Raw genomic sequence first — 64,836 nt, forward strand, 5'->3', positions numbered from 1 at the left:
GTAGTAATGTTTGCAGAAACCACAAACAGAAGATGGAATTAACTCTTTGAACTGAAACAGTCACCAGAATGTTTTGTTAACATGTTAAAATCACAACATTTTTCTTCTGGAGCAGGACAGACGCTCCCAGACCCCCAGAGGACAGAGGACTGGTTTACTAACATAACACCTTTTTCTCCTCTTATGAGTTTGCAGGTCTGTATTTAGTAATCAAAAAATACCAACAAGAATACCATTAAAGTACAACAACAGCAATAAAAATGTTGTTTTTTCAAAAAAGGAAACAATAACATGCAAGATTTTTAAACTGTAATTAAGTAAAAACACTAATATCACAATGTAAAAATACCTAAGTAAAGAATGTGAGTATTTTTTCCATCACAGCAGGTCAGTGATCAGTGTTTCAGTGACTCTCTGTGGATCAGTGAATAGTGTTTTATTTATGGCGCCCGCCACATTAAAAACATCGACACCGCGACATGATTTTCTATTTTCGGAGCTGCGTACCTTTTTCAGTCGTGTCTAGAAGGTAACTCTTTATTTGCACAACTCTCACGAGATTTGTGTCCATTATTTCTACTAAAATAATCAACCTCGCATGATTTTTCACGGGTCTAGGGTTCCCTTCTAGAGTGCATCTGGTTGGTGTCGATGTCATTAACCATCACGTTAGTTTCTGTTGTCATTAACAACAGTCTCCTCCACACGCAGCTTCTCTGCAGTTGGTCTGTGCCTTTCCTGATCAGATAAACCAGCGGCGGAAAGACTAGAAAAGTTGCGCCAGTTAAAATAGAAGCGTCCCGTCAAAATTTAAAATCTCTTAATAATTTATTGGTTATAGGTCCGGGTCCGTATAGGACGGCGTGTGGGTCCGGACTGGGACCCTGATCTAGACGATCCATACGATCTCCTCACTTTGGCAGATCGTCTACACGTTCGAATCCTTCACAATCTAATATCGTCATATCGCACACCCCTAGCCAGGCTGAAACAATGTGATTTTCATGGGTGACATGACATGAAAACACAGCAGAAATTTCAGCATTTAATTTTGGACCAAACGAGACGGACTGGCCACTTACAGGCCAATGATGACCAGTCAGATTTAGCCTAAAATACAGCACTGAAATGACAACAGGTGAACCTGGAAACAGCATTTAGTATCAGCTGCAGTCTTTGGATGCTTCGCCTGCTGACAGCAGAGAAAAGTGTGTCACGAGCATGACACCTAAAGGGGGCCCAGAATAAGCCCCTGGGGGACCCCACAAAGAGAGGGGCATGAGAGGAGGAGGTATCTCCAAGCACAGGAGGAAGGACCTGTTGAGCAGATAATAGATGAACCAATCCAGAGCCACATCACTGAACACAACATCTTATTTTATAATGTGTTTAGAGCTGCAACAATATTTTATGGTTTCTTTACTCCTCAGCCGTCAGTAAACTAAACATCTTTGAGTTGTGGACAAAACAAGACATTCGAGAAAGTCGTCTTTGGCTTTGAAAAACACTGATCAACAAGTATCACCCTTTTTTTGACATTTTATTGACCAAACAACTAAAAGATTAATCAAGAAAATATTCAATAGATTGGGTGATGATGAAAATAATCATTAGTTGCAGACCTAAATTTGTTTGCAGCAACTTGATTAAAAACGAACATATTTAGTAAAATGACTCAAAGTGCATATAAACTGAAATAATAAAGTCCTTCCAGCCCTACTCAGCCTGTGAAAACAGTTGTACAGTTTTTTTGTTTTTTTTTTTTGTTCTTCTGGACGAGTTTTGTCAGTCTGACAAAAATATCCATGTTGATATGATAGTGATGTCATCGATCACAGTTGGGGCTTAAAGACTACAAGCTCATGACAGAAAGTCAAACCTCATGTAAAAGTGAAAAAGCCACCAGCAAGTAGGTCTGATTTTAGGAGCTTGACCGATAATGGGGACTAATCTCTCCACACTAATTCTTTCACATCTGTAAAGTTTATAAAATTAGGTTTCAAAATCTTGAAAAAATTAGCAGTTTTCTCCGTTCTGAAACACTGGGGGTGTTTCCACTCCACTCAAACACCACTATGACCTGAAAACCACCTGAAACATGGACACTTCTAGCATCTTTATTGGACATGTCCAGACATGTTTGAGCCACCAGAGCCAGAGGACAGTGACAGAATGTTTTTTTTTTCTTCTGTGTCGGGTTGTTGGAACTGAAGTGAGCTGAAGTGAACTACTGGACTGATTTGGACTGAAAGAGTCACTGAATATAAGTTTGTAATTGACTGTTATGGAGGGTGAGGACAGGGGGAGGTGGTGTCTTTGGTCAATGGTTTACCAGTCTAACTCTTAGAAGAAAAACTCCCTGTTTCCTTTACATGATATAAAAAAAAAAATAAAAATAGACTATGTAGACTCAAATAAAAAGGCCGGGGTGCACTAGGGCACTGAAAGTTGTGATACATTTATGATTAAACAGTTCCTATCTCTGATTTAGATTAAAATTGTTTTATTATGTGACTTCAAGTACAACAACTACCACACCTCCATTAAAAATTCACAGGGAACTGTTAACTATTTAGCCATTTAGAGGCACATTGAGGCCGACTAATTTTTCTTGCATATAGGACAGCCTATAAAGCACTTCATGGTGTTTTCTCCTCTGAAAGGGCACTCTAGAGGGCATTTAATCATGTTCTTTCACTAAAGGGGCACAGTAGATGGCACATACTCACACTGTATTGGACAGTGGGCCACCCTAGAGGGCATTTTATCATGTTTTATCTGCCACAGGGGCTGCTATATGGAAGCCCATTTCCACTAGTGAAAGAATAAAATTTAATAGTAAGTCATTATTATGACAGCTCATGATAATAACTTTTTTAATCACATAATTTTGACTTTTTATTTCACAATAATAACTTTTATCTCATAACAACGACTTTTAATCTCATAATCATGACTTTTTATCTCATAATTAGGAGTTGTGTGGTACATTCTACAGTTTTGGTGGATTCTGAAGTAGAAACTAATGTTTGCAGAACAAAAGTAGTTCCTGCATGAAACTGCTCACAACAAGGTCTGTGGATTATCTTGAGTAACCAGGTCATGATTTTTGGAGTCACTGGTTTTGAATTTTTCAAATGTATTTTTTGGTGCTTTGGTGCTGAACACCACAAGCTGAGTGCCATTTAGTGTCATTATACTGGAGAGAAGGCAGACATCTGTACAGCTGATATCTCCAGAATCTTGATGAACAAATAGCACTATAGGCCAGGGGGAAAATATTTACTTTTGATTTTTGGGGTGAACTGTCCCTTTAAAACACCAATTCAGAAAATTAGGACTGTTGTAACAGACATGTTTCATTACTTTTGACATTTTGCAGATTAAATTACCAATAATGGGATCGATAAAAAGCTTAATGAAAGTAACTGATAATTACTGATGAAATCAAACTGATTATATCCGCCAATAATCACAGAGAGAATGTTAAATAAGTATTACAGACAGGTATTGGAGGCAGTGAAGGGAAATTCACCTGCATCCAGAGCCACAGTGCCAGCAGGGAGCTGGTCTGGTGTAAGGACACCATGCAGCGTGCACAGAGAAAACAGTGACTTTCTAAGTTTCTAACCGTGCAGCGACGCTCCCACACACTGCCCGTTTCTGGCGTCCTGCGCATCAGCAGCAGGAGAGCAGCGTGCCGGGCTGAATGAGGCACTAACCGGCCTGACCGGACGGCAGCAGCGGCGGGGTTCTGACCCGATGTGAGTGTCGGTGTGAGGACAAATAAACACCTTACCTCCTGAGGGGGAGAGCTCCTACGCGCTCATATGGAGATGCAACATCAGTTAATCCCCCTAAAAAACACAGTCCGATTATCCACCGAGCCCCGATCCCCAGTGTCCACACCCCGAGACAGACACAGGTACGTCCACAAAGTGTCCCGCACAGACCGCTGAGGTGTCACACACCAGCACGCCGCTACTTTGTGTCTCCGAGCCGGTAAAGCGTCTCCAGGATCTGAGCGGCGCACAGCCCGTCTGCTGCCTGACTCACAACTTGGGACCAGAGTCAAGTTAGACGCTCATATACAACTTCCGCTCAGCACTTTCAAAGTAAAACACACACAGACAAACGTGTTTTACATGAAGTATTTTAGTTCTACTTAAGTTGGTTTTATTCTATTCATGTGTTCACAGGGTTGGAACGGTTACTTTAAAATGTATTCCAATACAATTTCTAACACTTTCTTTTTTAAATTATGTACTAATGTAATCCAAGTATCAAAGTTTTAAAGTAATGTAACTTGAGTACTTTCCATTACTTTTGGATTACCACTAATGTTAACAATTTTTCTGTGTCTGTAATATTAGTAGTTGGTCTGTGTAGCTAAAGTTGATGCTTGTTTTGTGTGGCTATTGGCTGGTCTCTGTAGCAAAAGCTGGCAATTGATTATGTGTTGCTAATGTTAGTGGTTGTTCTGTGAAGGTAACACTAGCAGTTGGTCTCTGTAAAGTTGGCATTTGGTTTGTGTAGTTAACGTTAGCTATTGGTCTGTGTAGCTAATGTTAGCTGTTGGTCTGTGTAGTTAATGTTAGCTGTTGGTCTAGTTAACATTAGCGGCTGATCTTACCTGTACATTTTAACTTAGATACTGAGGTAAGATAATGGTGAAATTTCCAATTTTCTGTAACTGTAATGGAATAGAGTTACCTTTCCTTTGTATCCTAATTATGTGATCCCATTACATGTAGTCCATTTCTATTTATTTACATTCAAAATTAGGGTTTAAACTTTTCATTATTGATTAATCTGTAGATTCCTTTCACAGTTAATCAATTAATTATTTAGTCTAAAACGCCACAGAATTTTGGAAATATCAGGCTTTGGTGATATCTGCCTTCTCTCCAGTATAATGGGACTAAATGACACTCAGCTTGTGATGCTCAAAGCAACAAAAAAAAAATCACATTTGAAAAGTTCAAAACTAGTGTCTCTTTCCAAACCTCATCACCTGGTTCTTCAAGATTATCTTGAGTAACTGGGTCATGATTTCTGCAGACAATAGTGTTGAATTTTCCAAATATATTTTTGGGTACTGTGAGCACCACAGGTCAAGTGCTATTTAGTCCCATACCAAAAAAGAGATGATAAATGATGGATAAACAATGCTACAGATAAGAGGAAAAATATGTATTTTTGATTTTGTGGGTGAACTGTCCCTTTAACATTTCAACATGGCAATTACAGTTTTATGTATCTACATATTTGGTTAAATGTGGTTTCAGGCTGGTACTTGACAAGTTTGTGTGGGTCCACTGGTGGCATCCCTTCTTGCCCCTCTGTTCTATGCAGCAAAATTGCCCCTTAATGCCCCAATAGTAGCTAAGACATGTTAAAGTGCTTCCTATGGTGCCCCTCCAGTGGAGAAAATGTGACACAGTGCCATGGGCTTCCCTACACACCTAAAAATGGTTTGGCACTGATGACTTTCTGCATGTTGGTGCCTCACCATGAGGCAAGCCCATGTGGGCTAATTATGTTTGCGACATTAAGGTGAAAAACGAGCTAAGTGAGCGCAGGTACATTTTGTGTGACCTTTACATGGGTCATAAAATATCAGCTGAAGCCAAAATGTTATTGAAAAATCCATTACAGTCTCTGTTTATCTAAAATTAATGATATTTATTCAGTTTAACATTATATTTGGTTCAGCTTTCTTTTTTTCTGTTTTATTATGTCATTTGTAACTGTGATATTAACTTGCTTTCTCACCTGTGCAGGTTGAGTCATTGCACTCTTACTAATGACAAAAATTAGACTGACTCTGGAACTTGCGTTTTAGGTAATATTAAAGTTGAATCAGTTGCTCTAGTTCACCTCAATGAGAGCTAAGCAGAGTAAGCAGCAGCTGCTTCCCTTTTTATTGCGCACGTCTCAATTTCATTGAATTTCCCAGGGTCATTAAAATGTGCTTTAATTCTGAAAAGGAAGTGGGTTCATTTCCAGCAGCGCCCTGCTCGTCTCCGGCAGCTTGATGGAGCTCTGCGTTGGAGTCTGATGACCAGCCCTCTTGTCCCGTGAGGTGTGGAGGAGCAGAGAGCATATGGAGGAGCAGTCACCTCCATCACTTTCATATTCCTGCCGTCAGCATCTGTACTGTCAGCGCTGTAGAGCTGTACGTCCTGCTGCCCTGTCCAGCTTTTTATCCTTTTAATTAAACATATACATTTAATAATGAATGTTCAATAAATTTTAATTAATATTAATATTGATATATATTCCTATGAATAATAATGTTCATAGTCACACTATAGGGACTTATGTGTCACTGGTGCCTGATTCAGTTGACATAATAGTGGAACATGTACTTTATGTTCATTTCGTCTTCATATAAATAGAATATTTCTATATAACATATCCGCAGAGAAATAAATGAACATTGTGATCATCTGTAGCCATTATTGGTGTTACTGGAACAAAAGCCAATTTGCAGCTGGGTGAAGTGTACATCTGCCTCATAACTGACCCTTTAAGTAACATTATAGATTCATATTATTTTACAAAACAAAGATTAGAGTCATTTTATACATGCATTATTGTTATAGATAAAGCCACTAAAGAGTATAAGTGGTTAAAAGCAGATCATGGAAGTATCCTGGAAACAGAAGTTAACAGTGTGACAAGGATGATTCTCCCAGCATAATGACTATGTTTATTTTTATCACTTAAGAGTACATTTCTATAATATATAGTGTATAATCTCCTGGAGATGACACATCTCAGCTCAGAAAATACAGATTTGCCTTAAACGCAGTCAGAGGCAGAGCTGGTGCAGATCACTCATTTGTTGACAAAAAATAAGGCTCAAGGCTGACAGGAGCACAGACCAGGCAGGCTGAAAGGAAGTACATGAAACTGACAAACTGACAGAGGAGCAGTTGGACTGAGCTGGTTCAGTACTGTAGGGCTGGTGAGGGAGAGGAGACAGGTGAGCAGGGAAGGTCAGGTAACTGCAGGGCTGATGACAGGAGAGGGAACAGGTGTGTGAGTGGGCGGGGCAGTCAGGTGACGTGAAAAGGAGAGAAAATCTGAGGGCATCTGGTGGACGGATGGAAAATGGAAACAAAAGGGCCTGCACTGTAAAAAAAAAAAGAAAAAACTATTTCTTTTAACTCAACATGTGTCCAGTGATACCTGTATACTAAAAAAGGTAACTGTATTCCGTTACAGTTACAGATAAAATATGTAATCAGATTACAAATAGGTTTAGTAAAAATGAGGATTATTAGTAGGATTACAATGTTAAAATAAAGAATGATATCCTACCATGCATGGTGCACACACAGCTGTTAATTTTATCATCATGACCTCTGAAGAAGTGCCTCACTGGGGGCACCCTGCCCCTATCATTCAGCTGGGAGAGCGTGTGTCCCATGTTCTGAGGCTGTCAGTCCTCTGCAGCAGCCCATTTGCTGCGTGTCACCCCCTCTTTCTTTCTATGTGTCTTCCTGTCATATCTTCAGCTGTCACTATCAAAAATAAAGGCAAAAGCCAAAAAAAAATCTTAAAAAAATGCTTCACTGGGTGCAAATTTCAACATTTTTTGTCTTTAAATCAATTAATCAATCAGTTGCACACAAGAATGGAAGGAACAACTGGACAAACTAATGAACCTAACAACCAACATAAAACACTTAGAGCTGCAACGATTACTCTATTATTGATCAACTATTAAATTAATCTAAAAAATATAGTTATTTTAGGTATCAGTACTTTCCTGGAGTATTTATTTTTCTGAAAACTTTTTACTTTTACTCCCTCTTTCTGAATACAAATGTCTGCACTTTCTACTCTTTAAAACAGGCTTGTTAATTTAGTTTTAATGCATTTGAGTGGAATCATTGCTTATTTTGTCAGTAACAAAAAAGACATAACAATTCAAACAAGACAAAAACAACATAAAGTCATCACAAAACAAACGAGTGATTTATAGACAAGTTTGGGTATATATGCATGTATGTGTATGTATGTATATGTATCCTATGTTTTTATACTTTGTTGTATGTGTAAACAGTATATGTGTGTGAGTGGGGTTGGGTGTTTCCACTTTTTGTCATGAATGCTCAACCATTTATGTTGTTGCAAGATTGATATGCAAAACCCATCAATAAAGTTGTAAAAAAACAAGACAAAAAAGACATGAGATGAAAAACAACACATATGATGTAACAAGAGGAAAATTACATAACAAAACAAAAAGGACATACCAAGATGAAAAACAATGTAAAAGCTGTAACAAAACAAAAAAGACATATAAGATGTAACAGGTTGGAAAAACTACAACAAAGATGTGACATGACAAAAAAAATGGAGCAAAGGTGAGGTTCATTTTTTGTATTGTAACAGCTGTTCTGAACATCTTCAATCTGCTCCTGACACATACAAGGTTAAAAACTAATATTGAAAGTAATAAAAACTAACAAAACCAGAACATTTTAAACAAATAAAAAGTGAAATGAGCAAACTAACCCGAATTGAAAACAAAATGAAATAAAAACAAAAACTACTGAAAAACACAAAAGCATAAGAACTGTGGTTGTGAGATAAAATGCTGAAACAGCCGAGTCTTGAAGAGAGATTAGATTTAGATTTATTGTCCCTGAGGGAGGTTTGTTTTTGCAGATCATGCAGATATACGTACAGCAGGATAAAGACAAAAAAGGTCTGGTGAATTGTTCTCATCGTCTCCAAGCGTCCCAGTCAGACCAGTTTCACGTCCAGCAGCCTGGTTTCTGTCAGCATCCATCATTCACCTCACTGCAATACACACACCCTGATTATTCCCATAGTTCAGCCAAACAAAGCTCCCTGCCATCCAGAGGGGGATCAAAGGGTGTGTGTGTGTGTGTAGCTCCTGCCCTACACACACACACACACACACACACACACACACACACACACACACACACACACACACACACACACACTATACAGGCCAGTACACACACAAACCACCCCCCGGCTTTTATTATGAGGTGAAGAATAGAAGCTGGCAGTGTATGAAGGAGCTGGTTTTGACTTTGACTAATGAGAACATCAAAAAGCTTCAGTCAGCAAATGACCTCAAGGTCCAAACTGTGGAAACATACAGTACAGTATGTATGTATGTATGTATGTATGTATGTATGAATGTATGTATGTATGTATGTATGTATGTATGTATGTATGTATGTATGTATGGATGGATGGATGGATGTATGGATGTATGGATGTATGGATGTATGTATAGATGTATGTATGTATGTATGTATAGATGTATGGATGTATGGATGTATAGATGTATGGATGTATGGATGTATAGATGTATGGATGTATGGATGGATGATGGATGGATGGATGGATGGATGGATGGATGGATGGATGGATGGATGTATAGATGTATGTATGTATGTATGTATGTATGTATGGATGTATGTATAGATGTATGTATGGATGGATGGATGTATAGATGGATGTTGTATGGATGTATAGATGTATGTATGTATGTATGTATGAATGTATGTATGTATGTATGTATGGATGGATGTATGGATGTATGCGGGGGGGTGACAGACTGACTGCAAGGAGACTGAATTATGATGTTGTGTATGGTACACAGACTTGAGGAGTAATGGATTACATGTAATTTTACAAAGGTAACTATATTCCATTACAGATGTAATCAGATTACAAATATATTTAGTTAAAAATGAGGATGATTAGTGGATTACAATTTTAGAATTAAAGCTGCAAGAAGCATTGGACAGGCCCTCACACCTCTGCACCCTGACTCTGTGTCGGTCAGGGCACACGCCAGCTGCCCTCAGACACCATAGGAAGGAGTTCGATTTCACTCCGTGTCTCTATTAGGTGGCGCTTGAGTGGACCCACTAATTGTACATCATGTTCTAGTAAATCAAGTGTAGACTACACTGTGATAGCTTCATGTAAAGCAAACTTGACTGTGATTCCTGATTGGCATGCAGATGTCTTTAGGTAGGGATTCTTATCAAATATGTGAAATCTGGGGTTGATTGGACAACGTACACTAAAGTTACAGCAACTTCCTGTTTCATTGAAGTTTGCCATAGCATCAGGGCAATGCTGTTTGATGAAATGTCACAATCTTTGTAACACAGCATTACCTAGGTCTGAAGGCCATTCTGACCAGATTTGAGTTGGATCTGGTCGACCTGCTAGGAGGAGCACATTAAAGTGTAAAAGGTGTCATTTCCTGTTGCTGGTAGGTGGCGCTATACCTATGATGGAATATTGTCATGTAGATTTGTAGAGCTGTTATAGCAATTTTGTGTTTCATGGCAAGACATTAAAATTCAACGCCACACACCGGCCACGCCCTTCGACAAACAAACTACTCTAGGTGGCATGATTTTCATTATGATGAATTCTGCAGGAGTTCGTTAAAATGCAACATATGGAAATGCTAAAAAAAATTGACCACGACATTCAAAATGGTAGACTTCCTGTTTGGCTTAGGTGATAGGTCTAAGAGACTTCAATTCTGCGTCTGCACACTGCACACACAGCTGCCAATTCATTATCAGTGAAAAAGTGCTTCACTGGGTGGACATTTTGGCATATTTTGTCTTTAAATCGATCAGCCAATCAATAAATTGTGTACAACAAAGGAAAGAACAGCTGGACAAAATACTAAATATAAAAACCAACAGAAAACACTGAGAGCTGCCACAAGTAATCTATTATTAATCAATGCTTAAATTAATCTGTCTATTTTGATAATCAATAAATTGTTAAGAGTTATGTTTTAATTAAAAAAAATAATCTAAATTCTCTGATTACAGCTTGAATATCTTTGTTGTGGACAAAACAAGACATTTGTGGACATCATCTTGGACTTTGGGAAACTCTGATAGATATTTTTCACCATTTTCTGACATTTTATGAACCAGACGATTAATCGATTAATGGAGAAAATGGTGAACACATTAGTCAGTAATGAAAAGAATTGTTTCACACAAACGTCCATGTGCTCCACATGTTTGGACTTAATGTTCAACTGACAAGATTATGGCAGGATTAATTAATAGATTAATTGTTTTGAGTCTTGTTTTAAAAGAAAAATTCTCTGATTTCAGCTTCTTAAATGTCTTCACTAAACAGAATATTTTTGATTTGTGGACAAAACAATACATTTGACGACGTCATCTTAGACTTTGATTAACATGTTTCACCATTTTCTGACATTTTATGAACTAAACAAATAATCAATTCATTGAAAAAAAAATAATTGTTAGTTGCAGCCCTAAAACATTACATCAGGCTCAGCAATTTTACCATATTTTATGCAGAGGTAATCCAGAAGTAATGGAAAGTAATCAAGTTACATTACTTTAAAATTGTGATACTTGGATTACTGACTAACTGTATCAGAATATATTTTTACAGTAACCCACCCAACCCTGATGGTATAGTTAATACAGTTACACAGCAGTATATAAACTGTACATTCAGATACAGAGTCAGAGTAAGAACTAACAATCATTTAGAAGCAGCCAGTAATCGTATCATATTGTATATGAAGACATGTTGTATAAAGTGAATTGTTCTCTGAAGAAAAATGTGTGTGATGGAGCTCTGGCACCACCTACCATCCACACATCTGCAATAACACTGAAGGAGGAATCCACTTCCATACATCACCAATATGACAACTTTATTAATCATTATGACTGCACACATTTCATTTCAGTTACTTTTAATTTGAAATGTGTGTCAGAGTATATTGTCAGTCACAGAGATACTCAGCTTGCTTTGCACAGGGGCCACCGTTGCAAAAGGACAGGAGGCCAGGGGCCAGTTAATATTATTTATAAGATTAAATGAATGAAAATTAAAAAGGACCAGAACTCATCTTTCCTTCTCAACTTCATTCATTAACTAAATTAATTTGGTGCAAGAATTGACAGATAAATGCAATATTATACTGTATTTAATAACTCAAACTGCATTTTCGTTGTAAATGCTTTGGTAACATTTTAAAGAGGTTAAACAACTTTAAACAGCTGGAACCTCTTCATCATTCAACCACTGAAATGTTACACATAAATCATAACTGGATGCTGTTAAATGTTGTTATCCTCGTTTCTGTTCAACAACAGAGGGCCCTCCGGAATGCCGTTATGGGGCCAGATTTGGCCCACAGGCTGCAAGTTGAGTATCACTGGACTCTGGTCTTTCATGAAACACATTCATTTTTTATAGAGATTTTATTGCTGAATATGCATTTTTGAGAATTGGGACAAAACCTTGAGGGTGGTTTTGGTTTTTACTTTTTAATTTTGCTGGAAAATATATTTTAAAAGATCAAACTTTAGGCTGTTAAACTTTGTAACAGGCCAACCTCCTAGTGATGACAGTTTTTATCAAATGTAGACATCAACTTTGGCAGAAGGAAAATCTGACAGACTTGAAATCTTACAGAGTTGACAAAATGTTATATTGTTTCATTTCACATCATAATCATAGTGAGCAGCCATTTTATTTTTTAAAGTTTCTCAGAGTTCTCTTAATGTTAATCAAAATACACATTTTTAGACCAGAATTCTTATTAAGCTTTGATTTAGAAGGACTACAGAGTTGACATGTTATGGTTGAGATACATCTGATAGAAATATTATTTAATGAAAAATAGAACATTTACCAGTGCTTGAGCAGTATTCCATCTTTTTTTTAAACCAGGAAGTGAGAGAGGGGTCCTTAAGGTGTAGCTAACCCTTTTAATGCCTGATTAAATCATGTTTTTGTAAGAAAATCTGATGGCATTAACAAGAATTTGGGACACAAGTTTAAAGGACCAACATTTTCATAAAAAATGTTAAAACAAAGATAATAGCACATATGTATACCTCTGTTATCAGTAGGTTTGTTAGTTATAGAGTTTGAGTGTTTTCTGGCACAGAACAAGTTTAGGAATTCAAAAGGTTAAAGCAGATCAAAACATTTCATATTACACATGTTTCATAGACATAAATCCTTAAAGAATATTTTTGCACCCAAAATGACATCACAGTGGGTTGGTATGAATAATTTTAAAAGTTTTGTTGGTAGGACGTTTTTTTATTGGTAAATATTCTCATGAATGGATGAGATACACGGATCAGGCATAACATTCTGACCACTGACAGGTGAAGTGAATAACACTGATTATCTCTTCATCATGGCACCTGTTAGTGGTTGGGATGTATTAGGCAGCAAGTGAACATTTTGTCCTCAAAGTTGATGTTTTAGAAGCAGGAAAAATTAACTAGCCTGATCCACCCCGACCAAGTTGGTTTTATTCGGACTCGTAGTTCTGTCAACAACATCAGACGCCTGATTGGCCTCCACTGCTGCAGCCCTCTCTCTGGATACCGAAAAGGCATTTGACAGGGTAGAGTGCAGTACTTGTTCTCTGCACATGCAGGCCTTTGGTTTTGGCAGGAAATTTATTAGCTGGATCAAACTCTTATATGCTAACCCTAGCACGTCAGTTGTAACAAATGGTGTCATTTCGCAGTCTTTTGAGGTCAACAGAGGCACCAGACAGGGCTGCCTGCTGAGTCCCTTGCTCTGGAGCTTCTGGCAGCAGCCATTCGTAGAGACCCTGAATTTCCAGGTATCCAGACAAGCAGTAGTAGTCATAAGCTGTTGCTTTATGCAGGTGATGCTTTGGTGCTGATAACGGAACCAGAACGCTCTTGCCCTTCACTTTTTAAAACCATCAAACTGTTTTCTAGACTGTCTGGATATAAAGTAAACTGGGCCCAATCAGAGGCACTACCTTTGACATCCTACTGCCCCAAGTCCCTTTTCCGATCTGGTGACTTAATTTGGCCACGGTCAGGTGTCAGATACCTAGGTATCCTATTCCCCCCTTCACTGACAGATCTGACCTGCGTTAATTTTGAGCCACTCCTAGATAAATTTAAGACTCAGTATGAATACATTATTGTTTTTGTTTTGTTTTATCTCGTTTTGATTTGTATGTCTTTCTCTTTTTTGTTGGTGTTATTCTTGTTGGTTTGTCTGTCTCAAACGCTGTCAATCTTCCTATATTTTTCATATACAAGCTCTGATATCAATACTGCTGGTCCTATCACCAGATAATTTCCATATGTATGCTTGTAATGTTATCTTAAAATTAAAATTATTAAAATTATTAACAATAAAATGTTAATAATAAAAAAAAGAAGCAGGAAAAATGGGCAAGTGTAAGGATTTTATTGAGTTTGACAAGGGCTGAATTGTGATGGCTAGATGACTGGATCAGAGCATCTCCAAAACTGCAGCTCTCGTGGGGTGTTCCTGGTCTGCAGTGGTCAGTATCTATCAAAAGTGGTCCAAGGAAGGAACAGTGGTGAACCCGTGACAGGGTCATGGGCGGCCAAAGCTCATTGATGCACGTGGGGAGTGAAGGCTGGCCTGTGTGGTCTGATCCAACAGACGAGCTGCTGTTGCTCAAGTTGTTGCACAAGTTAATGCTGGTTCTGATAGAAAGGTGTCAGAATACACAGTCCATCACAGTTTGTTGTGTATGGAGCTGCATAGCTGCAGACCAGTCAGAGTGCCCATGCTGAACCCTGTGCACCCCGAAAGCACCAATAATGAGCATGTGAGCATCAGAACTGGACAACGGAGTGATGGAAGAAGGAGGCCTGGTCTGATGAATCATGTTTTCTTTTACATCATGCGGATTGCCAGGGAACACATGGCACCAGGATGCACTATGAGAAGAAGGCAAGCCAGTGGAGGCAGTGTGATGCTTTGGGCAATGTTCTGCTGGGAAACCTTGGGTCCTGCCATCCATGTGGATGTTACTTTGACACGTACCACCTACCTAAGCTTTGTTGCAGAGTTTGAGGTGTTGACTTGGCCTCCAAATTCCCCAGATGTCATGGAGGCCCCACCTCACAACTTACAGGACTTAAAGGATCTGCTGCTGACATCTTGGTGCCAGATACCACAGCACACCTTCAGGGGTCTAGTGGAGTCCATGCCTCGATGGGTCAGGGCTGTTTTGGCAGCAAAAGGGGGACCAACAAGATATTAGGCAGGTGGTTATAATGTTATGCCTGATCAGTGTATTAGAAACAGATTAGAACTGAGCTCAGGCTCAGTGAGCACAAACAAGCAATCAAAAAGACACATAAAAACATGACAGAAACATACATCCTCCCAAAATATACCAAGTAAAACAGGTGATGAAACAAGGAACATTTACTTCAACAAGTTCAACTCTGTAATATCAACTTTCATAGAGCTTAATAACTTAAAAATTAAACATACATACTGCCCAGTATGGATCAACATGCCACAACCTGAGGGACGGTGAATAACACATACACACAAACACACACACAGTAGAGGAATGTACTCAGTAGAGTTTTCAAAGATTAAAGACACAACTTTGGTTAAAAACAAAAGTTGAAACAAAACAGTTAACAGTCAGGGCCTGCATGTCCCAGTGGAAGTTGGGTCTGTTCAGGGTTCATGTTTTGGTGTAGAGCTGTTTAGATCACCCACAGTAACTGGATTTAATCTCTGCAAGTGAACACTATCATGTTCAAGTTTAAAAAAATGGTCTCAGTACAATGAAATGGTTACTATGGGGACTGACATCATCAAATGTGAATACAACTGTGAATGAACTGTGAACTGTGGGTCTCAGCTTTCTATTCAGATCCAATTTGTGCAACTCTAATGATGTTTAGGGATGTAAGAAGACATCCAACATCACAATTAAAAAAATACATCAATACCATAGCAAACCATGATGATATCTAACATGAAATTACATGGTTACTTATTTTATTTTATTATTTTTATTTCATTTTATAAAATGCTACAGGCTGCTGCATTTTTATTTCAATTTTACACCTGTGTGTATAATTCAATGATGGATTTACAAAGACAATGGGCTGGTTGCACAGCAGACATTTTGACTTGTCAGAGCAGGACGAACACAGGTTGACTTAATTACAGTAATTACAGCTCCGTTCCATCAGGTGTCCCAGTAACAGTGACAGTGAACCAGCACGGACAATAGCAGGACCTCCCCTAAGTGGAATGCAGCAGTCATGAATACATCTGTGAGTTTTCTGGAATGACAAGTCAAAGACGGCTACTTTTATTTCATTAAAGACAGAAAGCAGAAGTTCTTACACAGGTATAATGCATTAAATAACTGCATGGTTTGTGTCCCAAACATGCATGGGATTAGCATTCAGTATGTTTGTAAAGGGGAGACTCTTGGGTACAGAACCTGATTTCATTTAAATAAATTGAGGTCAGGAGGCCACTTTGAAAATGGCCATGTGAGTTTGACTGTTGTATTTTTACAGATACAGTCTACACTTTTTTCTGTTGAACTGTATTATTATTATTATTATTATTATTATTATTATTATTATTATTAGTATATTTTATGTATTTATTTTTATCTTTTTATTTTACTATAATTTATTTGCCTACCTGTGTATAAGTTGGCCTACAAATACTTCTAAAAGCAAAATCACAATTCTTCTCTTTAGATAGGTCGATTTTTTAGGATTGTTTTGCTGTTATTATTTTACACTTTCCACTGTAGACATCCGCTCCCCACTGTTGCCAATTAGGCCACATTAAATTAAATTAATACACGTTAATACACGTACTTAGAATAGCATCTAAAGAGTCGTAAAAACAAACCTCTCCTTTAAATATGGTCCTGTGATAAGTGACATCAGCTGTCGGCTTTTGGCGAGTCATCTCCATCAGCTGATGGAGGAACCTCCTGCTGTCAATGTACCGACACTACACTAAAACAATGCCGGAAGTTGACCGGTTTTGCCTTCAAACGTTAACGAAAATGGTTTCATTTCATGTAATTTTCACACACATTGACAGCAGTTCATTATCATGGGAGGAAATTTCACAATTTTTGTCTTTCAATCAACCAATAAATCAATAAATTGTGCACAACAAAGAAAGGAGCAGCTGAACAAACTAATAAACCCAACAATTAACATTCATCCATTAATTTTCTGTAACTGCTTATTCTGTAAGAGTCGTGGGCTGCTGGAGTCTATCCCAGCTGACATTGGGTGAGAGGCGGGGTTCACCCTGGACAAGTCACCAGCTGACACACAGACAGACCCAACAACTAACATGAAACTCTTAATCTATTATTAATCAACTATTAAATTAATCTGCATCTATTTTAATAATCAATGAATTGTTTTTTGTGAATTGTTTTTGTTTTGTTAATTTAAAAAAATCTCTGATTTCAGCTTCTTAAGTGTGAATATTTTCTGGTTTCTTTACTACTCTCTGACAGTAAACTGAATATCTTTGAGCTCTGGACAAAACAAGACATTTAAGGACGTCGTCTTGGACTTTGGGAAACACTGATCGAGATTTTTCACCATTTTCTGACATTTTATGGACCAAACAACTAGCTGATTAATGGAGAAAATGGTCAACAGAGTAATTGATGATAATAATACTCATTACAAGAAAAACTTTAAAGTGATAAGACTGTGATGAAATTAATTGATTAATAATTTTACGTGTTTTTAATTATGAAGACACAAAAATCTCTGATTAGCTTCTTAAATGTGAATATTTTCTTGTTTCTTCACTCCTCTCTGACAGTAAACTGAATGTCTTCAAAATCAGACATTTGATGACATCATCTTGAGCTTTGGTCAACATTTTTCACATTTTCTTACATTTCATGAACAAGATAACAAGACAACCAATTGATTAACTGAGAAAATAACTGACTAATTAATCAATAATGAAAACAATCATTAATTGCAGCCCTAAACATACTATATTAGGCTAAAAAATTTCGTTGAATGTATTCAACTTACATAACTTTGATATTATGATACTAGGATTACGTTACTGATTATACTTTTTAAAAAGGTAAGCAGTACCTGTAACTGGAATACATTTTTACAGTGACCCTCCCAATCCTGTTTATTGCACACAAAAGCGCCCGTCAGTTCAGTTTATTTTGAAAATCACAGCCGGAAACGTCCTGCATCATTAAAGCACACTTGACGCTGTCGCACTTCACTTGTTCTCAGACGTCAACTCGTCAAACTTGGTTCATTTCAGCTGTGGGAACTTAATGAGCTCTTAATGAGTGTCGAGGAGCAGATGTATGTTTTCTGTGTGTTCAGATGATCGCTGAAGATCCCCGCAGCGCCTTAATGTGACTTTTATTCTTTAAACATCTGACTGCATCACAGCTGGTGTTGTTAATCGGATGGGTGGAACTTACTGCGGCCCATGGTTTTCTCTGTGCTTTTCTGAGACGATTAAACTCTGTGGATCAGTCGTGGACCCTGACTACAGGACCGTTTAGCCCACCACCATCATGGCCTCTTCGACCTCCACCCCCGCCGGCCCCGGCTGCCGCACCGGCCGCTCCTCCAGCCGCCGCAGCGCAGCCGCGGGCCTGCAAACGTCCAGCACCAGCCCGACCTCCCTGTCCCGCATCCAGGTGAAGGATGAGCTCCGACACCTCAACGACCGCCTCGCCAACTACATCCAGCGGGTCCAGGAGCTGGAGGGGGAGCGGTCGTCCATGCTGCTGCAGCTGGAGGAGAAGGAGGAGTCGATGGGCAACGTGCGGCGGCTGTACGAGGAGGAGCTGGCCGATGTGAGAAAGTCCCTGGACGGCCTGGCAGGAGAGAGGGCCCGCCTGCAGATCGACTACGGGAATGTGTGCGAGGAGTACAGGAAACTTCAGGCCAGGTGAGTAGAGTGCAGCCATGCATGAGCACTCAAGTCTCGGAGAGGCTGGTGCGCCAAACTCCGCTCAAAAATCTGCTCATTAAATGCAAACTGACCAGGCGGTAGACGCACACACCTGCGGGACACAGATCAAGACAGTTCCAACAATGCTTCAGTATCAGTCTGTCATTCGGGGTGAATTAAATACACTAAACTGCAGCTATCTCAATAATAGTCGTCTTTTTATAGCTGGTCCACACAGCTGATGATTGGAGGGCAAACCTTTTAAAAAGCATTTCGTTTAGTTACACCTTTGCCGAACTTATGACCTCTAACAAACGATTGAGTCAGATTAATGCTGTGCATCCCTTACTGCAGCGAATGCATCATTCACTTTAGACTGTTTTAAAAACGGACTGTGGTATGAAATTTAAAAGTGCCCTCTTCAAGCAGATTTTAGCTGGTTTTAGTCATTGTTTACAACTTCGTAAGTTACCTCTTGTTGGCAAATGTCATGCAAGTTATTTATTTATTTATATTCCATGTTATTTGTCTTAAGTGGAAAGCTAAATATGAAAAACCCGGATTTACAGAAACAAACGTAAAATGGACATGATGCAAAATGACTTCTTGATTCGTGTTTTCTTTTTTTCGACATTGGATCCAGTGAATTTTTTTAAAATTATATTGGCTCATCACTTATAATCGTTTCAGTCATTCTTCAAACAAAAATATCAAACATTTGCTGTTCCAGCTTCTTAAATATGAGGATCTGCTGCATTTCTTTGTCACTTATCAGAGTTCAGTGTCACACTGTCCTTTTACAAACTCAGTTAAACAAATACAATCTAGAGTATGCATGCCAATTTATACACGTCCCAAACCTTGGTCAAATGACAGTACAACGTGACACTACATGAGGACAGGCTAACACCCCCTCAGTGTTTCCTCTATCCTGGTCCTCCTGGCCTGCCACCCTGCATGTTTTAGATGTTTACCTGCTCAAACACACCTGATTCAAATGATCAGCTCACCATGAAGCCTCTGCCTGACAGCCTGAAGCCTGATAATGAAATGAACATTTGAATCGGGTGTGTTTGAGCAGGGAAACATCTAAAACATGCAGGGTGGCAGGCCAGGAGGACCAGGATAGAGGAAACACTGCAGTTAATGTGGAGTCTTTGGGTGTTTTAACTCAATGAAGAAATTTGAAGACGTCATTTTGGGTTTTGAGAAATTATGAGCATTTTTTACATTTTTTGACATTTTACACGCTACATTAATTGCAAAATTGTAAAAACCAACAGAATAAAAATAAAATACCTCCATACTGCTCGTCTAGTGTAATTCAAGTCTCCTAAAGCCCCAACATGCCAAGTTGACTAAAAAATTTCCATCATGTTTTTATCCTTAATCTTCACTGCAGATTTTTAGCCTGGAGCCACATTCACAAACACATGCACACTGTCTGAACTGTGTGTGGTGTGACAGTGTACAAACAGCATGTTGTGACTATAATATCATTATAGTAAATGGCTACTATGAAGTTATTAACAGCTTTCCACAATTCATGTTTAATTTTGCAAGACCAAAATAAGTGTGAGCAGCTTTCAGGATGTAATTCAGAGAGAGCAATTTCCATCTGTCTTTCTTTAACGTTTGAAGGAAATGCTTCACTGGATAGAATCTATTTGTTAGAAGGTACTTTTGTGGTAGAGACCAAACCACATTACTCACAAAATTACTCCAATACAGTGCTGCTGAAGGACTAGAAACCAGGTCATCCTGAAACAAAGCCCTAATTATGCAGTTCAATCCTCTATTAGGGAAAGTTTGTTTCTCTTCTAATGGAGAACATGCTCAAAAATTTTTTTTTCCTCACTGTGGCTGATTTATTTAATTTTAAATATATATTCAAATATACAAACAGAACAGACATGTACTCCACACCATGGAATAGAAGAACATAATGCCTGCAAACTGGATCTGCTTGTGGTTGTGAAGAAAAGGACAAAATGATAATAAAACAAATAAATGGATGAAGAAGGAAAGAAAAATCAACAGCTTCTTGCTTCTTGTAGATCTTTGCACAGCTTAATGGTTTTGTTACTTTTTTGTATCAATAAGTGCAAGATTTGTAATATTCCTTAAATTTGGATAGGAAACCTATAAAGTTGGGGGAAACTGGTAAATTTACATTTGTGTATGTGAAATTTACTGTATATAATTAACGATTCACAATAAGTCAGTTATTTTTTTTGTCTTCAAAATATACAATGAAATTACATTCAGTAATTCAACATTCAATTTTGATATCATTATTAATTTTACATTAAGGCCCAGCAGGTGTAATCCAGGTGAATGTATCGACTAATTAATCTGAAGACAAAGAAAAAACACAGCTGCCACCAGTCTGTAACCATCTTTTCTTCATAATAAGCTGCTACTTGTGTACTTAATCTTCACCAAAACGGCCTGACGGCACAGGACACACAACTTCACTGTTTGTTGTTCACAGCAGGGTCAACAAAACTGCTACACACATGGCGTCACACTCATACCTGTCCCCCCTTAAACAATGACTGGTAGGAACTAATTAACTCTTAGACAAGAGGGACATGAAGAAAGAACTGAAATACTACACATGTAAATGTGTCATTAAAATACTAGTTAAAGTACTGTAAATGATAATGAAATAATTATATGTAACAGCAGACTTAATTCTGCAAGTCCATAATGTGTAATTATTATACTGAAATATATCATGTGCACAGTAAACTGCAGCTTAATAAGGAACACAAAACTAGTCCAATAACTTACTAAAAATAACCCAAAAATGGTATATGTACAGTAACTATGGTTACTCTAGCAGCAGGAAACAGTAACAACAAATTGTTACATTTAGAAAGTGAGGAACATCTAATGAAAATAAATCATGTTTTTAAAGTTGTTAGAACTGTAATGGCATTAAGTACTCGTATCGGTACTCAGTGTCAGCAAGTACCCAAATGTAAGTACTTGAAAAAAAAGTAGTATAGGTGCATCCCTCGTCAAAAACTATGAAAAAGTCCCTTTTTGGTGCAAAGAGGTGTCCATAATCAGAGTATGTACAGCTGCATGTGTAGAGGAATATTCATTTCATTCACCATATAAACAGCTCAGCAGAAATATTGTCTTTTTCAGAGTAAGGGCACAAAACAAAATATCTTGTGCATGTAAACGTAGTCACTGAGAGCAGGCTGTAGAAGTTGTGTGATATCACACACGTCAGTGACCACGGTGACATTAACCATGCAGATATTTGAATGGAGTTTGGTACGATATGAGAGGAAATTAGCCAGGCTGCTTCTTGTGGTGCACACATTTAAAGCTGTTCTTCCTTCTCAGGAACCAGAAGAAAGAGGCTGACCTGGCGAACGCGGTGGCCCAGTGGAGGAAAGTTGAGGCGGCTCTGAGCTCCAAGGATGCCGAGTACACCAAGCTGCTGTCTGAGAACAGGAGACTCAATGATGATTTTACAGACGTCCAGAGCCAGCTGGAAAACGTATGAGCAAAAGCTACATTTATGCATCATGGGGCTTATACAGAACTAACTGGAGATGTAATAATTCATCATCTAGTTACTATGTTTAAGGTTCTTAAAGCCTTGCACCAGATTTTCTGCATACATACAACGTGAGATTAAATGTAGTGTGTCACAATCGAACATTCTTCTAACAGAGACTGATGTTTGAAAGCTCAAAAGCCACAACTGTTACAAAGAGATGAAGCCGTAGATCTTAAACATTCACAGTGTGAAATGTGCTTAATGGTCCTCAGCTTGTGGTGCTCAAAGCACCAAAAGCTACATTTGAAAAACTCAACAGCAAAGTCTCTTTCCAGAAATCATGACCTGGTTACTCAAGATAATCACAGACCTTGTTGTGAGCAGTTTGACGTAGGAACTACTTTCTTTCTATGGTAGAATCTACAGCAACTGTTTTCTTCCTGATATAGAACCTGCTGGCACTACTTTCTTTCTACTCTGTGGATTATCTTGAGTGAGCGGGTCACAATTTCTGGGAAGGTATACTGGTGTTGAATTTCACGAATGCATTTTTTGGCGCTTTGAGCACCACAAGCTGAGTGCAGTCCAGTATGTTGGTGTAGAGCAGGCAGACATCTCTACAGCTGACATCTCTAAAGCTCTGCAACTCGCACCAAAACATCACCTTGCACGACAGCTAGAATCCATCTTGCCAGGCTTCAAGTTATCCAGCCCAAGTGGTGGGGACGCAAGTGGTGCAGCCAGTTAGTATCCTAGGAGGGACTACTAGCAGCTACAGGTGTGGTTTTAGATGTGACGACAGGAAGAAGTGACTCATCTCTAACAAACTATGGCAGTTGCTGAAGAGGTTAGCGTAGATACCATGATAGCATCAGTTATATCAGAACTGGAGAGTATTTCATCATTGAAAGAAGAGCAAAGAAACAGTGTTTTCATTGTTCTCCCATCCAGCTTCAGCAAGAGTTTGATCTGATTGGTTGAAGAAGCACATGTTAGATTTGATACACAGATGGCTTATCCAGTCACCTGCAAAGTGATTTTTGAAAGTGCCCCCCCTTTTCCAAACAGTGTCTAAACATGACTTCCCAGGTGGTTCTGTGTAACAAACCATCTGGTGTCTCAGGTCAACCAAAACAATCTAAATGGATAAAAACATTACAGACCAGGGGGAAAATACTGTATGTTTTTAATTTTGGGGTAAACCTCCCTTTAACCTTCCCTTTAAGTTTCCCGTGTTTGTAACTTGTCACCAGGTAGAGGGTGTACTGGCAGATACAAAGAACCAGCTGGCCTCTGAGATTCTGAGGAGGGTGGAGATGGAGAACCAGGTGCAAACACTCAAAGAACAGCTTGATCTACAGAGGAACATCAGTGAGCAGGTAACACACAGTGGACATTCCCCTAAACTGACAATGTGGGCTATAAATAACTAACCTATTTTGAGTTCAGCCTTATCATTTCTTGTCTCTCTCAGTGTAATCTGTAGATTTCCTGCATGGCCTCAGGCTGGGACTGTCACACTCACAGTTGTTTATTCATGCTTTGTAGGAGATCTTGGAGATTCGCAGCCGACATGAGAGCCGTCTGGTGGAGGTGGACTCTGGGCGACGCAGAGAGTTTGAGAGTAAACTGGCAGAGGTCATGCAGCAACTCCGGCAGGATCACGAGTCTCAGCTGCAGCAGTACAAAGAAGAGATCGACAAGACCTTCCGTTCAAGGGTATGAACACAGAACTAAGACTGCGTTTTTGTACTCCATCCCAAATTCCAAATGAGTGGGCACATTGTGTAAAACGTGAATAAAAACAGAATGCAATGGTTTTTAAATACTTTTAATCTCTATCCAATTCAATACTGTACAAGGAAAAGATTTAATGTTCAAACTGATAAACTTTTTTGTTTTTGTAAACATGCACTCATTCTGAAGTTGATGGCTGCTGTTCCAAAAAAAGTTTAGCCAGGAGCATGTTTACCACTGTGATACATCAGCTTTTCTTTTAACAACACTCAGCATTTGGGAACTGAGGACACTAATTGTTGAAGTTCTGAAAGTGAAAGTCTGAGGTCTCTGTTGCTGATTTTGTGCTTCATAATGCTCCACACATTTTCACTGGGAGACAGGTCTGGACTGCAGGCAGGTCAGTCTAGTACCTGAACTCATTTACTATGAAGACACACTGTTGGAACGTGTCTTGTGAATGAAATAAGCTGGGACGTCTCTGGGCTCAGAGACGTCTGCAGTGTTTCTGGATGTTGTTGATATCTGTCTTTCTCCTTGCATGGTAGAGTCTTAACTTACTCTACATTAGTAGATGCAGCGACAATATAGTACCCTTTCTACAATGATATGAGTTTTTAATGCAGTTTTTAATCCAGTGCTGCCTGAGGGGTCAGAGGTCACAGACATTCAGTGTTGCTTTTCAGGCTTGCTCCTTACGTGCAGAGATTTCTCTGGATTCTCAGAATCTTTTAATGATATTATGAATTGTAGTTGGTGAAATCTCTAAATCCTGCAGTTTGTGTTGTTCTTAAACTGTTGGACTGCTTGCAGTTTTTCACAAAGTGGTGAACCTCACCTCATCCATCAAGGAAGCTCCTTTAATACCCGATCATGATACTGTCACTGGTTACCAGTGAACCTGTCTACTGTTTTTTTTAAGCGTTGCACAGCTTTCAGTGTTTTGTTGATCCTGTCCCAACTTTTGGAAATGTGTCGCAGATATCAAATTCAGAATGAGTGTACATTTACAAAAAGCAATAAACTTAATCAGTTTTAATATCTTGGCCTTGTATTGTATTCAGTTAAATACAAGTCAAAAGAATTTGCAAATCAGTGTGTGCTGTGGAAGTGGGGTTGTACTTGAAGTTTCTGATGTATTAAAATGAATGGTGTTTGCTTTGAATTCATCCTGTGCTACAGTTAGAGAACGCCCAGCAGGCTGCGTCAGAGAAAAACGATGTTGCGTCAGCCACCAAAGACGAGCTGGAAGCCACCAAGCTGAGAGTGGAGTCCCTCAGCTCCCAGCTGCAGCAGTACCAGAAAGATGTAAGTGAACTGGTCTGTAAGAGATCTGTTAACAAAACATGAGTTGTATAGAAATTGTAGCCCCAAACAGGTTCAGGCTCAAGACCTGTGAGTCAAAGGCCACATCTCCGATTAGTTCAGGGATTCAAACTGGTCAAATAGGGCCCACAAAATATTTTGTTACTTACCTAATTTATGTGCACTTTTTTCATTTCTTCTTGGTGTCAGAGTCTTGTCTGCATTTACTATTGCACTGATTTCTCTCCTCTGCTTTGTGTGTTTCACTGAGGGCAGAGCTACACGCGCACACACACACACACACACACACACACACACACACACACACACACACACACACACACACACACACACACACACACACACACACACACACACACAGCAGAGCAGAGGAGAAATGGGAGGTGAACTCATGTTTTACAGGTTATCTAACTCTTTGTTACTGTAAGTGAAATAAAACTTTCTTAACAAGAGTAATTAGTATAGTATTAATGTAATCCATCTAAAACAAAGATGGACAGACAGTGACTCCAGAGCTAACCAGCCAGCGAGCACATGTGCGTTGCATATTGTGTCAGTTGGTGTGACATTAGCAGCTGTAATGTCAGCTCTGTTTGAGAAGTAATGAAAAACTCCTGTAAGAATGACAGTAATACGGATCTTGTGTGTTACAAACCAGTGGTGGAAGGTGTTAGCTTGCCTTCTGTATTCATAGTACCATCATTTGTCCCAGGTTTGGGACGTGTGTATAAATTGACACTCATACTCAAGACTGTATTTGTTTAGTTGATTTTATAAATAATGACACTGATCATTTACAAGAAAGGAAAAAAAATAGCAGGACACTAATTTCCATCTGTAGTCCTACACATAACAAGCAGATGCAATAAATAAAATCTAAAGTGCAATACAGACTACAGTAAATGCAGGTGCCTAATGAAATAAAAGCAGTGTTCATTTTGTCAATGGAATATTGACATTAGTGTTCATTGATGTCCCTTTATTTAATGACTAAATTGTGACAAATACTTGTCTGCTTTAATGACGCAGCCTCCACATTTTTGCTGCTGATTTAAAACAACTGCGTGAAACATGACACAAAATTGAGCAGAAGACCTCAGTTAGGTGTATTTAAAAGTCTGTTTTACCAGGTAAGCAGTAATGACACTTTGGTAATGACTTATGCATTCATTCTTATATGACAGGGGAGACCTGGGATGGTAGCAACAATTTTTGTTTTAGCATCAGTAACTCACTAGTCATTCAGGCTGGATCTGTCAAACTTGGATTCACAGTACCCATATATGTCTACAAGTATAACTCTTTTGTACATTTACTACACAGTCACAGATTATGTGAGTTAATGTTCCACTGTCACAGCCTACCCCACTACTGGGGTGACACTAACTGGGGGACAGATGTAACAATGAGAGGTAATTTGCTGATTTAAGCTCTACACTATCCAATTTATGAAAGAGCTTTCTTTAAGGACAAAGAATAAACTATAAAGTGAACAATTTAAAGTGACCAAAAAAAACCAAAAAACTAAAACATGATGAAAATTAGAGACTGAAATTGTGACTTAAATTGTGACTAATGCATTGACTGAAATTATGAGAGTTCCACTGACTAAATCTTGACTAAAACAAAGACTAAAATCTTACTTAAACTCACTAAAATTTTCAGTAAGTGACTAAGACGTAAACTAAATAAAAAGAAATTAAATAAATAAAAAAAAAAAAATTGAATACTGATAAAGACTTGAGCAAGTTTCGAGTTTGAGCCAATAATCAAGGTATCGTGTCTTTTCTTAGCCTGTGCAGGGCTGCTTAACTTTTTCGTGGATGCTCTACCCATCATTTTTCATTTTTGTTTGATATGATCTGTTCATTTGATGCATGTCCCATCTTTGTATCAGTACCACCAGTTAGCATGTTACCATGTTTGTCTGTATCATGTTGTAGTTTCTGTCTTGGCTAAAGTCTTTTTGTTGAAGTGACTCCTCTTTGTTAACAGCTGAGAGATTTCTTGTTCTTTTGATAATCTTTATGCTTCAAGTATTTGTGTACATTGTGTCTGAGTTATGGTCTTGGTGTCTTCATGTGACTCTTCCTGTCTCTATCAGAAAATGGTGCTAGAGAGCCGCTTCCAGGAGCTGGAGAGGACTCTGGACAGGGAGCGGGAGGTTTGGCAGCAGAAACTCTCTCAGAGGGATCAGGAGCTGCTGAGCACGAGGAGCCAGATGTACAGCCAGCTGGAAGACTACGAGAACCTGCTGGATGTCAAGCTGGCTCTGGACATGGAGATCAACGCCTACAGGAAGATGCTGGAGGCAGAGGAACAGAGGTACAGCTGATCAGAGCATCATCTATTTTACTGTCTACTCTCAGAAATCGACCACATAACACAGCACCTGGATCTCTAGTGTCTGTCTTTATCATTTTCCTGTCAGATTACATCTGTCACCGAGCCCCTCCCAGAGTAAGACCGTCCCACGAACACACGTACACAGCAGCCGCAAGCTCCGAGGGAAGAAACGGAAATACGAGGGAGCCTCCGGCAGCTCGCCTGCCTATAAAATGTCCAGTCGTTCAACAGAGCACGGTGGTGTGAGTGTGGCAGAGGTCGACATGGACGGAAAATATATCAGACTGAAGAACAACTCTGACACAGTGAGGCTGGAGTGTGAATGTTCCTGTTTGACTTCATCAAGATCAGTTCAATTCTTAAAGGGACACTACAACTGTATAGTGTCTCCTGTAGCTCTGGTGGAATCTGAGAAAATAACCATGCGAGGTAGCTGGATTCATAAGAGAGGCTCTCCAAGATTTTGCAAACTATTTTTGGGATTGTTGCAGCCTAAAATGTCTGATTTCATGGCAGCTTTTCTAAAAAAAATTGTAATGCATATTGTAGGGCTGGAACTAAAATTATTTTCATTGTTGATTCCCGATTAATAGTTTAAAAATGTCAGAAAATGGTGAAAAATGAGAATTAGTATTTCCAAGTCCAAGGTGACGTCCTCAAATGTCTTGTTTTACTCACAACCTAAAGATAATCCATTTACTGTCAGAGAGGAAAGAAACCAGAAAAAATTCATTTAGGAAGCTGAGCTTTGAGTGTTTTAAGAAAAAAAGTCAAAATTCTCTAACTGATTAATCTGTTATCAAAATAGTTGGTGATCAATTCAATTAATTATGTGTTTTCAGTCTTTTTTGCAGTGAAATTGAAGGAGCAAGGGAAAATTGCGAAAGAAAGTTCTTTTTTGGTATAATTCATTAATCAAAGGAAACTTGTTCTGAGTGCTCTCAGTAACTTTACAAAAAAGACTCTATTACAAAATTCTAACATGATGTTTTATCTGTAGATGAAGAAGTGCAGCTGGAGATTATTCTACAACAAAGCAAAAATCTTTTTGGTGCTCAAACTCAGTCAAAACAGCACAAACTTATAAAATGAAATGTCAACAACAGTGGTAAACCGTGTGTTCTTTTCAGTACCAGTAACAAAATAAAATATGAATGCAAAGTAATAGTGAATTATAAAAACAATAAATAGATAATCTAAATCAAAGCCCTATTGTTGTAATTTTTACTTTGAATAAATACATTTAGTGCTTTAAAGCACTGGTGCTTCTTTTTCAGGCAGCATTTTCACGTCAAGTCAAGTTAAAGCGTTTGTCATATGCACAGTTAAAACATTTCCTTGTACAATAAAATTCTTCTTTTGCCTTCCACTATGAATGAGGGAACACATATGAAAGTGAATAAAAAAATATAAACTATAAAAAAAATGAAAGTACCATAAAAAAACAATATAAAATGTGTAACTATGGGAGACAGATATTAGGAGAGATTTACAATATAAAGTATCAAAAATGCATGTTACATATAATAACTGGTATCAGAAACTGTGCAAAGTAGCAGCATTTTAGGAAACAAAGCAGCATAAATACAAAAGTCTGTCAGAAATACTATACAAAATGTGAATATGAGCAGTATGAATGTAAACGTCCATTTCACTGTTTGTTACGCTCTTTTGTGCATTTCCAGGAGCAGCCACTGGGTGGCTGGGTGGTTCAGAGGATTTACCAAGACTCTGAGGACATCTCCTTCCACATCCCCCCGTCCTTCATCCTGGCTGGAGGGCAGACACTCACAGTGAGTTCTGACTGTTTGAAAGAGTTTCTCTCTGTTCCCCTGCAGAAAGAACACTCACAAGATGTCATTAGGTGGGACCAGCTTGCCTTATGGGGACCAAATGAAAGTCCCCTTAATATAAGTCCTTAAATTCTAGGGTGAAGACTTTGGTTAATGTTAGTCTAAGTTGATGTAATGTCCTCTGAAGTGATGGGAATTGTGTGTCAGATTTGGGCAGCAGGCGCAGAGACTGAGGCAGACACTGGAGACCTGATTCTGCAGGGCCACAGGAGCTGGGGCTTGGTCACTGACGTAAGGGTTATCCTTCTGAACCAAAACCATGAGGTGAGTGAAGAATCTCCCAGAATGCACCTGCACACACTGTGTCAACCACAGCAGTCAAAACTGTATATTATAAAGGCATTTTGGTGAATTTTCTTAAATAAACCATCAGAAAGTAGTGCCATTACCTTCATTGAAGGTCTTAAACCCTCTTTGAAAGCCATTATTATTTTTAAAGATGAAGTGTTTGTTCTGGGTGCCTTTTTGTTTCGACGTAACTCACCACAGGAGTCATGTGATACCTTTGTCAGGAGGTTGCCGAGCGCAGGGTGTGCTTACAGGGCCGAGCTGAGGAGGAGACCGAGCTGGAGTTTGACGAAGACGTCGTTGCAGGAAGTGACATCCAGCACTTTCGGAGACAGGTAAACACTCATAAAACCCATCGGAAAAAGCTCCATAAGCTCAGTATGTGTAAAGTACTTTCACAGATGCAAGCATAGATGTTTTATGTTTGAAACTTGACGTCACTTTTTTCCTATCGTACTGAAGCCAAAGAGGAAGAAAAAGAAGTGTTGTTCTGTGTCCTGAGTGCAGAGCAGACAGCGTGCAGTACAGTAGGTGAGGACGGTGCTGCTGCTGCCCGTCTGCTTGTACTCGCTGTGCTCCGCTCTGTGTATCAGTCAAAGGATACATGGCTTGTTTAGTGCATGCTGGATCTGCCTTTGTGTTTGAATCAGCAGCATGCCAAACATGTTTGAGCTGAAGACCTGCAGTCTGCATCACGAAGCAAGTTCATCTCAGTCGTTGTCTCTCTGGGTTAACTGACTTCACTGGGCCTCATTCACAAACTGTTCTTAAGAACAAAGGAAAGAAAGGAAAGAACTTATGAAGAAATTGATGAATGAGGCCCGCTGAGTCTAACAACTTATAACAGGTATAGTTCACCAAAAAATTAGAATTCACCCTCATGCTGATTTAAGGTTGGGTTTCGTTTTGTAGCCCATAAAACACTGTTGGAGTTTCACTGTGCTGCAGAATCTCCCAAACAATGGAAGTGAATGGTGACCAGTTTTCAAATGAAAAAAGCAACTGAAGAAAAAAAACATAAAATGCCTCCAAACTGCTCATCTGGTGTAATCCAAGTCTCCTTAAGTTCCAACATGCTGTTTGCACGTGAACGTGACTCCAAGCTGAAGATCTACAGTGAAGATTCAGGCTAAAAACATGGTGGAAATAACTTTTTTTTGTTAACTTGGCATGTTGGGTCTTTAGGAGACTTGAATTACACCAGACAAGCAGCATGGAAGCATCACTGACCAAAAGCGAGCCAGCTTTGTGATACCAGAAAACCCAAGGTAAACCCAGAGATGGCTGTCTCACCCACACGTCTTGCTTCATGGTACAGGCCCCAAGACCCTCATTCATAAATGTTACATACTGATGAGTGACACATGATAAACCAGCGTACTGTGTTAGTGATGTGTTGTTCCACCAAAGTCTCCAGAACATCTTCAGTCGTCTGTCCAAGTTTGTGGTGCTCATTCATCAAAAAGAACTTCCCTTATTCGGTGTTTGATTCACTTGTGTATTCAGATATTTACTTTGTAATGTCACCTGTCTGTATACAGAGCAGGAATGATGTGTGTGCTGCCTTTGCTTCAGAGCTCTAACCCAGCCAACTGTTTTACTGCACTCCCATCACTTTACCTTACTTTAACTTTAATTTGTTTGATAAAGTTTTCTGCTCAGCGTTTGTTAGCACCAAACAGACTGGCTTCTCTCCTCTCATTAATTTATCAATTAAACATGTAGTGCAGCCCAGAAGGCAGCGTTTGTTCAAGTTCACCCAGCTCAAAGTTCAGATATTGAAATGAACTAGTTCATGTTTATTTCTTCCATTTTTTTAATTAATTTGAAATATAAGGGACACTTGAGCCTACATAATGACATTAAACTAAATGGTGTGGAATATTGGTCTCTTTGTATTGATTGTATTTGTAAACATAAAATTACTTTAAACTTAATTCAAATAATCAAAATCTTAGAATAGTTGCCTAAATTTCACACAGAGACCGGGTTTTGCTTGGAATGCAGATTTCTGACATGTAAAATAATTTGAACCACATACAAGAAGTGTCTTCAGCAGTAATGTGGTCACTTTGATATGTGCTTTTACAGGAGATACAGTGGATTATTATGATAGATTTGTTCAATAATTCAGCTGTACCAACTGTCCAAACCAAGGGGCCTGAAATTTAATAGTAAAGTCTGGTCCTTGTTAGTGAAAATATATCATTGTATTATTAATTAGTGCACAGATGTTTCTTATATCAAAATATGAGTATAAGTAGTCTCTGAATTATGATGGAAAAAAGATTGCAGTTGCCTCCAGTCTCCCTGATATTGAAATGTTGAGTTAGTATCTCAAAATGAGCAACCATATGAAAATAATGACCTAGTCCTTATTCAACAAATGGCTCCACCAGACAAAACAATGTTAAATGAAGTGCAGTTACTCCTATTTTTAGACTATTGTTTAAATACTGATTAATAGATTCTTAGTTTGGTTTATTTCTTAAGAGTAATAACTGATGCAGTGTTTTTTTGTCCATATGTCATTGTTTTTATTGGCCTGTTTGTGATCAGATCACCCTGTTGGCTACAAATACACTGCCTGGCCAAAAAAGAGTCACCAGCTGGATTTAACTAGTCAAATAGTTCAGAGTCTTTCATTAGATATTAATATGTTTCAGCTGGTAACAAGTTATTGAACTCGTAGTGAGCAGCTTCTTATTTCTTAAACAACCATGTCAGAAGTCATATCCTGTGGTCAAGGAAAAGATGTTCCTCTGTTTCAGAATGGTCAAATTATTGTCCTGCATCAAGCAAAGAAAACAACTAAGGAGACTGATGAAACTACTAAAGTTTGGTTAAGAACTGTCCAACACATAAAACCTGGAAGGATAGTGATGAAGCATCATCTTCCAGGAGGAAATGTGGTCAGAAAAAAATGTTGAATGATCATGATCAGAGATCACTGAAATGTTTGGTGAAATCAAATAATAAAAAAAATAACAATAGAACTTAAGCTGTGTTTAATAGTGAAAGTTAGATCATTTCCACACACAGTGTGAAGAGAACTCAAAGGATTGGGACTTAACCGCTGTGTAGCCTTAAGAAAACCACTTATCAGTGAGGATAATCAGAAAAAAAGGCTGCTTTCTTCCTGATGGTACGGACATATTCCAAGATGACACTGTCAGGATTCACCAGGGTCAGATTGTGACAGAGTGGTTCAAGGAGCATGAGACATCATTTTCACTCATGGATTGTCCACCACAGAGTCCAGACCTTAACCCCATTGAGAATCTTTGGGATGTGCTAGAGAAGACTTTATGCAGTGGCTCGACTCTCCCATCATCAATACAAGATCTTGGTGAAAAATTAATTAATGCAACTCTGGACAGAAATAAATGTTGTGACACTGCAGAAGTGTATTGAAACAATTCCATGGCGAATGTCTGCCGTAATCAAATTGAAATATTAGAGTGTTTAATTTTTTTGTGGCCAGACAGTGTATGTAGATGACAGGGCTGAATATTAACTCAACTTGTACTCAGTAATCATTAGGATTTTAAAGGTAACTAAGTAGATAACATGTTGTAATGCATACTTAAGTATAAGTAAAAGCACAGATTTGGAAATGTTCTCAAAGTACAAGTACCAAAAAAAAACTTAATTACAGTAATTAGAGTATTTGTAATTAGTTACTTCCACCCCTACATGTGTTGAAAATGCAATCCATAATATGTGTATATAAAGTACACAGACATTTTCATTTATTTTGTATTTGAAGGTACGAAGGATGCAGCAACGTCACTTGGTTTGTTTGGAGGCTCATGGATCCCGAACAGAAAACCTCCAACCTGCTCCTCACTCATTTGCCGTATCTTCCCCCACCTGCATGTTCACTGCTAACCACACCGCCTGTTTGAGACCAGCATGTGTCCCCTGATGGGAACTGATGAAATGTGCTAACTTTTTTTTTTTCCTTTTCTCAAGGATCTGTCCAAGGAGGCGAGCTGTTCCGTCATGTGATTTCTTGTCCATCTCCTGCTTCATGTCCACCTGGAAAATCTGGACCAGCTCTGTCCTCGGAGTATAAACACCTGCTGCTACCTGGTTCCAGTCGTCTCATTCAAGTCCACTCTGAGACAAACTACAGTAGGACTTTTCCATGTGAAGAGCACAGACGCCTTAGAACAACAGTATCAACCTCAGTAATATTCAGTTGTTTCATCGCTCTATTTGCACAAGACAAGATATGAGCTTTGCCTTGATTTTATTTAAGTGTGTGAGAAATAAAACTTAAAGTAAATAAAGTATTGAATAGCAGTTCAGGCTCTAATGAGTTTATTACAACAAATGCAAGTGGACTTTGGCAGGAAAACCAGTGTGCTTGAAGGTTTTCCCAGTTTACAATGGCTCATCATGTTATAACACTTGGTAATGCTTCAGTTTTCAGGTCCCACAATTTCATGGTAAATAAATGGTAATTACTATGTAATATTTTAAAAAATACCCCCAAATTCCATGATTATTTATGAGATCATTAGCAAGTACCACCTTCATGTAGTGGTTGGTAATTAACAAATTACATATTTGAAATGTCTTAGAAAATGCCTACAAATTACCCCACAAAATTGTAAAGTGTGGTAAGTGATATTTTCATGAAAATTCACATACTTGCTCTTGAAATGTGGGGCGAGTTTGTAGGTAAATTCAGAGAAACTTTAAATATGTTGCTTTGTAATTACCACCAACTACATGAAAATGGTACTTCCTAATTATGACATAATTAAACGTTAAATGTAGGGGAAACTGGCAGGTAATTTGTGGGTAATTTCTAAAATTTCAAATATTACTTTCAAAGTACTGTCATTTACCATGAAATTATGGGACCTGGAAATTTAAGCATTGCCCAACACTCGTGTCCAGTTTCATAGCAGGAGGAAGCTGGACGGAAGTTTCAGCAGCACAAGTTAAAGGGTTGGTTCACTCAAATTACCCCTTGGAAAAATGTTTTTGAAATTTTGAAATGCATTCCTCCTGCAGGTTAGCAGCCTTGCAGTTTTGGTTTTATTTGTCCAGTTTTCAGATTTCTTTGTGCTGCCCTATACAGTGGAGATGAATGGAATTTTATTTTGTGCTCACATCGTTAAAAGAAACATTTTAATAATCAACAGCACCCTGGTTTCTAAGGAAAGTCCACAAATCAATTTTATCTGTATTGTCAACGTATTGCAAAATGATTTTGTACCTGGCTGCAGTGGAAAAGTTGACATTTTGGAAATAAAGATGTGATAAAGGCTGAGGGAATCAGCTTTAACCATACTAGATATCTCATTTCTTGAATTGTAGTTTCCATGGAGCAGTATTTCAAAAGTTTTAATCTAGATCAGAATGATCTGCATGGGATTAAATCTTAAAATTTCAAAACCAGGATATGTGATCCTGAGCCTATGAAACTGATAAAATCTAATCCTTATCCAAATCCAGAACATTTCAGAACTCCAAAGTGCAGATTAGGGTCATTTTGATGCTAATAAGATAATACTGAACTAGAACTATTTAACGTTTAACATGGGGTGTTGAAAAGAGGTGTGCTCAACCACAACATGCTTTGTTTTATTTAAGATGGAGGCCTTTATCACATGTCACTGCCCTCTCTATCACCGTGATTAAATGTGGATGAAGAGACAAATTAAAAGCCCTGATGTTCCAGCTGTGGATGCTCAAATTGTCATCTTGTCAAGCCATCTTCAATACACTGACATAAAGGTAACTGATTGAAACATGAAGTGATTCATGTTTTATTTTGTTAAAGTTTCAAAAGTTCATTTCAATAAAACATTACTATAAACTATTTTCATAGGAACTATTTCTTGGAAAAAATGCTTAAATGAAAAGCGTTCACTGTGAGTAATGGGGTCTTCTGGAAAGACATCACAGACAAAATTCCATCCACTTCCATTGTGCTGCATTGAGGTGGAGGCGTAAATCTCAGAGACAAATATCAAAACCCGGACAAATAAAAAATCCAAACTATCTGCATGGACAGATATCACTAGTTCTATCAGCTGTGGCACAAATGATGAGCTGAGCTCATGAGTCAATCTGAACAGTTGATGAGGTAAAGCATTGCTAACTTAAGTTCTTCTCATGATTATAAATTAAACACTTTGCATTGCAAATAGAATTGATGTTTCAACAGATTGTCATCAACTGGATATCTTGATCTTATTCCACGAGGAAGAAAAAGTAACTGGATGGTTGGATTAGTCCTGAACGCTTCATTGTCTTCTTTTGGAAATAATGATACTGATTGTCACTGTGGACTGTAGAAAACCATGTCAGAAAATGTCAGTTTTCATCACTCAAGCCTGGATTATACTCCCAAATGGACATGAACACAGACAGCTGTGTTTTTGTGATCAGAGCAGAGGGATTAAAGTGTAGTGGTGAAGTTGTCTAGTGGCACTAAATGTCCAGTTTGTCCATGAAAACACTGCAGAAAAAGTTTTTATTGGACACGAGCCTTGCGTTTATGGGCATCTTGTCAAAAAAAAATAGATTTGAAGTCAAAATAAAAGCTTCAGCTTGTGTTTATGCCTGCCAGACACAGCTGGGACACAAAACGCACCCAGCTGCACTGATAAAAATGAAAGCGTCTCTGTTGCATGAGAAATGCTAGGAAAAAAATGAGTGGAGACACAACCTCTGATGACAAAATTTGCATTACACAAACATTTGCACACTTGCAGATGTGGAAAGTATATTCCAGGCTTAAGACAGACAGACTCAGTTTGTGAGAAGTCTGAGATTGGCTCCTTTGACAGAATTGTTCCTGGTACTCAATTTCCACAATAAGTTTGTTCGAACAGAGTTGCTGGTGTAACAGTCCTCCAGCTCTTGAAGGAGTCCTCTAACCCTGGCTTCAACCCTGTTATGTCAGAACTGAGGGAGCTTCATTCTCCTCCTCCCTTAAATGTGAGGCATGTTGAGTATCATAGGCTGTCGTCTACACCATAGTCTCTTTGTTGGAGGCTTTGATGAGGGTGTTTATGGACCAGGTCTGTTGGGTAGGTGTGCTGTGGGACGGTGAGGGAATCTGCAGTCGCACTCGCTGGTCAGTCTTCTTCCACGTCTTAAACAGATGCATGTGGTAGCGCACAGATACCTGAGAGACAAAGAACCATCATGTTTTAGTACTGCCAGTAAAGGTCAAAGGTCAAATTCTGCATTCTACTCAGCTCCTCAGTGCAGTTTATACTGTTTTCAAATTTGTGTGCAGTATCTTTGTTGAACTAAAAACACAAAGTTGCTGGTACCTGACTTTTCCTAAAAGTGTTTGTTTTCATTGAAAATGTTTTTTATATAAATTACACAAAAGGCTAAATGTGATTATTTTTACCTGTTTCAGCCACAGGTGCTCATATTGAGCACATGGAAACCAGGGACAGTTGTAACACTTGTCTCAGCCCTTGCAACAGCAAATTTTGAAACGAAAAGTACTCTTACTTATTACAAATAGCAATGGTACCAACTTTTTTGTTTTTATTTTTGTACTCATTTCCAGCCTATTCCCATAGGCTATGATTATTTTTGTGATGTTTCTAGGTGGAAAATGTATTATTAATTTTATGTTATGTAAATAACATGTTTATAATCTTATAAAATACATTTAACTGTTTCTCACTGTGGGTAATTCTAGGTTAATCTAAAATTTGAATCAGATCACTGATGGTTATTATCCTGCAGAAAAATACTGCTGTGAATGTATGTAATCATTACGGTTTATTACACACAATGGCATGCATATTGATAAATAAATACATTTTACAAAATGTACATATTGGTCATTCATTCTGATCATTCATTTTTTTAAAAAAGTTAAACTAACAGAATAAATGCATCAGTCTCTTATTCTGGTATTTATTATGACAGAAAATATAATCTGAAGGTCAAAATGACCACTGTTCTAGTAGTTCTGGAATTCTGCCACCTCTAATGTTAATGTTAGGGAAGGTAAAATACGTCCTGTCTGAATGAGCGCTATAGACCCTGAACATACCACAGTCCAGAAGACGTATATGGTGAAGAGTGCCAGTGTGAGGACCAGCAGCCCCAGGGCCTCCATGCCGTTGGTGTAGTAGAGGTCCATGGCTCCCTGGACACACAACCATCCTGACAGGCTGGCTAGTGGTGTGATGAAGAGGAAACACACTGCGTCCCCACACAATGTCCTCCTCTGCTGCTGCATGGATGGAGAACACATCCACTGGACAGGGGGACAGAGGAGGGTGAAGCACATCATAAAAAACAAGTTTAACTCAAGATCATGGAGCTATTTGACCCAAATATGGACATATAAAGACAGAGCACCTGGGGTGGAGAATATTACATTTGACCTCTAGATGGTGCTAAATGCTTGGATCCTGTAAAATGCTTCATGCAGTTCGTAGTACTATAACATTAGTGGTAGAGGTACATAGTATTAAAAAATATCTTGTACACAAATGCATTTGAATGTATAGCATGTGCATGTGCAAAACATTGATGATACTCAATAGGGCTGTGTGATGTGGTTGAATTTTAAAAATTCTGTCACAATGATTTGTAGCTACATCCATAAGCACATACAGTATAATGCTTTATGAAACACTACATCAACAGTCATCAAACATTAGAAATGTGACTTAAAATGAACTAGAAGTTCAAGTGTCTTGATTTTTGACTGGTTATAAACTAGAGTTTGACTGATAGGGCTAAAGACCAATTTTCAAATGTAAAAAAAAACCCACACACATTACACCAGACGACCAGTATGGAGGTAATGTTTTTTTTTTTTTTTTTTTTTTTTTTGGTTGTTTTTTTATGTTTGGTGGTCACAACTGGTCGCCGTTCTCCTAAATTCTTTGGGAGATTCTGCATCACTGTTTTCCTGTGAAACTCAAGCAGTGTTTTGTGGATTAAAAAACCAACAGAGAGGAACAGCAAAGTGACTGGCTGATGTTGCGTCTATATCTGCTGTGAGATTTATCCACGTTGAGTTTAAATTGCCCTGATCTACCTGCATCTGGTGGGTGGGCAGGTGCCAATATCAAACCCTGATTACACTGTACTTTACCTCAGAAACGTAAAGTATTGTATTACCTGTGTTTCTGTGCATGTGTGCACATGTGTCCAGCATTGCCTGACAGCAGGCTTATGCAGTTCACTGTGTAGCTTAACCTGGCGGAGCACATGGTGCTTAATCAGCAGATTACTGTGAATGCACATGCAACAGGAGCAATGCACTCTGCTGCTGTACTGTCCTCTGTGGAGCAGGAAGGGAAGGAAACACCACGTAATCTGGCTCTCAGGCTAAGTGGCTTTAGCAGTACAAGTGGTCTGGCCAACAGCAGCATGTCCTCCAACGTGAAAGCAGCAAGTCACCAAGAGGCTCCTCCCACTGACTGTGACATCATACAGTAACCCTGAAACCCCTAATCAGGTCACATAATCTGATTGGTCACAGAATATCGTAGCACACCCCCGTAAACAAATCTAAATGGAGTGTTTGGGGTTTTCTACATCCATCCTTAATGTTGCAGAAATATGCATCTGGCAAAATCAGCCATAAAACAGAGTTTTATGCATGTGGCCCCCTGGTGTCTCATTGAGAAAAAAGTGCAGGCCTACTGGATATCAGGTGTCAGTTTGTAGGTTTATTGCTTGTTTTATCATTGTCTTCCATTGTCAGTCAGAGAAAACGTATGTGGGGTCATGTTAATGTTGGTGAACTTTTAAATCTTCTCTGGTTGCTGGTGACATTGCAGTAGGTGCTTCAGCATCTGTTGTCTGCTGGGGATCTGCACTCCACTGAGTGACCTCTCCTTGCATAAGTTTGTTCTTTCCCTCCCTTCCTTCCTTTCCAGTCTTTGCGCTAAGCTAAGCTTATTACTGTATATTCTGACTCCAGCTATGATCTTAAAGCTCAGGTAGGCAGTTTATTTTTGGTATAATTTAGCAAAAGCTCCATGTCCACTTTTAAGTGTAACACAATTCAAGTGGTCTGAGAGAAAACTATACTTCTGCTCCTCCTCTTGGCTCAGTTTTTAGGCTTTAGAAAATTGAGCCTGTGACAGGACAATCACAGGTTGGTAAGGTAGTTAATTCTTGAGTCTCATTCCCAAAATGTCAGTATTTGACAGCCTCAGAATGAGACTCATCTTTCTCCAGAATCGCTGACTGCAACTTTATGTCCCAGACATGATACTGATAATGATCTTCTCATCTCACACTTTTGAAGACAAAATATGAAACTATTCCTTTAACTAATTAAAAAGGAAGACATTTGGGCATATTTGTTTACTGAAAATTGACAGAAAAAACGTTTTACTTATCATACTCAGCAACCAAACTGCTCTTTGGAGACAAAGCTACAGGCCTGTGCTAGAAAAAAGTACAACATAAGGATCAGATTGACCAGATAGTAAAGTTTCCCTGTTGTAAAAGCCTTAAAGTCTTTAAATGCTTTAAAAGCTGAGACATTATGCAACAGAAAACCTACAGATGTTCTATCAATAGCAATAAATTTCTCCATCAATAATGGTTTGTGAACTCTACTATGGTACAGTTAGGGATAATTCAGAGCAGGTTGATTGCTTGGCGAGCTACTTGCTTATTGAGAGGTGTTCAACTGACATCATTTTCCACACTGCACTCCCTTGTATCCTCAGCTATACACCTGCCAAGTGTGAAATCAATCAAATGAATGGGTCTTGAGATAATGCAAAGACAATCATACAGACAGACAGTCCTTCCATCATTCCTTCCTTTGTAGTTTGATTATGCTGCTACAGCACCACCTATTGGTCAAATGGCACCAAATGTGTCATGGTTACTCTGGCAAGGGTAATCATCCACTAGGGTTGGATGATTGGAGAAATATATCATCTATTGACGATGGGCTGAATCCATTGCCGATGGATTTTTTTTTGGCCGATCTTTAGGAGATATTTGTCATTTTATTCTGCTAATGTAATAGTCTGCAGAGTGACAGTCTCTACACCACGCTCTCATCCAGCAGCGCAGTTCACACCTACTCAGCTGACCATGAGTGCACTGAGCTGGGTGATGAGTGAGAGGAAAACAGCCTGCAGAGTCAGACTCTTTAAACTCTTTCCACATGGTGAATTAAGGATTTATTTTGACCAAACCAGAGCTGGTGATTGTTGGAAGAGTGGACAGACTAACAAAGACAGTTTTGGTGAGTTTTACATGCTTTTCTGTCGAGTTTGAATTAAGTGTGTTTTCTGCAGAGTTAATGAGCCAATTAAGGGAAACAACACGAACCACGTAAAAGACATGAGAAGACAAAAAAGACGTAACAAGAAGCAACACACAGTCAGGGAGACTCACCCACAGAGAAAAGTGTCATTCAAAAACAACTTTATAATTTTACTTTTACTTTTTTATACTTTGAGTACACTTCAGAGCCTGTACCTGAAGTTGAATCAGTACACAAGTATGCCAATACACCCGCCAAGTGTGAAATCAATCAGTCGAATGATTCTAAGACAATCAGTGGACGTACATACAAAGAGACAGACAGGCATTCCTTCCTTTATAGAAATCTGATGTTTTCCTTAAATAAGTCAGTGCCCTGCAGCAGAGTGTGATGGACTGTCATGAAAGTGCAGTGCGTTGCAGGGGCCTACCTCAGTGAGAGGTTTTGGCAGGCGTTCCAGTGCAAACTGGTGGTGGCAGAGTTCACAGTGGCTGCTGTTGGAGGCGGTGAGCCAGTGCTCCAGGCAGGCCCGGTGCACCATGGCCAGGCTGCCGGAGCACTCGCAGGGTGACAGCAGCTCCCCGGAGCCCCTGCCTTCATGGCAGATCCTACAGAATGGCTCCTCACTGCACAGACTGAGACACAAGAGACAACAGTCATGTCAGAGGACAGTGGACTGTAATGAAATATAGACATTTTTCACAGTAGCCATATTGAATAGTAGAGTAAACACAGGTGTTACCAGTTATACTAATTAAGGCAACATTTAATTCAGGTCAAACAGAGTCAGGCTGCTGGAAGGAATGGAACAGGACCTTAATAAGTATCACCTGTACTTATCCCAACATTTAATATCAATATGGCTGCTGCGAAAAAGATCTTTTCCACCAAGTGTTGTCAACACAATCAGAAAATACATCAATGACACAAACATTGTCTTGAGGTGGAAATACAATGTACTTCAACAAAACAGAAGCACATAATTAAACAGCAGAAAAGAATCTAATGGCAGCATAAGAAAAGGCAAAACATGCCGGTGAATTACTAAAAACATCAATACATGAGATAGTGACTTAAGTACAAATCACAAGTCACCAAATAAAAATAAAATACATAAAAATGAAAACTAAACAGGATTCATCAATAGTTTAGTGCGTCACTCACTTCATCTGCAGACTCCATCCAGTCTATTACAGTAAGTCACAATTAGCCAATCCTCTATGCAATACATTAAACAAATGCTGTCCTAAACAGGGAAGCACTGATCATAATGTTTCAACAAAAACATCAGCAACAGCAAAAAAAAAACAAAAAAAACCTGTACATGGCACAATGATAATCTTAATGCATTTAAAGTGAAACAGTTCCAAGTTATTGTTTAGATTAAAATGGCTTCGTTGTACAACAACTACTACATGTCTGCAATAAAAATACACAGGGAACTATTTAACCATTGCATTGAAGCCAAATAATCCTCAGTGGACAAATCATGGTGAAGTGTCCTCTGCAGTGCCCTTTCAGTGGATAAAATGTGGTAACGTGTCCTCTACAACAGTGGTTCCCAACCTTTTTTCCTTGGAGCCCCCCCCCCATTTGTATCTAAGGAAAGCTGAGCCTCCACAGCCCCACACATGCACATTCACCAAAAGATTAAGTGATTCATTCCAAAACTTTACTATTCATGATTGTCTCCATTTTTAAACCTTTATCTTTGGTAAATGTCTGTTTACCTAGCAGAGTTTGTCTTTACACACTCATCCTCACCAAAAGAACAATATGGATTCATTATCACAGACAACAAAGAAACAAACAAAGAAATCTTTCTTTTTTTAAATATTTTGTATACAGACTAGAAATTGTGATTTTAGTTAACATGTGCAAGTCTGTTGCTGACAAAATGTGGTAAAGTGCCCTTTTAGTGGATAAACTGTGGTAAAGTCCAATTGTTTTGTCCAGCAGCAGGGCACCCCATAGGACATTTTATCATGTTTTGTCCACTGAAAGGCACCAAACGGGCGACTATAGCGCTTCATTCACCAAGACCTAAAGGACGGCTTGCTTTTTGTCTGATTTAGAGTAATAAAAAGGTAATAAAAACTTCTGAGGTGGAGTCAAGCTTACTTTAGTTTTCAGATATGAAAACTGTAGACGTGGTCAAACGACACATTGAATGACCTTCTGTGTTTAAGACAGAAACCCTACATACTTTCCAAGAGGTGCAGTAAATGACCATAACAAACAGCAGAACAGTATGTGAGTGTACGACTCTTGTGTTACCTGTCAGTGATTGTTGCACACTCCTCAGTAGAGATGTGATAGAGTGTTACTTCTTGGTTGTAGCCGTTGAGTTCTTCCTCCAGGTCGTGTTCAGGCATTAACTTGACCTCCCCCACGGGGCTGGACACCCACGGGCCCAGGGGTTCCTCTGCTGTCATGTCTGCTATATCAGGGGCCATTCATTCATGTCAGGAGCATCACATACTGGATGATATCAGACAAAGAGGGGGACATGTCACCATTCAATTTTCCTTTTATCACATCATTCATCATATGTTATGGCAAAGCCAGCACTTAAGAAATAACACTACTTTACACATTTAAATGGATATGGAACACTTCATTTTAAAATAAAAATTATACTGTTAGTCAGCTATTCTCAACCACTGGTCCGAGGCCCACTTGTGGACATCAGAGCACCTTCTACTGGGCCCCAGTGACAGTGGTACTTACAAATGGTTAATTAAAATTTTTGAGAGGATAATTTACAAAGCTAGCTATTTTTATATCCAAATAGGTAGTCAAGATTCCCCGGATTAAAAAAAACAAAAAACACATCCAATTAAAATGCATATTATTTAAATTTTTATTTTTTTGTTACTGGTGAAAAAGCGTGTGGAAAAAGTGATACATACATACATATAACATACAGGTACACAATACAAATAACATAGAACATACAGATACAGAAAACAGCAAAGTAGTTGTTAAGTCCAGGGGTAGCGATCAACTGTACGGTGTGTGTGTGTGTGTGTGTGTGTGTGTGTGTGTGAGTGTGTGTGTGAGAGAGAGAGAGAGAGAGAGAGAGAGAGAGAGAGAGAGAGAGAACCGGCATTCCGTGATATGACGCAGACATGGGGTATATGTGGGAAAGTAAATAGGTAGATCAACATTCAAAATAAATAATTAATATTATTGCCATACAATCATAACTAAATAATAATAATAATAATAATAATAATAACTGCAATATATGATAGATAGAATAAAATATTAATGCTAGGGAAAAGCAAGAAAATAAATAAATAAATAAAATATATATTAAAAAAATTGTAACGATGCAGAGACACCCATTAGTTAAAATAGTTATAATTAATGTTGCGGCAGTAGGGGGCGAGGACAGATCACATCAGCAGAAAGGCAAACAGTCCCCCCCCCCCATCCCCCAGGTCTCAAGCAACACACCCAAGCGCCCCAGCAGGGGACAAGAGGGGCAAGTGTGTATGTCTTCCTTCCTTTTTTTTCTTTTTCTTTTTTCCCTTTTCCCTTCCTCTTCTGTCTCTCTCTCCTTTATTAGAAACTTAAGTTATTCAATCATGTTTATACAAGGGGGTTGTTGCTTTGGGCTGCACCCAGACCCAAGGGAGGATGCTGGCCCATTGCATGTCTGCCTCCTACCCTGAGCCACCCCCAGACCAGACCAGACCAGACCAGACCAGAGGGAGTCTGCTCACTGAGGAGTGACATTCTGTTTTAGTCTTGTTCATTTTTGTTTCTTGTATTTGTTTATTTATTTATCCCCCCCCCCCCCTTTTTTTCTTTGTCTTCCCCTTTTATCCTTGATTTTGTGGGTATACTTAAATATACACCACCTACACAATCTCTCCCCCAACCCAAATCCTTAAATAGGGTAGGGAGCAGGGATCACCAAGGACAGCTCCACCGTCCCCCACCGGAGCACCAGCCACGCAGCACAGGGCCCGGTGGGGAGGTGCCAGCAACCCCCCCCTGCTGAGGAGGTCCGCACCCCCACACCCCACCACCGCTGTCTGTCAGACTGTATGTCTATGCATACATACAAAAGCTATAAGTTTCAATACTTTAATATTATCAGAACTAACACAACACCACCACTGCCAAGAACATGTACCAGCATTATAAGTAATAAGTAGTAACCAGCCCCGACAATACCAACAGTGTCCAATAGTATTTTGGTACAAAGTGCAAAACAACATAAGTGAAGAAAAAGTGAAAGAGAAAATAAATAAATAAATGATTACTACCACTACAACTATTATCATCATCATCACCAAATATGATAATAATAACAACAACAATAATTAATAATAATAAAAATAATAGTAACAGTAATAGCAGTAGTAACTGAATGGAGCAAAAACTGTAAGTAAAGCAAATGATGGTAGCAGCGATTATAATTTGTCACAGTATTATATTCATATATGCACACATAAACAGCAATGTCGAAATTCTTAATAATCATACTAATAACAGTATAGGATAATGGCATGAAGACAATAGATCAGAAAGGAAGAAGAAAGGAGAAGAAAAAGAAAAAAGAGGGCGGTGGATTGCATGTGTTCTGGTGTGACGATATGAAATGGGATGTTAGAAATGGGATGTATGTTTCTTGTGGATGGTGGACAGGCAAAAAGATGCATGTGTATGGACGTTAAGTGTTTATCGTTCACTGATGGCAGGAAAAGAGGGGTAGTGAGAAAAGTCAGTGGAGTTACAAGGTTAGGGTGTGACTGAATGGATTCCAGATGATATCAAAATCTGTTTGTTGTTTGTTTATTGACTGAGGTGGATAGTTTTTCCATTGATATGTAGTCAATTAGTAAATTTTTCCAGTGTGTGATGTTAATTTGATTTCTTGATTTCCAGTTCATGAGGATAGTTTTCTTGGCGATTGATAGGGCTACTGAAAGTATTCTGTTTGATGTGTTGTTTAGGTTGGTGTTGGAGGGGGTGTGAGGGGTGAGTGAGGGGGATAGAGGGATGTGGCAGCCCAAGATGAGAGAGAGGTTGTCAGTGATCTCCCACCAGAATTTTTTGATTGGTGTGCAGTTCCACATAGCATGCATGTAGGTGTCTGTGGTGTTCTGAGTGCAGTGTTGACAAATTTCTGACATAGTGAAACCCATTTTATGCATTTTTCCCCTATGTAGTGTACCCTATGAATAATCTAGCTAGTTGATACTGAGAATATATTTTTGCAGATTTGGGTCCAGAAGTCGGCATCAAGGAGAATATGTAGGTCTATTTCTCAGTTTTTGGACGGAATGGATATTGTTGAGTCAGTTGTGGATATCATTTTGTAAATATGGGATAGTAGTTTTTTTCATTTGGTGATATTGATGAGTGTTGATGTTAATGGGGGAAGACCTAATTGGCTGATTTCATATCAATTTGGTCTGAATGGAGGACTTAATCTGGAGGTATTATAGATACTGACCCTCCCCAATGCCATACCTCTGGACCAGATAAGGAAATGAGACTAGAATGTTACTCTGAAAAATGAGGTGTGTAATGCCTTCACTAATCCATGATATTGAGTTGAGGTTTCCTGTTCATCAAAAAGTCGGGATTGTTCCTGATGGGGGAGTATTTGGTGCGTGTAATTGTGGTGTTAGTTATTTGGTGGAAGTTCCGCCAGGCTGTCAGAGTTGTGGCTATGGCAGGGTTTTTGAAGCAATGGTGATGTACGAAGGAGAGGGTTATGAATGGTAGGTCTGAAATATGAATCTCTTTGCATGATGTTTGTTCTATGTCAATCCAGGGGCTGTCAGATTGATTGGCATTGGTCCCGAGTTGGTGGGCAATGAAGTAATTGAGAAAATTTGGAGCATCCAGACCTCCTTGGGGTTTTGGTTTTTGTAGAGTGGCTTATCTGATTCTAGGTGCTTTATTTTTCCAGTAGAATTTTGAGATTGCAGAGTCTAGGGATTTGAACCAGGATGATGATGGTTTTGAGTAATGGGTTGAAATTGAGATTGACTAACTCTGACAGCCTGGGGGAAATATTGACACCTAAGTATGTGATGTTACCAGTGCGCAGAGAGGGAAGTGGTGATTGGGCTGCCACATCCCAACTGCTAGTGCTAATTGGAAGAATGGTGGATTTTGAACAATTAATCGTGTAATCTGAGATATGGGAGAACATGTTTATGAGGCCAATGGTTTCAGGCAATGAGGAGGATGGATTTGCAGATAAAATAGTAGGTCGTTGGCATAAAGGCTAGTCTTATGGTGTGTGTTTTTTGTTTGAATACCTGTGATGTTTGCACTTTGACAGATGGCTGCTGCAAGTGGTTCAATGAAAATGGCGAATACCCCTGTGCAATGTGAACCGTTGTGATATTAGTCCATTTGTGGTGATTGTGGCCATTGGTGATGTGTACAGTATCCTCACCCAGTGAATAAATGACTCACCAAAACCAAATTTTTTAAGTGTTGAAAATAAAAAAAATCCCAATTAACTTTATCAAAAGCTTTTTCAGCATCTAGTGACACTAATGCTGCTGGTGAGTTTGTGCGAGTTGAATGATGGATCAAATTTATTAGTCTGCCTTTGATAAAACCAGTCTGGTTTGGGTGGATCACAGATGAAATGACTCTTTCTATTCGTGATGCTAAAGTTTTGCTGATTATTTTAATGTAGGTGTTGATGAGAGATAGGGGGTGATAGCTTGATGGAGATGTAGAATCTTTATCAGGTTTTAGTAACAGACATATGGAAGCTGTGTTCATGTCAATGGGAATTTTGGATTTTTGTTTAATATCAGCTGTTAATCTATTGACGTCAGGGCTAGAACTGTCAGGTCCTGGTGATTTATTGTGAGGCATGAGTTTGAATGCATTGTGGAACATTGTGAGTAGTGTCTCAAGGTCATTTACTTGGTCTACAGTGAGTTGCGGTAATGTTGCTTAAGAAGGTGTCGATGTTGTTTTGGCTTGGTTTATGATTCAGTGTATATAGGTTAGTGTAAAAATCCAGGAAGGTTTTATTTATTTCCTCAGGTGTCTGTACGAGCTTCCCTGCTGAGTTCCTAACCATAGGAATCACTGTTTTTTCCCCTGTTTCTCTTGATTTGGTTGGCCAGATATTTTCCAGATTTATTACTGTATTCAAAGTGTTTGTGTCTAAGTCTGTGTAGCAGGAACTGAGTTTTCTTGTTTGCGTATTCATTCAGTTGTAGTCTGTATCTCTGTAATTCATTATGGGTCTGTTCAGTGGGATTGTTTGCACTGATATGTAATTCTTTTATCTTTTGTTCCAAACACCTTTCCCATCCACTGTCTTTCTTTTTTTGTGTGTGGAGTATGATATGATTTTTCCTCTTAGTACTGCCTTCCACATTTCCCACAGCAATGATGGTTCTATTTCTGGTGAATCATTTGTTTCAAGGAAGGATGCCCATTCTGTTTTAATGAACTTATCAAAGTCTGGGTCATCAAGTAGAGATATTAGAATATATAGATATGAGAAGCACCACCTGTTAGACGGTTTGTGACGGGGTGTAGCAATAGCAATGGGGTGTATTTGTATGTCTGAGATTTGGGAGATAATTGAGTTACTGGCTAGAAAGAAGTGATTGCGGGAGCAGGAATGGTGAACAGGTGAGAAGAAAGAAAATTCTTTGGCAGACGGATGTTTCAATCGGCAACCATCTCCAAGACCAAAATCACTCACACTGTTTAATTTTTTGTGTGGACTGGGAGATATGGGTGCTAGTTCTTGGACCTATCTAATGAGGGGTTCATGACGGTATTAAAATCACGCCCGATTATTATAATTATTATTGGGCAGTCTGACAAAGAGAGAAATAAAGGGAAAGATGGGAGGAATCAGAATAAACGGGGTTATTTTCGAGTCATGGTAGAATTTCCCATCAATATATAATTTGTTGACTGAAATGTTTTTTACGTAGTAGTTTTTTACGTCTGTCCAGGATTTCTCGGGGGAACTGATCATTGAGTCCAAAGTCTGTACCTTTCAGATGTCTGCCATGACATTAGACCAGCTGTTTTTGTTTAAAATGTTCAAATTTCACTACAATGGGTCGTGGGCATTTGTTTGTGAGGTTTTTTTTGTCCAATGCGGTGAACTGGTGATATTTTGAGGTGGGTGGTCATAAAATCCTTAATCAGCTATTCTGGGCTGTCATCCTGTGATCGTTCTGGGATGCTAGAGAAAATGAGGTTGTCTTGCATGCTGCGCGACTGTAGTTTGAGTTAAAGAGAGGTTTTTTTATGAGCAGAAGAGAGAAGTATTAGCCGTGTTTTTAATCTAGCAGCTGAGGGTTGCCATCTTGGATCTGCATAATTTTAGTGAGCAGTTAGGTTTTCATATCATCATATCCTCACACCATTGAAGACACATCACTGGGAAGAGACAAGTATGTTGGCTGGTTTTTGGAAGGTGGAATTTGTTTCAACATCAAAAGTGTTCCCTCACAGCAAGAAGGTCTTGAGCTCGATCCCCCCTGCTTGCTGGTCAGGGCCTTTCTGTGTGGAGTTTGCATGTTCTCCCCGTGTCTGCGTGGGTTCTCTCCGGGTTCTCCTACTACTGCTACTACTGTTACCAATAATGTTAATAATAAGAAGAGGAGGAAAGAAAGAAAGAAAGAAAGAAAGAAAGAAAGAAAGAAAGAAAGCCTAAGACATGCAAGAAATAAGGCCCAGAGATGAGTCGAGTGTCAAGCGTGAGGCCGCTTCCGGTGCAGGCTCCTCTCTCAGGCCACCTCCAGCCCAGGCTCGGAAATAACAAACTTTTTGTGCATCTCCAAAAGGACTCCGGCATTTTCGTCAGTTGCCTACAAGTGTCCAACTTTTGCCAGTTGACTACCACCATGACAGGAATGCGCTGACTTGATATAAAAACTTTTTATGATCATAATATTACTGTACACTTTGGTGGTGTGTGATTTTTTTTTCCTCCCATTTGTGTACTTTTAAATACTTAATTACTCCCCAACGATTAATCATAACTACGAAAAAATAGAGAGGGACAGCAGAGAGGAGGGAGGGAGGGGGATCGTGTGTGAAGTGCCGACTGATATAAAACTTTTTTGATGATAAATCCTGATGGTGCTGAACAGTTATCTGGCTAAAATATCTGTCTGAAACAGACGGATTCTCGTTTCCTCCATTAAATGTTTGTCACTTCGCTGTATTAAATTATATATGAGAGGTGTGTTTGTTTTTTGACCAGAGGAGAGGCTCCAACTGTCCAATCAACAAGCGTTATGTTTTTCTATGAACTCACGTACAGCTATGTGAAGTTTATATCTCATTTTGACAGTTGACTTTATGCAATAATGTTGCTGGCAGATTTACACCCATGTTAAATGCCACGTAATAAAGAATAGGCAAAAATCAACATGTACATCTAAGAAATTACATACACATGCTTGTACATTTAAGAAACGATGGTTTTGCGTTACAGTGTTTTTTAATTAATTATAATTCAGCAACAAAGCCGCTTCCTCCAAAAGCATCTTTGAAATTTGTTGGTGGCCTGAGAGAGGAGCCTGCATTTGAAGTGGCCTCACGCTGGAGGTCTGCAGCCAGACTCTCTTGAATATAACCCCAGTTAAAAAAGATGGGACGCTGTGGAGTGAAGTTCACCGCTTTGTGATTAACATCAAAAACTTTCAATCCATGATATCATTTAAAGATTCAGAGAATCCAGAAAAATCTCTGCACGTAAGGGGCAAGGCTGAAAACCAACTGTGACCTTTGACCCCTCAGGCAGCACTGCATTAAAAACTGCATTAAAAACCCACATCATAGTATAAAGGATACTACATGGGCTCAGGAACACTTTGGAAAACCGTTGTCAGTAAACACAGTTTGTCTCTGCATCTACAAATGCAAGTTAAGACTCTACCATGGAAAGAGAAAGACAGATATCAACAACATCCAGAAACACTGCAGACTTCTCTGGCCTACAAGGTACATAGAGGTTTTGGAGCAACTTATGCTGCCATCCCTGATGTCTTTTTCAGAGACGTCCCTGCTTATTTCATTTAAAAGACACATTGATCATGAGTTCTTGTCTAAGACGTACATCAAGCAAGAATGAGAGAGAATTTCACTTTGAAAACTTCAACAATTATTGTACTCAGCTCCAAAGTTGCCACAGCTGCAAGAAAAATAGCAACACAGCAAAAGCCAGCAGTGAGAACTGTCTCACCACACACAGGCTTCTGCTGGAGAAATCTTTGATCAAGTCATCAAAGTCCAGCTCCTGAAGGAGTTCAGATTTGGTGGGCCTCGGTAAGAGCATGTCAGTGTGTTTGTGTCATTCCTGTCCTTTTTGCAGTATTAGCCCTTGATACATTGCCTCTCCTCTTTCTAACAGATCTACCAACACCTCTGAGGTGCTCTCATGATTTTGAAACCTAATTTGATATACTTAATGATTCATTCAAATTTGGCTGTGTGGTTAACAACACGTTTTTGCTTTACAATAGGGCTGAATGATTTTGAAAAAAATATCTAATTGTGATTATTTTGACTGATATTGCAATTGCGATATGATTTGCAATATTAGAGGGAATGATAATATTTACATCATTATTCTCATTTTCATTGACAAACATATTAAAGGTCTGATTTTTGTGGCAATCTGTACCAAGAACTACTTGTACTACTTGGCAACTACTCTGATAATCAATTAATCAGTTTTGATCTTCATCTTTAGTGAAAATTGTCCAAATTCTCTGATTTCAGCTCCTCAAATGTGTATATTTTCTGCTTCCTTTCCTCCTCTCTGACAGTAAACTGAATCTTTGAGTTGTGGACAAAGAAAGGCATTTGAGGACGTCATCTTGGACTTTGACAAAGATGTTTTCTTCAGTCTGTAGAATCTGATGTGTAGGCCAGAACGTCTCTGCAGCACCGCGGTAATATTACAAACAAAAATTGGGTTTGATCAAATATTGCACCTCCTGTGATTTGAAAATATCAGTAGACCAGATTGCAATTTCAATAAAATTTCATTTATGGTTCAGCCCTACTTTACAATATCTTTGAGTAAAAGCACAGAAGCATTACCAACAAAATGGGTCAAGTATCAAAAGCTGAGGTATTATCTATGAAGAATAGCTGCTTTCACAGTGTTGTATTATTATAGAATATTTTAGAGCCTTGATTCTCAAACTGTTGTATGTGCGCCACTGGTGGTACATGAGCTCCTTCTAGTGGTACATGGAGGAATGTTGTTGTTTTAAATGAAATAAATACATTAAAAATATATAATACTATGATAATACTACAAAATTTCAAATAAAATGTGTAAAATGTGAGATTGTTGAAATGTAAATTCAAATAAGTTTGTCTTGTATTTTTGTTTAAATATCAGCCTGTAGTCATGATCGTGCACATAGTGGACGTACATCATCCATGATTACTGATAGCTGGGAGCTTAACAGTGAGGGGAAAGATAGAAAAGCAGTGATACAATATAGAGACTGAAAACTAATGGTTCAAAAATACTGTAAACATGGCTCCAAACTGGAACTATGACAGAGAGAGAAGGGCAGATCAGGAAGGGCACGGTTTGAGCACCAATGTTGAAAATGAAGTGGAGAACAGCGACCCAAGCACAAGTGGCTACTTAACAAGTGTCAGTGATATCAAGTGTCCACAGCACCTCAAGATCTGACTTGAGGTACCCCAAATTTTGTTTCATTTGGAGGAGGACTTAAACTTACCTACTTCATAAACTGTCTGTTGAAGAATGGGTTGGGTTACTGTAGTTACTGTATGGTGCTACATGGTATAAAAAGTTTGAGAAACACTGCTTTAGAGGTACTTTGTATACAACTGGGTAGATTAGTAAATTAGTAATGTCTCATATCATGTAATCATATCATGGAATAATCAATGTAAAATAATTGTAGTACAACAAAAAGGACAGTGTTGGTGGTAGTATATCACTAATTATTTTATACTATATTATATTACTATATTATTATTTTATACTATATTACTGTAATATTATTACTTTCTCCAGTAACAAGTAGTGTAAGGGATTATGATTTCCAAAACAGTAATTAAATTACAGTTACTATTTTAAGTACAAGGTTCTTTTAGACCTTGGTAAGTTATATGATGATGTGTAGATGTGACAGGTCAGCTGCAGCCAAAAAGCTACACAAAGGATGGAGAACGAGAGGGAGGTGGAGGGAGGCAGACTTTCCACAGGTGGAAACGGTATCATTACTTTGAGTTTGTGTGGCTCCTTGAGAGAGCATCTGTAATCATGGAATATAATTTGAAGGCTGAAAACAAAAGCTTTCCAGGTGATCTACAGTTAAACTTTGGAGCATAACAAGGCTGCCAACAAGATGCAAAACTATATAGTAATATAACAATTAATGTAACTCATTACTTTTGATACCAAGTATGAGTAATAAGTAAGGTTATATTATTGCTTTTTAAAGGTGTAACAAAGAGTAAGAGTAAGAGATTGTTTATTTCTTGTCATTTCTGGAAAATAGTTAAATATCTTTACTGCATTCTCACTTTTTCCTTTTTTTTCTTTTTTTTTTAAGAATTTGACTTTTAGGATTCATACACAGAAATTACTCCACAAAATTAAGTTTTTCAGTGTAAATTGGAACTGTAAATGTACTTACCTGTGTCTAATACAACAGACTCCACACTGGATTGACGTCCACCAACAACATTTGTTCCTAACTGGCTTCACTGGTACTTTTACATTATTGTTGAGAAAGACAGGACTGTTGCACAGAGTTGACTCAGGTCAATATTCTGCTCACCTAGTCTGAATTGACATGTATGATGCTACTCATCACAAACACACAAGCAGTAACGCATGAAACACAACAGTGAACTGCTGCGCAGCAGAGCCAATCACATGGAAAAGAGCTAATGACAGCTAAGCCAATGGGCTTCAAATAACAGCTTGTATAAAGTAACAGCAGTCTTACCATCAACTGGATATCCACAAACTCTCTGTGATGCTGTGTGCTCCCACACAGTGAGAAGGAGCCCGTTCCTCCTGTGTTTATCAGAGTGTGTGTCTGTGTGTGTGAAGGTCTCTCCTCCTAAAGCCTGCCAGCAGATTAGTGTGGCTGACGGACGGTGGTGAGAATAGTGAAGGATTAGACGGAGGGGAAAGTAAAGGGCCAGGCCAGACAAATGGAAATCACATCAGAGCGAGTTACACCGTGCGGGAGCACCACCTCGCCATAACCCCCACCCCCACCCCACACTTAATCCTGTTAGGGGGCAACCAGTCAAGCAGCAGAGCCAGCCTTTCACTGGCCTCCCAGCTCCTATGGTAATGCACAGTCTGAAGACACTACACAGACGAGGAAGGACACGAGACTGTGTTGTTGTGCTCTAGACAGGTATGTCTGCAGAGGTGGGAAAAGTCCACACATTCTTTACTCAAGTACAGATACTTGTGTAAAAAACACACTCTGGTAAAAGCAGAAGTACAGATTCAACTTCTTAATAAAAGTGAAAAGTACAGGCTGAGAGATGTACTAAAAATATTAAAGTAAATAGCAAACTGAACCTCACCTTTTCTCTGCAGTCGAGTCTACCTCTGTCTGTTTCATCTTGTTATGCCATTTTCATTACATTTGTAGCGGCTTTTACACTGTTTAATAATGTGGGGTGCCAGTCAGAGTCAAATAATGAGAAAATAGAACAAAAACAGTTCTGTCAAACCATAAAAACAATGAGCAAGCAACCAATAATTCAGTCACTTAAGCAAGAAAAGCAGCAATGCACAATCAAACAGTCTCAGTTCAGCTTTCAAAAGGTGTTTATTCACAAAAGCAAACAAAGCAGCAAAGCAAAATGGATGTGTGTCTCTGTGTGCGTGTGTCCCACAGTCTCAGTTCTGATTTCAGTCCACTCAGGTAAAGAGGTTGTTATGGTTTTCCCACAAGCCCAAAACAGAAATAACAGTGTCCCAACTCACAGTTCAACAGCAGGCTTTAATTACAAAAGTTAACTGTTTCTAACTGGTAGTCTCACTTCAACAAAAATGACAGTTATGTTGTGGAGGGCAACCAGCACGTCTTTAAAATCTTTTTTAAAAAATTTCAATGCTGAGGTACTGTATTATTTCACGATGGCAGTTTGTATTTATTACAAGTGGCACATGTGGCTTATCTCATTATCTATATTTTCACTATGGATGAAGTAGATCAAAACATCAATTCATTAAGAAAACTGACATTTTAATTCCTTTCAATGCATTTTCATTTGGTCTGGCTGGATTACTCTTTAAACTGATTGCAGGGAGAAACGGAGCGATCAGAGTACTGTGTGAGCTACAATGATGAGCGCTGTGTACTCAAACTTAACTGTCTCTGATGTGAAGGTCATCTGAAGACAATCAAGTCAGCTAAGAATATTTAGCCTTATCTCCCACATTGTTTACATTTTCGAGAAGTTCTAGTTTCAATGAGAAATTCGTTTGCAGATATAAAATAAGACAGTGATACTTTCCTAGATACACCGCTTCTACACAACTGTAAAATGATGTGTTACTGTTTCCAACATAGAAGAGAGGGAAAAAGCCTGAATAAAAAATCCTTTAAGTACAGGTGAAGTATTTATTTAAAATTCTCACTGACACTCATCGTTTTCTCTTTTGATACTTGTAGTAAAGTGTGACAACACAAACACAAGAAAAACAGTCTCAGTAATGGCAAAGCAACCTTGAACCACACTCTAACATGAATCATCCATCAGTAGTATACATTATAATAAACATTCACCAGTTTGAAAATCAGTTCAGTGGCAGTTAAAACAATTTGTTTTGTTTTGTTTTTACAAAACTACTGCTGTAAACGGCTAACATTAATAACATCCCAGAACACAATAATAACAGAAAAGAAAATAATCTACAAGGAATTCAGTAGAGAAAAACATATTCCTTAATATTTAATTACTGTTGTCAACAAGACACACTTGTTTCTCATGTCACATCTTTCACCCTACAGAAGTCACTGGGATTTCCTCCTGAATCTGTTAATAATTTCATCATAAATCGAGAGTTGATGTTAGATGTCTTCAGGTGAGTGGTGAACATTTCAGTTTTTATTCTCTTACGGCTGGAGAAGACATGTTCAACTGTACATGATGTCATTGGCAGAGTGATCAGTGGATGGCCCTATAGCTCAGTTGGTAGAGATATAGTAAAGATATATCCCCAACTGTTGATATTATTATCCTTCATAATCTTATTCATCATTTCCAGCATCTTCAGGAATTCACTGTTACAGCTGTCACTGGAGTGCATTTCTGTCAGTGATCGCTTAAAATTCATGGACAGATGGACTGTAGGCTTTTGGCTTCAAAGTCTGATTGGTTGAACAGTTCTTCAAACAGTACAAGAAGATGTATCTGTATGCAAGATTGCAAGATTTTCCAGCGTTCCTTACCTGCCTGATCTCCTGTTACTGACTCTGCCTGCCTCTGACCAGTCTGCCTCATCTGCCCCCAGGTTAACACACCAGTCTTCTGTCCACAACCACAAGTTCTGCCTCAGTGTCTCTGGTTTCTGTCTGCCCATGGCTGTGTGGTGTTTCCCTGCGACAACGCTTCAGCGCAGCGCAAGTGTTTCCATCTGCTCATCTGCTGCCTGCTGCTCAGAAACTGTTTGGGAGACACAACACGCTGCATTGTGTGTGTGTTCTCTCGTTTATCTACCTGTTGGCACCTTGATCCCCTCCCTGGCTTCTACTCACCTCCTGCTCGTCCCTTGTTGGCTCATCTGCCCATTCTGACTGCTCGCCTGGTGCCAACTTCTCCACCTGATCCCAATCTTCTTTCTGGTTCCAGACCCCTCGCCTCGTTGACCTTGTCTCCTGTAAGCCCCTCTCTGAAGAACTGAACTCCTTGACTCCTCTGTTCTGTTCAACCCGGTCCATCCCATGAGTCACGGACTCAGAGACTATGTGTGGACTCGGGCCCCAAAGAACAAACTGTTGTCTGTGTTTCTTCATCTGCCCAAGTTACTGTGTTGCCTGTGTGTGAATAAAGGTCATTATCAAACACTACTCATACTCGTGTGCTGCAGTTGGGTCATACACACACCCATTTCAGGAGAAATATGTACAATATCTTTTTGCATCTGCTGTAATAATGACTATGCATCAATTTGACTCTGTCCTCCCTCTTCTGCATATTCTGACAGTACTTCAATAATGAGTTCATACAGAGTGAACGCTTGACTCACAGTTGTTGATCTGGAGCTCCATCTTGTATCACATCCTTGTTCCTATCCCAGTGGTCTCCGATTGGGGTGCATTTCTCTGTGTGTGGAGGAAACAGGCATGTCATTGAAGGAGTTAACAGTATCGAAGAAAGTTGACGCATCAGCTGATTCCGTGCCACAGCTGCCAGGACTAGATTCAGTTGATGAGACTGATGATACATGCAGATTGGATTTTGAAAGGTGCTCTTGAGGATGGCTTGAACAGTCCCCTTACGTACAGCCATAACGGAAGCACCATCAAATCCGAATCCCACACAAGTTTAGGTCCAATGCAGAAGGTGCCACAACTTCAATTATTTTTTTGGCAATGGCCTCAGCAGAGCCGATTGCTCTGTCCTTCACAGATCCCTTGTACACATACCTTAGACAGACGGCCACCAACTTCTTTTTTGTTATGTCCTTACATTCATCAGCTAGTATGGCATAAATATAAAAAAAGTGATGATGTGATATTTATTGAGGTCTGAACCAAACAAACATGTTTTCTTTGACCTGGAGAAGATTTTTAGCTCAGATCATCTCTGCAGCTCTACACTACCTCATTATAATTCTGCTTTCTCACACATTTTTCCTTCTTCAAAAAACTGTGATTTGCTTCTGGTTCTGCAATTTGAATTTTTCACTTGGTCATATTGTGATTTTATTGTGATTGTGATTCATTGTGCAGCTCTACTACCTACCAGTTGAAAGTAAGTATTTGGAGCAGCAGTCTCCTGTTTCCTGTTCTCACCTCTTTTCCTCACTATTAAAGTTTGACTGTTACAGTTATGACACCCCGACATTTCAGAAAATACAAATTGCTGGATAAAAATTTTCAGTAATCTCAACACCTTTACCACAATGGGTCTTGTAATTTTTTGTTTTGGAAGGTTTCAAACATAAAATCATGTCACAGTATTTTATTTTAACTAACTATCATCAAAATATCATTTTTAATAGTTTTCTCTCACGGTTGCACCACCTGACATTTTGGGGGGTTTCAGATATTAAAGCATAAAATATATTATTTGAATGTTCTGATTTTTTTTTTAACTAAACAGCCTCCACAGTATGCAGTGATGTCTGCCATGAATTGATTCAATTATTTTAATAGGAAATTTTGCACTTGGACACAAAAGTCTGTCTGCTGTGTCACTGACCCTGATATAAATGCAGAGGTGGAAGTAACTAATTACAAATACTCAAATTACTGTAATTAAGTAGTTTGTGGTGTAATTGTACTTTTATTAGTAGATTTTCAAGTCTGCACTTAAGTATGCATTACAAGATGTAATCTACTTAGTTACTTTTAAAATCTTAGTGAGTACTGAGTATGATTTGAATTCATATCCAAACATTTCATCTGAATTTTAGTAGCCAATCAGGTGATCTGATCACAAACAAGCCAATAAAAGCATGACATACAAGTGAAAAAGAAAACAAAACACTGCAGCAGCACACATTTGGAGTAAGGACGTTAATGATTAATTATTAATCAGTTAATTGCTGTTAAAAATTTAACCAATTCAAAATGTATTGATGGGTTGAATAGTCATGGCTTCACCTCATTTGATGTTTTGTCTGGTGGAGCTGTTTGTTGAACAAGGAAAATTAAACTAAGACTTAAAATAAGAAAAAAATGACAAAAAAAACCATAATGTGATTTGTATCATATAAATTATTAATAATTAATAATCATTTTCAACTATGATTTAAGGAAAATGTACAAAATTTGTAACCTTATATATATATATATATATATATATATATATATATATATGTAATATATATGTAACACCATTACTTTTACTTGTAATTGAGTAATATTTTAGCAGTGTAACAGTACTTGTAGTTGAGTACAGATGTTCAGTTCTCTCTCCACCTCTGTATAATTGAAATAAGTGATGAAGCAGCAGTAGAGCAGAAACTCCTCTGTTCTGTGAGCTAAAATGATGTTTCTGACAGTTGACTGTGGGACTTGGACACATATTTGACTTCTGTAACGGTGGTTTCCTAAAAGAACAGGCTGCCTCACAGCAAGGTAAAGTGCTGAAAATATTTGAACTGACATTCATTTTTTTCAGGTGACTAAAATCTGTTTTATTGCTGACTCTGTCCACAACAGGACTCTGTTTAGCCTCTGTGCTGGTGTCCCTCACTGCTTCTAGGAAGTGTGTTGTACTGAACACCATCTACTGTAGGAAACACTGACTGTGGATCAGTCGCTCAGATAACCTGACCTTTATTTCTCTTACACTTGTAGATATGCAGCCTCAATGGAGGACATGTTGGAAGACGATCAAGTGAGAGGACATCTTGACTGTGGTGAGATATTTATTCTCAGTATGACCAACTGCTGCAGACTAAATGTTTTCAATTGAGTCGCCTCTTTGTTAAAGGAGCAATCTGTAAAATGTGTCCAGAATTTAAAATGAAAGTATTCAACAAATGAACAAACATTATCGGGTTTATCAAGTTTGTTTTTCCAATATTCAATAATCAAATGTAGTTGAAAGCAGCCGTCAGCAGTGACTCTGGGGACGTGCTGCCCCCTTCAACAGATGGACAAACTTTACATTCTGATTCTTTAAAGCTGTAATATGTAATATGTGAAAAGTTTAGAGAATTTCCACTGAAGCCAAACGTTCTGTTAACTAAAAGTGTTCACCCCCTAAATCAAAAATACATTTCTTCCACTGGCATGTAGTGCTTTTTATCCATCTAGGTTGTTTTGGTATAAGTTGCAGAGTTTTGGGGATACCGGTCGTAGCAGTTTCTGCCTTCTCTTCAGTATAATGGGACTAAATGGCACTTAGCTTTCAGTGCTCAAAGCACCAAAAAATACATTTAAAAATTTCAAAACCAAAAAAATAATCCACAGACCTTGTGAGCAGTTTCATGTGGGAACTGCTCTTTTCTAGTAGTAACTGGGTCCTGATTTTTGGAGAGACACACTGGTTTTTCATTTTTCTAATCTACTTTTTGGTGCTTTAAGGACCACAATCCCAGTGACATTTAGTCTCATTATGTTGGAGAGAAGGCAGACATCTCTACAGCTGAAATCTCTCACCAAAAATATTTAGATGGATAAACAGCACTACGGACCAGAGGGAAGAAAAGTATTTTTGACTGTGGATGAACTGTCCCTTTAAGAGTTGCTTTTCACTTGGGTTTTGAATTTTACAGGCAGACGCCCCCCAGTGGTCCACTGTCAGAGAAGACGTTGATGCAGCAGCTTCTTACATCTTCTTAGTGATGTGGGGACTCGCTGTTGTCGTCTCCCGCCTGGCTGGAATGCACCATTTCAGTGACAAGGAGGCAAAAATTAGCGAAAAATTCTGCATAACCCCCTGCTTGTATCTCTGTGGACACTGTCCCCTCCCAGCCCCGCAGGGTTCCAAATGGCCGAAGTGTTCAAACCAGGCAGTGCACTGTCTGCTGACTCCGTAGTCACAATGAACCTCCACAACGCCATTAGAATCCCTTCGCACTGAGACCTTTTCTCTGGGCGCTTTCAACTCTTCACTTTGGGTGTTGAACTTCAGAATTCAGTGAGGGTGATGAGGATCGAACACACAACCTCTAACTCCCAAACTGTCTTCTTACAACCTGGGCTATCGTATCAGGTGAAGAACTCCTCTTTCTCAGAGGTTTTCACTTTTTTCTTTCACCTTGAGTTTCAATTGTCGTTGTATTTCTTGGCCAAAATACTCAAAAGAAAACTTCAGAAAAAAGAAAAAGAAAATCTCAGGACAGGTGAACTTGGATTTGATCCTCCAACCTTGTGTATCCAACAGCAGCAGCTTAGCATTAGCTTGTTGAGCTATTCCTGCTGACATTTTTTTTTCAGTATTGCCAACAGTGGTGTTCAAACCTGTGGTCATGAGTTTGAGCTACTTAGAAACCAAGTGTTGGTGTGTCTACAGACAAAGCTGTATTGAATCATTTGAATGAACAACCACGCTGACAGGAGATGATATTGATGCTCTGCAAGATCATGTTGAAGCTTCCAGGTCCTCCACCCCTCAGCACAAAATGTTTTAGCATAAGGCAGAATGGGGAATTGAACCATCAACCTGAGGACAACAGACAATGGAGACTAACCCCTAGACTAATGTGGACTTGGTGCTACTGGTGGGGACTCGGCAGATTCCTGCTGACGTGGAATTGACATGACTGTGGTAGACTTGGTAGACTGAGCATACTTGATATGGCTGATGTTCATAAATGAGCAGGTGCTCCTACCCAGTATACTCAATCTACCAAGTCTACCACAGTCATGTCAATTCCACGTCAGCAGAAGTCTGCAGAGTCCCCACCACAAGCACCAAGTCTGCCACAGTTAAGTCAATTCTGTCTGAAGGAGGTGGGTGGAGTGGTTGGATTAGCTTGGAGGCTAGTCTCCAGGGTCTTGGTGTCACAAGGTTGATGGTTCAAATACCCCATTCTGACCCATAGTTCTATAATCTTAATATATTAGGACTGTTCCCACATATGCTCTATAAACATGCCATTAAGAGTGTAGGCATAGTATATTTTTGAGATATGAATTTTGGTTTTCACGTGACCGGCCCTGACCGGTGACCGGCTGGTCAGCGTCACATATCCGATTCTGTGCCGGTCATTGTCACACACGTGTTCTGCACGATGGTCACGTCATGCGTGCAGCAGACAAACTGACCTTGATATCACCACAGCGCTGATAACAGCTACACACTCAGACACATGTTTGCCTGAAGCTGGTGTCAGCGACAGATTCCAAGAACGGGAAGAGAAGAAGTGAAGACAGACAGTCTACAACGAGACAGAGCAGCTGATGATGTCGCAGAAATGCCGTAAACTTTGCAGCTCTTCAGGCTAATGTTAGCCAGCAGCAGACTGCTGTTCACAGAGGGACAATTAAAATCTCACCTCCTGTTCTGTCTGAAGAATAAACAACCTGTGTTGATGTGTCTCCTCAAACATTTTCTCATCCAGACTCATTTAACTTCTGCATCTGTTTGTCTCATGGCAAAGTTTTATTGCAGACTGGTGAGCTCTGGTGTACAGAAGCCTGTTTACACCCAGGTGATGGGAAAAAAAATCCATATTATTTTCCATGTTTCTCATGGATTGAATTGTGGGTGCAGGTGCTTGCCTGTATCCTTGTGCATACAATATTATGTTAAGGTATACGTGGATATGCATGTTTGTATTCTATCTGCAGGCTTGGGACTTTTGTGTACATGCATAACACAATATAAGTAATTTAAGTTTATTTATTTAAAAAGTGCATCCATATATGTACACTTATTTTCTGTTTGCTCTGTCAACATGAACTAATAAAAAGTTTGTTCATAAAACAAAAAATAATACTGTGTCATGATGAAACTGGTGATTTACACTCCTACTCTTTATGCCTGATTAAATCATGTTTTGGTAAAAATCTGACAGAAAACTAGGAACATTTTTATAAAAAATATATTTTAAAACAAATATGATTGTAATAGCACATTTTGACACCTCATGTCATGAAATCACATTTAAATTGTTTGAAGTTGTGAATTCTTGTCTGGGACGAGGCTGTTTTCTGACACAGAGCAAGTTTAAAGCAAAACAAAACATTTCCTAAATAAGTCATATTTTATATATATATATATATATATGAATCCTTAAAGAATAAATTTTCACCAAAAAATGGTATTAGAGTGTTGGTATTAATACTGAATATTTAATGTTTGTTGTTACTCACTTACTTTGTAAGTTACTCATTGTTACTTTGTAATTGTGGAACTACTTTTCCACAATTGTCTCAACAGCTTTTTGTGCACACAACAGAGACAGCAGAGACAACAGATAAAGGTATCAATGACAGACAAGCTGGGAGACCCCAAAAGTCCAGGTCCTGAAAGGTGAATTCAGTTTCTCCAGAATAAATAAAAGTTTCAATCATTCATTCAATCATCTTTTTGTCTTGCTGATTTTTATTTCACATATAATCATCAGCTTCTTCCAAAACTAAACAATTGTTTTAGCCATCCCTTGGAACATCACGTGTGAAAAGCAAAATTACAGCTGATAGATTTTGAAATCAAACACTCAGGCTGCTACAAGAAACCTCCACACACACATTCTGTGTGATGGAAAGATTCACAGATTTTCCTCACAAACATTAAATCATACTTTGATACGGTTTCCTACAGTTTCCAATATTTTTTAGGTTCTTTTATAGTAAGAAGTGAAAATGAGTTGAAAAATGTTGTTCATTGACTGTGTCCATGGGAACACTGATGAATGCAGCCATAAAGGTTTGGTTTTCTTTGATTTGGAAGAGACAAATCACGCATCCTGGTGAAAAAGTTTGGCTGTAAAAGCCAGAATTTGTTGATCTCTGGCACATTCTGCTGCAGACGACTCCACACCAGAGTAAAATGAGGCTTCTTGTGCTTTGACTTTTCCTGACTGATCACAACTTTTGTAACTGAGAATCATTCAAACATGACTGAGGGCATCAGACAACAGTTTTTACTACTATAGCTGCAGCTGCAACTGCCAGTTATACTTTTGATTACTTGATTAGTTGTTTGATTCATAAAATGTCAAAAAACAGTTCATAAGTGTGTTTCCCAAAGTCCAAGATGAAAAAAGTAAGAGAAATACATTTTGCCTTAATCTTTATTTATATTTCTGGTATTATGTTAGTATGCACCAACATGCCACATCAAATTCCTTGTAAGTGAAAACCTACTTGGCAATAAAGCCATTTCTGATTTTGACATTTTCATCACCTGGCTGACTGAGTCTCACCTTGCAGAACTTAGTCCAAGGAATGAGTCCCTCTGGGTTCCTCTGGGCTTTGGCTCCTGCAGAGAAACATTCAGGTTTACATTAAACAGGCCTTAAAAACATCTGCAGCTATCAGAGGGGTTTATTTTGCTTCTTGTTGCGTTTTTGTTTTTTTGCGTTTCATTGTACCCAGCAGTTTGTCGGCCAGCATGCTGAGCTGCTCCTTGTTCAGGCCTCGCTTGGTGACGGAGGAGAACTGCCAGCTGAGAACCTCCGACAGCTGAGAACACTTCACTGGAGGAGGGGTGAGGAAGAACTTCAGATTCTGAAGATGACAAGAGAAAAGAAATCTTAACACACTCGACTGATACTGGATTTATGAAGTCAACCAAGATATTTGAGATTGACACAAAAAAATCACTTATTTATCCAACAATTTTTACATAAACAAGTGACACATACAAACATTTGCAGCAACCTTAATTTTAGTTATATAAATATACAGAATTGCACATTTATGTAAAATCGTTTGTACATTTATGATTACAGGCTTTCCCTCTACCTCCTGACACTCAAGTGCACCATAAAGAAGCTGAAGATGAATCTGACTGATAGCATTTCATACATCATCTATAGATGTTGTGATATTTTTTAGCTCACCTTGGGCTCA

At 38.8% G+C, this 64,836-nt stretch overlaps 2 protein-coding genes across 4 annotated transcripts; one reads left to right on the plus strand and one right to left on the minus strand.

Moving 5' to 3' along the window:
- Window positions 1-18,126: 18,126 nt before the first annotated feature.
- Window positions 18,127-34,191, plus strand: lmnl3 (lamin L3). Of its 3 annotated transcripts, none has more exons than XM_084722429.1 (12): window positions 18,127-18,807; window positions 22,174-22,330; window positions 23,587-23,712; window positions 23,882-24,052; window positions 25,253-25,378; window positions 27,501-27,721; window positions 27,828-27,984; window positions 29,428-29,535; window positions 29,743-29,859; window positions 30,108-30,218; window positions 30,346-30,414; window positions 33,859-34,191. In XM_084722429.1, the coding sequence occupies exons 1-11, from the start codon at window positions 18,428-18,430 to the stop codon at window positions 30,382-30,384; spliced, it is 1,713 nt and encodes a 570-aa protein (XP_084578555.1). In that variant the 5' UTR covers window positions 18,127-18,427; the 3' UTR covers window positions 30,385-30,414; window positions 33,859-34,191. The 3 variants fall into 3 exon arrangements, with proteins under 3 accessions (XP_084578555.1, XP_084578538.1, XP_084578545.1); XM_084722412.1 differs by having other exon boundaries at window positions 18,130-18,807; window positions 27,828-28,047; XM_084722419.1 differs by lacking the exon at window positions 30,346-30,414 and having other exon boundaries at window positions 18,132-18,807; window positions 27,828-28,047.
- A 1,230-nt stretch (window positions 34,192-35,421) lies between these two features.
- Window positions 35,422-54,229, minus strand: marchf3 (membrane associated ring-CH-type finger 3). Its single transcript, XM_084725419.1, has 5 exons — window positions 54,112-54,229; window positions 43,409-43,612; window positions 41,562-41,766; window positions 37,931-38,137; window positions 35,422-37,036 (listed from the first exon to the last, which is right to left on the minus strand). The coding sequence occupies exons 2-5, from the start codon at window positions 43,585-43,587 to the stop codon at window positions 36,878-36,880; spliced, it is 750 nt and encodes a 249-aa protein (XP_084581545.1). The 5' UTR covers window positions 43,588-43,612; window positions 54,112-54,229; the 3' UTR covers window positions 35,422-36,877.
- Between the last annotated feature and the right edge of the window lie 10,607 nt (window positions 54,230-64,836).

Source organism: Lutjanus erythropterus, chromosome 1 (assembly GCF_056507025.1).
Source record: "Lutjanus erythropterus isolate fLutEry1 chromosome 1, fLutEry1.hap2, whole genome shotgun sequence".
NCBI lineage: Eukaryota > Metazoa > Chordata > Actinopteri > Lutjaniformes > Lutjanidae > Lutjanus > Lutjanus erythropterus.

Coding starts and splice junctions, on each gene's coding strand:
- marchf3 (XM_084725419.1), bottom strand. CDS start 43,587: ATGGCCCCTGATATAGCAGACATGACAGCAGAGGAACCCCTGGGCCCG. Junction 38,138..41,561: donor TGCCAAAACCTCTCACTGAG/GTAGGCCCCTGC, acceptor CCCCCTGTCCAG/TGGATGTGTTCTCCATCCAT. Junction 37,037..37,930: donor TATACGTCTTCTGGACTGTG/GTATGTTCAGGG, acceptor TTTGTCTCTCAG/GTATCTGTGCGCTACCACAT.
- lmnl3 (XM_084722412.1), top strand. CDS start 18,428: ATGGCCTCTTCGACCTCCACCCCCGCCGGCCCCGGCTGCCGCACCGGC. Junction 22,331..23,586: donor TCCAGAGCCAGCTGGAAAAC/GTATGAGCAAAA, acceptor ACTTGTCACCAG/GTAGAGGGTGTACTGGCAGA. Junction 29,860..30,107: donor TTCTGAACCAAAACCATGAG/GTGAGTGAAGAA, acceptor TACCTTTGTCAG/GAGGTTGCCGAGCGCAGGGT.